Genomic DNA, 71,439 nt, shown 5'->3' with positions numbered 1-71,439 from the left:
ACACACACACACACAACATAGTAGCGTTTGGATATAGCTGGATCATGGCCAAGGTTTATAAAGGTTTTGAAAGATTTAATGAGGTCTACTGAGAAACTTTTAGTGGCTACCAATATTGCATTTGCAAAACACTGGAAGCTGCCAACATTCATATCAATTTCAGAGTGGTTGGCTAAGGAAACACTATTAGTGGCACAGCAACAAAGAAGGTGGATATATTAACTGCTATGTGGTGTGATCCTATGCATGTCTATGCAAAAAGCAAATCACAACTGAACTCAGTGGGAGTAAGACTACTAACTCCCAGGTAAATATGCGTAGAATGCTTAAATATGTCTATTTGAATGAGTTGATAATAGCCATAATTCCATGAAACTATTGGTTTCATTGTAAATGACTGGTATAGATATATTTATTTAAAAAGGTTTATGAAGGAACAAGTCTCTCTCTCCCCCCCCCCCCAGTTCTACAACGATATTGGTTATTGATCAAGGATTGTGTGTTAAATAATGATCACATTTCTTCCTGCAATTCGGTTGGTAAAAGTTACTAAATTTTTTTGTTGTTTTAGAAAGTCTGCTAAGCAAACCAGATGAACTGTACACTAACCAATCATTTAACCAATCTCGTTAATAGTTGGAAAATCTAAAAGGTGCTTTCTGTCTATCTGTTCCTTATGCAAATAAAAGGAGTTGAAATAATGTAAAACATGTCAAGCTACGTTATCAGTTGCACCAACTTACATAGCTAGAAAAGTATTCCAAGCATTCCAAGTCTTTAATTGGAATGTTTTTATAACTGGGCTTTTTAAAATCTCCTTGCACTCTCAAGCAGATGTTTGTGACTTCAGATCATTCCCTTTCAAAAGAAATCACTGGTCTTATTATAATATTTGTAATATGTTCCTTTTGATCCCAGTATTGTGACATAACTCAGACGTCTTCCATTGTCCGCATGCTGTTTCTCCAACACCGATGACAGATGATGTCATTCTGACCTTGATCCACAAGGCTGTATTGGGGGCACTGGTCTATGTTATGTGGTGCTTGAAACCAGCATGGCTGTTTAGGAGTGGCAGGATTTGAGTACCAAATTAGTCTAGAAAGCAAATCAGGTTTTTTGGGGGGAGGGGATAATTAGAGGGAAGCTTCAGCAGTAGTCATTGAAGTAGCAAGAGAGATGAGAGGCTTGTAAAGAAGGAGTTGGAGCTGGAGGGAAGGCAAAAGAGGAGCTGAAAGTGAGGACAGAACAGAAGGAGGTGAATAACCAAAGACTCCAAGATCAGACGACCATCTTGGATAAGAAGAACTGACATTTGTTTGAAGCCCTGCATGGGGCATGAGTTTTATGGGTTGAATCGGAAATGTGTTAGCTGCACGTAGGCCCCACTGAAATCAGTATGATGCTGATGATGATTTTATTATTTATACCCTACCCATCTGGCTGGGTTTCCCCAGCCACTCTGGGTGGCTTACAGCATATAGTAAAGGTAAAGGTAAAGGTAAGGTAAAGGGACCCCTGACCATTAGGTCCAGTCGTGGCCAACTCTGGGGTTGCGGCGCTCATCTCGCTTTATTGGCCGAGGGAGCCAGGGTACAGCTTCTGGGTCATGTGGCCAGCATGACTAAGCCACTTCTGGCGAACCAGAGCAGCGCACGGAAACACCGTTTACCTTCCCGCCGGAGCGGTACCTATTTATCTACTTGCACTTTGACATGCTTTCGAGCTGCTAGGTTGGCAGGAGCAGGGACCGAGCAACAGGAGCTCACCCCGTTGCGAGGATTCAAACTGCCAACCTTCTGATCAGCAAGTCCTAGGCTCTGTGGTTTAACCCACAGCGCCACCTGCATTCCACAGCATATATAAAAGCATAATAAAACAACAAATACAAAAAACCTCCTGATACAGATGTTGCTTTCAGATGTCTTCTAAAAGTTTTTTTTATCTCCTTGACAGCTGAAGGGAGAGAGTTCCACAAGGAGGGTGCCGCTACCAAGAACGCTACCTCTACCTGATTCCCCATAACTTCGCTTCTTGCAGTGAGGGAACCAGCAGAAGACCCTCAGCGGATGGGCACGATGGGAGTGGAGATGCTTCTTCAGGTCTACCCAGGACACATCCCATTGATTTCAACAGGAATTAACTACAGTAGTACCTGAGTTTTCAAACATCTCTATTGATGAACATTTTGGTTTTTGAACGCCATAAACCCGGAAGTAAATGCTTCAGTTTTCGAAGAAGCCTCGGAAGTCGAACATGCAATGTGGCTTCCGCTGAGTGTAAGATCCTGAGGCCTAGCTGTCGGTTACTGAGTTTTTGGTTTTCAGATGTTTCAGAACTCGAACAGTCTTCCAGAACAGATTACATTCGAAAACCGAGGTACCACTGTATATCTAACTTAGTCTGAATCCAACCCTGTATGTCGAAATTTTTATTGATTTTATTTTGTTTTTTTTCAAAGTGGAATGCCACAACAAGTCAACACATTTCCAGTTTTCCAAAATCCATCAATACATTCCTGGATGATACTGAAGCAGTATAGCTGCCTGTGTCCGCTATACTTTAATGCATGAGGTTTGGTTTTCTATGTCAGCATGTTCGTTGTTAAGATGACCAGTGTAGAATCTACATAGCAGTCAAGTTCTGTCACATCAGTGTCACCAAGAAGCAGAAGCCAAGATGTGGCTTTGTGAAGAGAACTGCTAGCTTTATTCTCAATGGCTGGAGTCGGCAGACTTGGAGAATAGATTCGGGACTCAGCTATACAGCTTTAAATATAAAAGTGTGTTTTAAGTGCATTATATAAATGTGACACTAAATGGCAATGGGAAGCTTGTGGCAAATTCGATATATTTTTTCAAAACGCTAAAAACACACACATTTTCACAAGGTTTTTTGTATGTGTCTAGATTCCACCATTGCAGTTGTGACTGAGGGTGTAATTCTCTACTCTCTCAATTCCATCAGGCTTCATTAGAGAGAGGGAGAGAAGGAAGGAGAGAATCACTCCAATGGGTTCTTCCAAGAGACCCGATTCATCAGGCCCATCCTTTCTTCACAGTCACCTGGCAACAGCCATTCCATCAGGCTGCAGTTGAGGGAGAGATGGAAAGCGAGGAGCTGGACCTCAGTGTCTGGGCTGAATGATGGGGGTGGAGACGCTCTTTCGGGTATACTGAAGTACATTAAGCAATCTTAAAACACAGAACATTTTGGCTACACAGTGCTCCCAATTCACCGTATGTATTATTTGTCCATGTGACGATGAGGTCGCATCGTATCTCGGTGGTAGAATGGGTGGATTAAAGCACAAACTGGGCAGGCAGGAGAAGGGAGCAGAATCCTCCCTTCCAGGGCCGGCCCAACCATGAGGCAAAGTGAGGAAACTGCCTCAGTCGGCAGGATCCACAGGGCCACAGATCCTGATGTAGATCTTCATTCCCCCCCTTGTTCCTGATGTACAGTGGTGCGGGGGCAAGACGAATGCCTTGCAAGACGAAAAACTCGCTAGACGAAAGGGTTTTTCGGTTTTGTGTTGCTTCGCTAGATGAATTTCCCTATGGGCTTGCTTTGCAAGACGAAAACGTCTTGCGCTTTTTTCTTAAAGCCGCTTGAAGAGGCGCAGTTGCGACGGACCGTGCTTCGCAAGAAGAAAAACATCGCAAGACGAAAAGACCCGCGGAACGAATTATTTTCGTCTTGCGAGGCACCACTGTAGATCTTCACTCACAAGAGAAAGGGGAGCCATTTTGTGCTTTGCCTCAGGCGCCAAAATGTCTTGGACCAGCCCTGCTCCCTCCTACATTCATCCCTCTGTTGTTGTTTTTTAAAAAAGCTATTTGACTGCCAATGGGGTTGCTCCTCCTTTCTCACTGGGTCAAACAATATGAGCAAGAGCACCAAGCGCCCCACTTACTTATGTTGGCATTTTAAATCAGTCTTCTCCCACCCCAGACATTTTATAGAGAATTGGCAACCGCTGGGTGCTGCCCACATTCCATATACTTTGCCACATACGCCAGCATGCATTCCAAAGTTGTAGCTTTGATTATTACTGATAGGGTTTCTATTTCTATTTTATTGGTTTATGTGCCAACAGATTCTGCCAGTACTTCCAAAATAGTGCGCTGTATCTGAATACTTGGAACAGCCTGGCTTCCTACGCCGTGAGCCTAGCCAGATGGTCGATTGCACTAATGGGGCACATTTGTAATACTTCAGGCACTGAATTAATAATAGTTAGTTTAGCCCAATGGGAATACAACCTAATAGAGTGTCTCCTTAACGTATCTGGTCCCCATCACTTTGATTGCTCTGAGCCGATGAGGTTTTTTCCACAAAGCTTAAAGGTGATCTCCAAGGATTTTTATTCTTTTTCTGGTTAACTTTGTGTTACATGAGAAGTGCTGGAAAAATAGGATTTCTGGAAATAAATATATAAAAGAGTGTGTTTTATGCTCCTTAAAATGAAATGAAATAAATTAAAGGCCAAAGGGATCAAAAGTGTGAAGCCTGATTTTCATTGAATTTATTGGAGAACAGTGTGTGGCTTATTACAGGAACGCTGAAGCAGAAGGCTGAAAAGCAGAACAACCCGTCTCCCTGCCATTGCCAGTCATAAGAACATAAAAAGAGCTCTGCTGGATAAACCAAAGAAAGCCTACCTGGTCCAGAATCCTGCACTCACAGTGGGGACACAGGTGGTGCTGTGTCTAAACCACTGAGCCCCTTGGGCTTGCCGATCAGAAGGTTGGCAGTTCGAATCCCCGCGATGGGGTGAGCTCCTGTTGCTCTGTCCCAGCTCCTGCCAACTTGCAGTTCGAAAGCACACCAGTGCAAGTAGATAAATAGGTACCGCTGTGGTGGGAAAGTTAACTGCGTTTTCGTGCACTCTGGTTTCCGTCACAGTGTTCTGTTGCACCAGAAGCTGTTTAGTCACGCTGTCCACATGACCCGGAAGGCTGTCTGTGGACAAACGCCGGCTCCCTCGTCCAGAGGTCCTTTACCTTTTACCGTACTCATAGTGGCAAGCCAGATGCCTGAGAGAAACCCACGAGCAGGATCTGACCACAGAAGCATGCTCCCCTCTTGTGCTTCCTGGCAACTGGCATTCAGTGGTGTACTGTACAGGGTCATAGCATGGGGGAATCACAGCATGGGGGCCCCAGAGCTGGTTGCCCTGGGTGCAAAATTGTTAGGGGATGCAAAATTTCAACACCTGGTGCTGAAATGCAGAATTAAGAAGAAGAGTTTGGATTTGATATCCGGCTTTATCACTACCTGAAGGAGTCTCAAAGCGGCTAACATTCTCCTTTCCCTTCCTCCCCCACAACAAACACTCTGTGAGGTGAGTGGGGCTGAGAGACTTCAGAGAAGTGTGACTGGTCCAAGGTCACCCAGCAGCTGAATGTAGAGGAGCAGAGATGTGAACCCGGTTCACCAGATTACGAGTCTACCGCTCTTAACCACTAGACCACACTGACTCTCTTGCATTTATGGGTAAAATACAATTATGGGTAAAAACACGCAAAAGTAACACAGAAAAAAGCCTCCAACATTACTGGGCGTGTTCAAAATGAGCTCTTCCCTCCCAAAAAAAAGGGGGGAAGTTGGAGAGATGTGACACCTTCGAACTTGAAAAACAGATGTATTGAATGTACAGGCCAGGTTTCATTCCAATAGCTAAATGTTCTAGAAGCAACCCATTCCTTTTTCTTTTATGTGTCTCTCCTCAAATCTAGAACCATGCAATTCCTCTCCTTTAAATCTAGAACCTTACCGTTCCTCTTCAGCTGGATCTTTACAAAAAACATTAGGCTATTGGACCAGATCAAAGCTGACTCTGACACCATGTACAACCTTGAGCCTATAGCCAGCAGAACAAGCGAAGTCAGAAAAATATACAGAAGAACACAGAGCACAAACCCAATTTTCTTCTTACAAAACAGCCTTTTAAAATGTGTGTGTGTGTGGGGACACTAATTGTCATTGTCCATGTGTTAAGCGGACACAAGCAAAAGCCTGAGAGAGCAAACTATTACGATCCTTCCTCAGAAATCAAATGACTGTGGCACAAATGAAAAACCAGGAGATCAGTAAATTGGAAGTTAACGAGAAACAATGCTGTAATTCATGGATATAAAGCAGAGCTCTTTGTTAAGCCTGTGCACAAACACACAGCCATGCCCCACTGCAGTTTTAAAACAAACAACATGCTTTGCAGTCAGTTTGCTCACTGGTCCCAGGGAACTGGCAAGCTGTTTTAATGTGACGAAAGGTCCAAACGCACAATGGAAGTGTTGCCTTTCAAGTTAATCGGTTCAATAAAAGCCGGGGGCCCTGCTCTTGTGGATTCAGAATGAACCTGTGATGAAAACTGACATGAAAGGTCGGTGGAAGAAGATTGGAAGAAATTTAAAGACTATCTACAGAAATATTGTAAAATTAATGAATGTTAGAATGATGTTGGATAGAAATTAAGTGGTTTTCAGCTGTAATACTATAAGGGAATATGAAAAATGGATTATTAATAGGTAAAAATTTAATGTTACAATAGCTTAAGATTAAAGACTAGGATAAACAAAGAGGGTAAGGATTTGCTGAACCAACAAACTGAACTGGAATACAAAAAAGGGAGGCGTGAGGAGGTCCGGGAAATAAGCTAATGAAAAATAAGTAATGGAAAGATTGAGTTGTTTTTAACCATTTTTATTTTGTATTTTCTTACTTTGTTATTTTTATTTTGTAATACTTTGAAAATCTTAATAAATATCTTATTAAAAAAAAGAAGAAAACTGACATGAAAGCACAGTAAAGTTTCTCAGATGCAACAAATCTCATTGGCAGAAAGTGGCTGGACGATTGAGTTCTCCCTCACCAGCGACTCACTGACACAATCTGCTCCGAAGCACATTCACTTGGAAGGACGACCCAATGATGTCAGTGTGAGAGACAAGTGTCACTTTCTCCCACTTTCCCAACTGGTAGGAAGTTCCAGAGAATGTCAGGGTCCGTTCTCTTTGGAAGGAGAAAGCAGGATGTGATGTACCTGAGCTTGGCATGTTGCCATTTGAAAAGGACAGCACCGAAAAGGAGACAGGGTGGTTTGCCAACCCTCCAACCGTTAATTGATGCTTAATCATTGATTTTCCATCTCTTAGGCCATGGGCAGGCAAACTAAGGCCCGGAGGCCAGATGCGGCCCAATCACCTTCTAAATCCGGCCCGCGGACGGTCCAGGAATCAGCATGTTTTTACATGAGTAGAATGTGTCCTTTTGTTTAAAATGCATTTCTGGGTTATTTGTGGGGCCTGCCTGGTGTTTTGACATGAGTAGAATGTGTCCTTTTATTTAAAATGCACCTCTGGGTTATTTGTGGGGCATAGGAATTTGTTCATTTCCCTCCCCCCAAAAAATATAGTCCGGCTCCCCACAAGGTTTGAGGGACAGTGGACCGGCCCCCTGCTGGAAAAGCTTGCTGACTCGTCTTAGACCTTGCTCAGGTTCCAGGAAATACGAGCCGCCAAAACCTTTGCCAATCTTCCAGTGAGTAACCATTGTTAACTGGAAGAAAACGTGTTGCTACCTCGGGTCACTATAAGGCAGAGGTCACCGACCCTTTTGGGCCAATGGGCACATAATGGCTGCCATCAGTTGTGTGGCATAACCTCCAATGGCTGCCACATCCAAGAGAAGAAAAAGAATTGGGAACCAAAAATGGCGTGAGCATCCCCACCCCCCCACTGAACATTGTGCATTTTTGAGACAATATTTACTGGAACCTATCGCAGGCATCACAGGAAGTAGCGGTGAATGTGCTAGCATGAAGAACACATAGGGTTCTTTTTGGCCTGTTGCATTGTAGAAGTGGATGTTTGATCAGTTTTCCATGTGTTAAGAATGCTTCTTCTTTAAGATTATGGACTGGGTGTGACCCGATGCCTGCACAGAAATGCCATACAAGCTGACAAGAGAGACTGCATAGTTTGCTTTCAGGATATGTTGAAAATGGACACTTGCCCAGATAAACCACAGGTGTTTGGGGCCTTAATAAAGATCTTAAAAGCTTGCACTCATTTCAGGTGTTACAGTTAGCCTGGAGTATCTACGTCAGGAATACGGAACCTGTGGCCTTCCAGATATGCCTCAGCTCCCATCTGCCCCAGGGATGATGGGAGTTGCAATCCAACAACTGGAGAACCAAAGGTTCTCCATCACTGATCTGTGCAACAGTATTAAAAGGTAAAGGTACCCCTGCCCGAACGGGCCAGTCTTGACAGACTCTGGGGTTTGTGCGCCCATCTCACATCTATTGGCCGGGGGCCAGCGCTGTCCGAAGACACTTCCGGGTCACGTGATATCAAGGTTTTCTTAAGCTGTCCTGGCTCTTTTATTAAGACTCCAAACAAGCTGGAAAGTTAGTAGAACCCGCATGCTTCAAACTTATGGTATTTTATAGTATCTTATTTGTTCGTAGATGTACAGCTGAGTAAAGGGGCGCAGAAGCAAACACAGCAGATAGTATCACCCCCAAACCTGCTTGTGCAAATTAGAAACCCCTTGGTAATCTTTCAGCAAACTGCAAAATTGAAATAGGGCAACCTGTAGTACCACTTACGGTAGTACTGGGGGAGCTACCTAAGTGCAGCATGAGACTCAGTTAATTAGACTCCTGCTTTTTCTCCCTGCCTCCCTGCACAGGTTTCAAGACTATTTCCAGCATAGCACCCAGTACTTAAAGGTAAAGGGACCCTGACCATTAGGTCCAGTCGTGGCCGACTCTGGGGTTGCGGCGCGCATCTCGCTTTATTGGCTAAGGGAGCTGGCATAAAGCTTCCGGGTCATGTGGCCAGCATGACTAAGCCGCTTCTGGCGAACCAGAGCAGCGCACGGAAACGCCATTTACCTTCCCGCTGGAGCAGTACCTATTTATCTACTTGCACTTTGACGTGCTTTCGAACTGCTAGGTTGGCAGGAGCAGGGACCGAGCAACGGGAGCTCACCCCGTCACGGGGATTCGAACTGCCGACCTTCTGATCAGCAAGTCCTAGGCTCTGTGGTTTAACCCACAGCGCCACCTGCATCCCTAATACTTACACACACACAAACATTTATTAATTACTTGCAATTATTTTAAAAGGCGATAATTCCAAAATGGAGCAAGACATTTGCTAAATTTAGAAAAAACACACACCTACCATGCTTACCTTTTGAAGAATGATCAGTAACAGGGTTTTTTTTTCTTTTCCTTTCCTAGATGGTGTTTAGGATACTTGGAATCCAGTCAATATTCATTTAAGTTCTTAGATCTTAGGCCAGTCACAGCAGAAACGAAGGTGCTGGTGGTTGCTGGGAGAGGAGATGGAATGGGGCCATTTTCTGCTACAGAAAACAACAGCTCCATTCTCAAAAATAATATTCTGTCTAGGTCTCCTGGACTGTTTTGCCAGGTGAAGAATGCCTGGAAGATTAGGCCGGGGAAGGAGGCCTTATGTGAAAAGCAAAGAACAAGGTCTTTTTAAAAATACATTTGGAATTTAAACCGCCTCCCTTTCCAATCACCTTAAATGGAAAAAGTATCAAGGTTGTTCAGCTGGGAAATCAACTCATTTCCCGACACCCTAGTTCTAAGCCTATTATACTTAGAAGCAAATCCCATTATTTCAACACCTATTCCCATATACATCATTACGAATGGAAAACGCACATATAAAAGAACCAAGTCTATCTGCCCCTAGAACTAAAACTTCTCCAAATTAGTTATTCAGAAGTCAATGGCATCTTAAATGACTAAAAAAAAGGTATATTGTAGGGGTTGGTAATCTTCCTTCCTAAAATGCAGACATAATCTCAGAGGGTATGGTTGGAGACTGCATGCCAGCAGCAATGCCCCAAATATGTCATACCCTCCCATCTGAGACATGCAAGTTTCTGGTACCAATGGGAGACCAATTTTTTGGAGCAGGCCATTGCATGGTATTAATGCCCTGGTCAGGTTTTCCTATTATCGCTGGTGCTTTTTTCTGACTTTTTTACAATACTGTATTGTGGTTTTGATTAATGGTACTGCAACAAACCCTACCCCAGAATCGGTTGCAATAAAAAGTAGGCTAAAAATACCTTCCGGGTGGCACTGTGGTCTAAACCACTGAGCCTTGGGCTTGCCGATCAAAGGTTGGCAGTTCAAATCCCCGCGACGGGGTGAGCTCCCATTGCTCGGTCCCAGCTCCTGCCAAACTAGCAGTTTGAAAGCACGCCAAAAAGTGCAAGTAGATAAATAGGTACCGCTCCGGCGGGAAGGTAAACTGTGTTTCTGTGCGCTGCTCTGTTGTTGGTGTTCTGTTGCGCCAGAAGCGGCTTACTCATGCTGGCCATATTACCCGGAAAAACTGTCTGTGGAGCAGACAAATGCCGGCTCCCTCCGCCTGTAAAGTGAGATGAGCACCGCAACCCGAGTTGTTCGCGACTGGACTTAACCGTGTATCATATGCACTCATATGAGCCCACTATAAGCCTCATGTAATACACCATTTCAACGGCAAGTTTTCAAATTGTTCTTAGCTCTCCATTGCAAATTTCTGAATTGTCTAGGCCCCACCACACAATCACAGCCCTCCTTCTGTCATGGTACTAGGGCCAGCCTCAATGTTTGAAGATAGTGGCATCTTGTCACGCCACCCTCCAGCCACGCTGCAGCAGTAACTGCCCAAACTGGGGACTTACGTTGCAGAAGCAACTGTACAGTCTATTGGTAACTGCTTCTTCAAATGACTTGTAGAGTTCCCTGAAAAAAAGCTTTGGAGCGTGATTCTTTTTCCTTTTTTTTTACATTTGTGCATAACCAGTGACCTCTTACAACTGTCACTCAAAGGAGTAGAGATACTCCTTCAAGAAGCATAACACTGGATTTAATGTGTACAGTGGTACCTTGGGTTACATGCGCTTCAGGTTACAGACTCCGCTAACCCAGAAATAGTGCTTCAGGTTAAGAACTTTGCTTCAGGATGAGAACATAAATCGTGCACTGGCGGCACGGTGGCAGCAGGAGGTCCCATTAGCTAAAGTGGTGCTTCAGGTTTCAGGTTAAGAACAGACCTCTGGAACGAATTAAGTACTTAACCTGAGGTACCACTGTATACCGAAGCACAAGACATTCCCTTCAAACATCTTTGTGCAATCCTAGGATGCAAGTAGCAGGTATAATTCTATTTAGAATCCAGCATATATGGATACTTGCTGCACAATACTAAACATCCTTCTTCAAAAACAAATCCCATCGAGTTCAGTGGCCTTTGTAGCAGAATCCTCTGCATACTCCTGAGTAGATGTGCCATAGGATTGCATAGCAAAGGTCCCTGAACTGTGGGATTTATTTTTGAAAGCTATTGTGCTGTTAGTAATACCAATATTGTGCTTAGCAGTAAACCCCATTGTGTTACATGGGACTTACTCCAAGAAAGCGTGCCTAGGATTGCAGCCACCTCCCTTGTTAAGTGTGCTAAAGACAATACAATCCTGTACACACCTCTTCAAACAGAAGTCCCACCTAAGCTCTTTGAGGCTGGTCTAGGGCTCTCATAGAAGGTGGTCTAGGGTTTCAGACAGGGCAAATGTCGTCTTTCCAATTTAGCCTTTATGGGCATTACAAACATGCTCAGAAGTAGCATCCCAAGCATTCCTTCGTTGGAAAGAGGCTTGCAGGCTCTTGTAAGTTTTCTAACCTTTGGTTTGTTTCTTAAATACAGTGGTACCTCGGGTTACATACGCTTCAGGTTACATACGCTTCAGGTTACAGACTCTGCTAACCCAGAAATAGTGCTTCAGGTTAAGAACTTTGCTTCAGGTTAAGAACAGAAATCGTGCTCCGGTGGTGCGGCGGCAGCAGGAGGCCCCATTAGCTAAAGTGGTGCTTCAGGTTAAGAACAGTTTCAGGTTAAGAACGGACCTCCGGAACGAATTAAGTACTTAACCCGAGGTACCACTGTACTGCTCCTCTTTTATTCTGGCACTTTGTGCTCTCTCCCTCTTACCTGCTATCCTCACAAACGTAGATTAAGCATTTCAAAGCTTTCAATTTAAATAAGGAAAGACAACAATGATGCACACAGATAACTTTGCTATGTGTTTGTTTAAGATATACCTTTATTTATGTACAACAAAAGGAGGCACATTTAGGTAACTAAACTCAATCCTAAATACTGTGAAAAATGACTCTGCATGGCAGAGAATCTATATGAAAATTTATAGTGGGTGTTAATTCAAGACAAGTTTAAACTGATGGTGAGGGTGGGTGTTCTGTATCTGTGCATATGTATACAAAATTTGGGTCAGTGTTCTTGTATAGTAGTGCAAACTTAGGTGGCAGCTTATTAGTCCAATGACTCAGAACCCACTGCAGCCAATTGACACGTCAATCTGAGATATGTTTACTTCTACGGGACAAGCTCAGAATCACTGTGTTTGGCCTGTAGTTTGTAAAACCATTGAATTGCCAAGTGGGCTACAGCAGCTTGGGTCACAATTCGCCATTAATGCGAGTACACTAGCATTCATCAATTACAGGTGGGAATCTGGTTGTTTATGAATTGTACTTTTTGAATAATGATTTGTGTGTCACTGCCAACTCTTGTGATTTGCTCTGAGATTCTTGTTTGTGATTCTATGCAATGCCCCAATCATATTTTGTTAGTATAAATCACTCAAAATAACTCCAAGGACATAAAATTGATGTACGTGAATCCATGCAAAACACTGTATTATATTATAATGTTCCATGGATATAAGTGAAACTTTCTTAACACATACCTGCACTAAAGGAGAACAGTCTCAGCTAAGAAGTATAGGAATGCTATGTCATGGCTTACTGATTCTGGAAGAACCACGTACTCACTTCAGGTGTGCAAAGGTAACAAACAGAAAGTCAGTTGTGTATCGGGACTTGGTAAGCATGTGCAAAGCAGTAACTTTCACCTGTGCCATACACTAAACCTAAAAGGTTTGACTAAATGTGATCTGTGAGGTGCTGCTAGCCAAAGAAGAATACCTGAAGTAAGAGGTTTTAGTTGAGGTGATGGTGGAGGGCAATAATGCAGTAACTGCTTTGCAAAGTCAGAAAACATCAAAGATGCAATCCATTGTTAGGCATACATCAATTTTGACTGAAATATGCTATCAGCTGCATCCGGAATACTGTTCCTAGAGCTGTCTAGAGAACCAGTCAGTGTACAATGGTGCTATTACATCATGCCAAGCTGTTTTCAGCTGAGTTTCCTTACCAGAGCAGAAAAATACTCATTGACTCGAGCGATTCACAGGTGATTTCTCTGTCTTATATTCTTGGAATTCCTTTTTGGAGCACAAAAACGAAGCTGCCACATATTTCAAATACAGTACCATGCACAGCTAATTCGGATATGAAGCACTGAACTATCAGAAAACACCTACGAAAGCAGACATCTTTCCGTTTTGTTTGCAGAACAGCAAAAATCTCCCTTCAGCCCAAAATATACAAAAACCTCCACCTCTAATTATTTTCTTTAAATATTAATTTATTCTGATATTTTCTCTTAAAAAAACAAACACAGTCTGCATTGATTGTGATAAATCCCAGCCAGAGATGCAAAATAACTTGGGCTCCATCTGTTGCAATGAGGCAAGATAACAGAAGCAAGAAACTGTAAATTCTGAAAGACTATCTATTGACACTATTTTGATACAGTGCTTCTCCTTGACTTTTATTTTAATAGCCCCACCATCACTTCGCTGATATCCCACAGTTTCCTTGCAACCAAATCATCCATGGCATTGGGCAACAGTTGTTCCTCCTTGCAGTTTCCAAAATATTTCCCAGATACACCCTCTACTTCGGGGGAGGAGGCCAGATAAATTGAAGTCTGGGCTCCTTCCAGAGGGGTTTTGAAGAAAGCCCAAGATACCAAATTGAAGAGAGGCTTAGCTAGCAAAGGGATATGTATATGTCTGCCTAGATTTGTTCTGACTATACCAGGATGTAGCACATTGACCGTGACCCCTGTGTTCTCTAAGCGACGGGCTAATTCCCTAGTGAACAGTATGTTGGCCAGTTTACTCCGACTATAAGCAAAGCTTTTATTGTAATTTAGCTCACTGTTCAAGTCATCAAAGTTGATCTCGCCGTATTTGTAAAGCTTGGAGGAAACCACCACAATCCTGCTGGGCGCAGAGCTTTTCAGAAGTCCAAGGAGGAGGTTTGTGAGCAAGAAGTGCCCCAAGTGGTTGACGCCAAACTGCATCTCAAAGCCGTCCTCGGTCTTCATATAGGGACACTGGAATATCCCTGCGTTGTTGATCAGGACATCCAGCCTAGACTCTTCCTTTACACAACAGAGGGGGAAAGTAGTCAGACATACTAATGTAATAATATTAAAATTATTCATTTTTTAAAAAATAAAGATTAAAAAGTCTGATCCCTTAAAAGTGACAGCGAGCCTGAAACCCTTTACAGTTGACCACTTCCAATGCTAGCAATACCTTTATTGATTTGGCCACACACCATTTTGATTTTCCGCTCACTTCAACCTGAACCTATTGACCTTTCTTTTCCTGTCAATGTTTTTCCTCTTAGGGTTTTGTTGGGATGGGACATATTAGTGGTGGGTAGGCCCATGCTCTTTTCTCCCACTTTCTGCCACTCCTTTCTCTCTTCCCCCTCTCTCTGCCACCTCCTTTTTCTCTTCTTTTTGCCACATGAAAAGTAGACTGCTTGAAATTAGGCTGAGGGCAGCATGTGAGCCTAAGGCTACTAGTTGCCCACCCCAATGTAGAGTTGGACCAGTACTGGGTTCAAATCTCCTCTGTCATTAAACTCTCCCTAGGTGGCTTTCTATGTGTCAATCAATCTCTCAGCTTAGCCGATGTCACAGGTTTGTGATACAAAAGAAGGGCATTTTGCCCCTCTCTGATATCTTTGGGGAAAGTGAGGGGGAAGAAAAAATGCAATTAAAAACGCTTTTCACAAGCAGCATGGCCTAACACATACAAGTTCCGGAACTCATCTCACTTTTAATAGCAATTAAATGTTATTGGAGAACACTCCAGCTGCTGAAACACAAGCCATTTACAGTGCAACGCTATTCATGTCTCCACAGAACTAAGTCCTAATGAATTCAGTGGGGATTACTCCCAGGTAAGCAGGGACAGGACTGCAGTCTTGTTCACTAATAATATTTAGCTATACAGAAGCACTGTGCCAGGATTGTCAGGTCAATTATCTCAAAATATCATATCTCCAAAAACGTGTAAGAGTGCAAGCTCTTAAACTGGCTCATTTGGTGTGACCAGACACTCTTCTCATATTTAATCTCATATTTAATTGATCACTTGTTGATTACTGGGTGAAAGGAGACTTCCAGTGACATTCCAAGGAATGCAAAACAAATACAGCTTATGACTTTGTTGTTTCTGCTAAATTGTCACTGTTTTACTCTCTATTGATGCTATTAATAGTTGCATGGCAAGATTTGACATTGGAAGGTCAAATGCTCTTTTATGAATGATATTGCTGTATCTGTCCCCTTCAGATGTACTGGATTCTATTTCCCTATATATGTAACATACCCTTCTCTCACTTTTGTGATAATAATTCTAAGATTTATTACTGACATGTCATTCTTCTTGGGAAAAGGATACTGTGTGTACTTCACAAAACAAGTTTGCATCTGATACAAGCAAGGCCAAAACCAGATCAACCGGCTCCTCTTCTCTATCCACCCTGTGGTTGTCTGTCTTTAAATCAATAAGATCAGGCTGTAACCGCCCTCATACTGGCTAGTCTGCATTTCAGATTCAGCAAAGATATGTTCTCACTGCTAATGCTTATGGCATTAAAGAGAAAACCATTTTGTGCTGTGCCATTTGGGTAGACTGCTACAGATGAAGGGAGCTACCAATAAATTCTTAGGCATACATTGGGCGGCTCAATTGGTAGAGCATGAGGCTCTTAATCTCAGGGTTGTGGGTTCGAGCCCCAAGTTAGGCAAAAGATCCCTGCATTGCAGGGGGTTGGGCTAGATGACCCTTGCGGTCCCTTCCGACTCGACAATTGTTTTGACTCTGTGGTCCCTTGAACTCTGGACCCCAAGACATGCATACTTAGATGAAAGCCCCACTTATTTATTCTGAAATGCTATACCTCAGTCAGTCAGTGGGGATCAAAGATGAAGGGTCTTTAGCAGCAGCCCAGCCAGATGGGTGGGAAATAATAATAATAATAATAATAATAATGGCAGCTCTTTAGCTGCAGCCCATAATAATAATGGCGGCTCTTTAGCTGCAGCCCAGACAGATGGACAGGGTATAAATCATAATCATAGCTCTTTACCTGGAACCCAGCCAGATGGGCAGGGTATTATTATTAATAATAATAGTGGTAGCTCTTTAAGTGTATCCCAGTCAGGTGGGCAGAGTATATAATAATAGTAATAATAATAATAATAATAATAATAATAATAATGGCAGCTCTTTAGCTACAGCCCAGCCAGATGATCCGGGTATGTATGTATAAATAAATGATATTATTATTATTATTATTATTATTATTATTATTATTATTATTAATAGCAGCTCTTTAGCTGCAGCCCAGGCAGATGGGCCGGGTATTCTTAATAATAATATTAATAATGATGATGAGATGATTGCTCTTTAGCTGCAGCCCAGGCAGATGGGCTGGGTGTGTATATATGTATAAATGATAATAATAATAATAATAATAATAATAATAATAACAACAACAGCTCTTTAGCTGCAGCCCACCCAGATGGGCCGGGTATGTATAAATGATAATAATAATAATAATAATAATAATAATAACAACAGCTCTTTAGCTGCAGCCCAGGCAGACGGGCTTGCCTCTTTACCTGCAGCACCTGCTGGCAGAAGCGGCGCACGGAGCCCAGCGAGGCCAAGTCCAGCTGGCGCACCACCAGCTCCCCTCGGCCTCCGCCTCTTTCCCGCGAGCTCAGGCCCATCTCGGCGCGCAGCTCCCGGGCCGCCTCCTCGGCGCGCGCCGGGTCCCGGCAGGCCATGATGACCCTCGCGCGGCGCCTCAGCAGCTCGGCCGCCGCCGCCCGGCCCAGGCCGCTGTTGGCGCCCGTGATGATCACCGTCTTGCCCTCCATCCGGCACAAGGCAGCGGCGGCGGCGGCGGCCGTAGCGCTGCCCTTCCCCGCGGCCGCCGCCGGCCAGAGGCGCCGGACGAGGAGCAGCAGCCCTCCGCCCAGAGCAGCGGCCACAACCACCGCGGCGGCAGCGGCGGCCATCGCCCTCGGAGCCCCGCCCCGGAGCGTGAGGGCGGAAGGGCCGAGCGACGCGCAACCCCCGGAGCGACGCGGCGCCCAATGCGCGCCGCTCGCGGAGGCTCCTCAGCGCCGCGTTGCGGTTGGCCCTTCGCGAGGCATCCTGGGAGGTGTAGTTCTCGAGCGCTCTGGAACTTGCAGCCTTTCTCAACCTTGGAGTCCCCAGGTGTTTTTGGCCTACAACTCCCATCATCCCTGACCGCTGGTCCTGTGAGCTAGGGATCATGGGAGTTGTAGGCCAAAAACATCTGGTGAGAACCACTGTAAGGAACAGCCATAGCAACGACGCGTTTCTCTTTTTTTTGGTAAAAGTTATTTATTTGGTTATTCAGATTAAAGTTTTACAATCTCATATCCAACACGCAACATAAAAACAAGGTTAGTCATTTCCTTCTGCATCTTTTATAACAATCCAAATCTTTTACATCTCCATTATGTCCAAAATTCACCATCAACAGCACAAGTGTTATTCCAATCCTACTAACGATTTTAGCTGTTTACAATGGTTTTTAAGATAAATTATAAATTTCCCCCATTCCTTATTAAAAATTAGGTCATTTTGGCCATTTCAGCATAATCCATCAACTTGATTTGCCATTCTTCTCTGGTAGGGACTTTATCTTATTTACCACAGCTAAGCAGATGTTATTAGCCCAGAGATGGAAAGAAGTCCGCCATGCATTTCTGCACCATGTGGGGAAGTCACAGCTTAGATTTCCATAAGCCAACAAACAACTAAAAAAAAGGTGCAGCTCCTTACAGATGGCTACAGCTGTCCTGTGAGGTAAATAACCGAATCTAGTTATTGCCATCCCTACCAAAAAGTGAGAAATTCCTTTCTTTAAAAAAAACCAAGTGTAAACCTCAATACTGATCTGTAAGATGGTGGGAGAAATGAGCATTTTAGCAAAGCTTTACATTACTGTTCACCAGCTGCTTTCTTTCTTTTAAACTGTAAAAAATAGGCAGACTTAAGTGTTTCAAAAATACCCATTTATTGCCGTAGGAGAAAATTTAAGTGCATGGTAAAATAAATGGCAGCACTCCACTTACGGAAATCTCTTCCAGGGGATCAAAAGTCTTGAAGAGCAAATTAAGGATTTTCCTGTTTGTTTGGGCAATTTTGGTTTTGAAAGACATATTTTTAGAACTGTGCTGCTGATGGACACTTCGCTTATGTATAATATACAATAATTGTGTAGTTGTAACAATTTGGTTTTGCTTTGTGTTTTACACAGCTTTATGTTGTACAGCACAACTGGATGCCTTCAGCTCTCCCAGTTGCAACAAAACATGTCTCTCCTGTATTGGTCTCTATAGCCACAGCAGGTGTTATGACCTTCCAAAAGTTTTACTTCACCTGAAAAAGCACACTCTTCCATTGTTTCCAGAGACAGATGGACGCCAACAAAATTGTTAGCTGCCCTGGGCTCCTTGTGGAAGAAGGGTGTGGTTACAAACCTAATGAATCCATTTTAAACCAAGAGTGATATGAAAATAGGAATCTGTGTTGTTGAGGGTCACAAGTCACATTCATCCCTGCTCTGTCTTTCAATATCTACCTACTTTTATGCAATAGAATAGGGTTTTCCAGATATTTATTTCCCTCTTACAGCACTGCACTAAAAAGTAGCATTAGCAACACTGTATTTTATATTTGTTATGCGAGCTGCTTAGGTTTGTCTTAAGCAGAGAATAAATATTTTACATTAGAAACAAATATATACAAAGCAGCAGTGCCAGCAAGAATGTTGACTGCCCTCCAAAGGCGAAAATATTTTCAACTTGCAAATGAAACCAACATTGAACAAGGCGGGACAACTGATTGCTATTGGACTTTGACCCAGGCAGCATGTCCAATGATATTATTAGTGATGGGAGTTGCAGACCAACTCTTGCGAGAGCCACAGGTTCTCCACCTGCTGCAATAAGACTTTAAAAGGGTTAGATTTACAAGGCCTTTCTCTAGATGCAAGATAGGAATGTCTGCTCCCACAGGAAATAATGAGAAAAGATGAGAGCTTCGTGCTCTTTCTAAGGGCATTTTGTGTGCGTCTATTTTGCAAATGAAAATGCAGTTCAGTGTTATTATCCCTATATTGCATGTGGTGTCGTGGCTGAGAGAGTGGACCAGGAGAGGCCTGCACTGTAGCTTCCTGTTATGCCCACACTGCAAGGTAGAGAAGGATCCATTCATTGGTCATGTTGCAGCTTCTGGTTAGAGGCTGATAAAAGCCAACCATAATGTAAAGGTAAAGGGACCCCTGACCATTAGGTCCAGTTGTGACCCACTCTGGGGTTGCGGCACTCATCTCGCTTTATTGGCCGAGGGAGCTGGCGTACAGCTTCTGGGTCACGTGGTCAGCATGACTAAGCCACTTCTGGCGAACCAGAGCAGCGCACGGAAACGCTGTTTGCCTTCCCACCGGAGCGGTACCTATTTATCTACTTGCACTTTGAGGTGCTTTCTAACTGCTAGGTTGGCAGGAGCAGGGGCCGAGCAACGGGAGCTCACCCCTTTGCGGGGGTTTGAACTGCCGACCTTCTGATCGGCAAGCCCTAGGCTCTGTGGTTTAACCAACCATAAAGTAGTATGGAGTTATTATGGCATGTCCCAGAGCCGTATCTAGGTGAACTTGCGCCCCTGGCAGAACCGTCCAGATTGCGCCCCCTAGCCATGGGCAAATTAGCTCTTCTTTCCACCTCTCCTCAACCCCAACCCCCTCCACCCATTCAATTCCTCACGCACTTTACCTTGTAATGAATACTTTCACAGAAAATCCACTATTTAATTTATTTATATATATATTATAGCCAGTTTTGCGCCCCACCCCTCGCCTGCACCCCTGGTGGGGGCCTTCCTCACCACCCCCTAGCTATGGCCCTGGCATGTCCAATCCAAGATTTGGTTTCTTTTTTTATGAGAAAGATGTCATCTGGGCGCTCCGTTTATCATAATTGCCAACCTGGGTGGTACTCCCCAAATATTATCTCTTGGTACGCTCATAATTTGCCCTTGAGGAATTCTGTTCTCAACAAGGCATATAGTAAATAGCATGCCAGTCAAACAGGTCTAACTCCACTAGTGTTAAATAATGATTCAGTACATCCATGGGTAGACGCATAATGGGAAAATAGGTACATAATGTTGAAAGGTGCACTCCTCTTCCTTGTGTATCAGTATCATGTTTCATAGGCTTCTATCACTGTCATACTCTGTACTTGGAATTGAGTCCCATAGAACTTTGTTTCTGACCAAGCTGGATGATATCAGAGAATAAAATTGTAGTGCTTTCTGTTTTGGGAGCTGGAAGGTGCACTGGGCCCTTAATACAAATGCCTGAATACACTTTGAGCACAGACGTCTGCCTTATGTCCTTAAAAGAGGGCACAGATAGGGAAATGATTAAACCAAGGGCAAAAGTAATGGTTATTCTCATTCCATGGAGCAATCTGAAGAATTATTTTGCCATACAGTCCCAGTTGAATGAAATGAAACATGGCAATCTAATTGCAGTGGTTATGCAAGATACATTTAAAAGTGGTTAGAAATATTAGCCTATTAATACCGTATCTATGCAGGGATGGAATGATTGCTGCATTCATTTCAATAGTGCAACTTAAAGCAAGAATATATAGTTTACTTCTGTGGGACAACTGTTCATGAATATGCCTTTAAAAGACTCTTGAATAAATAGAAAAATGCTGATTAAGTCTCTAAAAGCCGCTTTTATTAAACCAGACAAGTAGCTTTAAAAAAAGAAGAGGGTACATGTGTATCCCTATAAATCACAAGACATTTACTAATTGGTTTATACCACTTTCACACAGCATAAACCATGGGGCGCACTAGATAGACGGCAGGGTCCAGTCTACTGACTGCCATTAACAGTTACATATACTGCCACTTTGGTGTTTGTGGTAGCAGGTGTCTGTGTGCATAATAATGCAGCACAGCTCAAGTTCTAGATAATGCACTGGGCCTGTATTCAGAATCACTAAATGAAAGGAGTGCTATTTGCATCACATTCCAATCAATGGAAACTATTGATTGCATTTTGATTGCATTCCACTGACTTGGATCCTGCAGTCTAGCTGGTGTGCACACAGGGCAACAGACTGTCTAATAAAGCAGTAACACATACAAAATCCCGTATTTCCATAGCTTGTGTGCAAAGTGTGCACTAGGCACTGGTTATTCGTCAAGACACAGCAACGAACGCATGGTCTTCTGCTACATTCATGGTTCTGTACAGCAGAGGGAACGATTTAAGTATTACAGTGCTAATATTTCCCAATAGCCAAAGAGCCCAAATTAGAAAGGTCGACTAAAACCCAATCTGTTTAGGAGTGTATATGCAAGTATTTCAACTTCTCCCAAAATATATATTTATAGTAAAAATATATATCTCCTCTAAAAATAGATCAGGAAACTGGAGGTCACACTTAAATATAAACCTTGATAAAAGTCCAAGAATGGAAATTTCAGACTCAACAGCACATTCAAGGCTAGGCTGAAAAAGCAACTTAATTTTTGGCAGGGCTGTCTTTCAGCTTGGACTTGTGGTACTTCTGCCCAATGCCATATGGCACGTGCGCAGCAATCGTACCCAGCTGCCGTGCTCCCTCTATGTGAAACATCTGATCATCAAAGAAAATATGAGGTCTGATTTTTGCCAGGACTGGTCCCTTAGGTGCCCCTGCGAGGAAGAGGGCTTCATCAATCTGCACTCCCCAGCTGCGGAGAGTCTTCAGCACTCGGGCCCCAGAACTGGCGGCGCTTCTGGCAGTCACCAGATACGTTCTGATTGGCGAATCTAGTCGTTCGTTCTTCGCGTAGAACTTCTTCTGGAGTCGTCCAAGGTCTTCCAGGAAACCTTTCAAAGGACCCTAAAGGCACAAAATATCAGAAACACATTTACCATATGGAGGCCGGTGATTCAGAAGAGAACTATGAGGGTTGTAAAAAGTGTAAAGGACAAATAAAAGTTTTAGCTAGAGAAAAGGTGCGCAGGACATTGCTTTAGGCTAAGTTTGATCACTGTACCATATATTATTATTATTATTATTATTATTAGTAGTAGTAGTATTTGTATACCGCCCTATACCCGCAGGTCTCCAGGCGTACAACATAAAATCGCAATATAAAACACAAAATACATAATCAAAATGAAAACAAAAACAAACCAATACCCCCCTGCAACTTTTTAAAAGGGCACTCAATGTCAGCATTGACTAAACCAAGATTTCCCAAACTTGGGTCTCCTGCTGTTTGTGGACTAAAACTCGCACCATCCCTAGCTAGCAGGACCACTGGTGAGGGATGATGGAAACTGTAGTCCAAAAACAGCTGGAGACTGAAGTTTGGGAAACCCTGGACCTGGGGGCAAGAAACAGTAGGTTTAAACTACCAGCTGCAGTTTCCATTAAACATAAGAGAATGTTGGCTTCCATCCTTGTCTTTCTTTTGGAGACTAAACATTTGGATGGTTCTACCAGGGTACCCGGGATGCAGATGGCGCTGTGGGTTAAACCACAGAGCCTAGGACTTGCCGATCAGAAGGTCGGCGGTTCGAATCCCCGCGACGGGGTGAGCTCCCGTTGCTCGGTCCCTGCTCCTGCCAACCTAGCAGTCTGAAAGCATGTCAAAGTGCAGGTAGATAAATAGGTACCGCTCCGGCGGGAAGGTAAACAGTGTTTCTGTGCGCTGCTCTGGTTTGCCAGAAGTGGCTTAGTCGTGCTGGCCACATGACCCGGAAGCTGAATGCCGGCTCCCTCAGCCAATAAAGTGAGATGAGCGCTGCAACCCCAGAGTCCGCCACAACTGGACCTAATAGTCAGGGGTCCCTTTACCTTTACCTTACCAGGGTAACCAAACTTATCAGGACAGGGCTTTAAAGATTTATTGTTATTCTTTTAAAACAGAATCTGTTTCTGATCTAAGATTCTTCCACAGATCTTTCCAACACTTGTTAAGGCTTCCAATAACTTAAGGGGTAAAATTACAGCAAACGTTGACCACCATACCTGTGCCAGAGGCTTGTTCTCATTTAGTTGCTCATGCTCAAAAAACCTATCCAGGCCATGTTCTTTCACAATTATTTCAGACTCGTCAGAAAACAGAACGGCGTCTCCATCAAAGGCTACTCGGAGTTGCTTGTCATCGTAAGGGACGTTTTTATTCCCAGTGAACAATGTGGCTGCAGCAATTCCTGCGGAAATATTTCAGAAGTCGTTAGGTCTGTATCTGTATCTCGTGTAAGTTAAAGGCCATTGTTATAAGAGCATAATAAAGGATCACACCTTGGTGGTAAGCATAGGGGTTTGTGTGCTTGATGCAGTAAACATTTTCTGGCTAAACCGCTGACTTTCTAGAGTAACTAAGGCTGCAGTCCTAAACACACCAGGAAATCACCCCCACTGAATGCAAAAATGCATCCAATTGTGCTGCAAGGCTGCAATCACCGTTTGCACAATTGCTTAGGAGCAAGTCCCAGGCTGGACACAAATTCAGACTGCATTCATTTTTATGTCAACTGAGTTTGCTCACTAGGAGGCCATACTTTCATCATTTATAATTACGACTCATATGTAACTGAAAAACCTCCATTTTCTTAAACCCAATGGCATTGGCTCAATAAAAGGACCATCTTACTATTATATTTCTTCATTTCTACAGACGTCTGTAGAATACTTTGGATGACAGCCCAGAAGCACATTCTTGTACTGATATACTTGAAATCTGTACTAAGTGTAAGGCAACTGGGTTCTACCACGCTGCATGTCCTGGGGCTCAAAATTCAGGATGTTCCCGCTGGTCCAAAAAGGCTGGTGACCCTTGGGCTAGTGTATGATTGAAGCAAGCAAAGAACTTGTCCACACCTTCTTCTATGGCTTCTTGAACTTTTTCAGAGTCAGCAGAAAGGTACAGATTTGTAAGGTACGCTTTTAGGTACCCGATGGGAGACTTCCCTCCAGTCATGCAGAACCTTTCAATTAGCAGGCCTGGAATGGATAAGAATTTTATTTTATTTTTAAGAATCATTTGATGCACAAGACACACAGGTTTTCTTGCAATGCGATCACGTGGGCAGCTGTGTTCTCCTTTGGGAGGCATGTAGGGAGCTGGTTTAAATGGGAGAGGTGAGAGATGCTTCCAATCCGATGTTAATTTCTCATGGTCTCTAGATGAGAATCTGAAAGAGATCTGTCACATCATCATACAGGAGAGCAGCATCACAGTTATGGACTTGGCCTCCTGGAATTTGGTTGCAACCTGCTACATACAGTTATTTACAATTTAATAATTACACGGGACAAGTATTTGATTTGGTCTCGGCCACGGAGGACATTTGAATACATTTAGCTTCTACCCCAAACAATAAATTTGGGAACAGACGGCTACATCGTTATGGTGGTCAGGCAGGGATTGTGGTACCCTACCATGTTCCTTAGCCTGATCTATTCCACCATCCCCTAAACTTTGGATTAGTGAATGTCACATGTAAGTGAAAATCAGATGTTGCACACAAAACCCTCAGAAAGGCCAGTCAAAATCCAATTACCCAGTCACCCCAGTGCAGGGACTGGCCCCAGCAATCATAGCCAGGATTGGTGGGACTTGTATTCCACCAACATCTGGAAGGGCCACAGGTCCCCCAACCCAGCCCTAGCTAGTTCGTCCCAACTCTGCAGCCCCACCATTGTGATTTTTATGTCGCTCAATTCCTCCTTGCCATTTTCAATTCCATCCATGGCCTCTGTGCTCCTCCCCTAGCTCCACAGTCCTTCCTTTGCAGCTTTCAGTTGCATCGCTCCCCAAATCCAGCCCATTTTTCAAGGCCAGGGGTAGGGACACAGCAGATGCGACAAGATGGGAAAGGACCAAATCATCTTGGAGAGGAGGGAGAAGATGTGGAAACCATGTTGCTTTTCAGCCAGGTTGCCAGATGTCCAACAACATTAATCTGTGGGACATTTGGAGCCACTTATGACAGCTTCTTATATCTGGCAAGTAAATCTTGCCAGGCATAACTCAAGTAATTCTTTCAAATATATCTTGAATCTAGGGCTACCCTAGCCTCTGTTGGGTTCCAGAAATCCCACAGGATTCTGCACAGAGGTGCAGGAGGAAACCCAGCCTTCTCTTGAGTTGTGCTGAGGAGCCACAACAGTGAGACACATGACAAGAGTAGCAGCACAGCCAGATGGGCAGGAACTCAGACCTCCAGACTCACCGTAATGGTTAATGCTGTTGATAAGTCTCACCCCAACTTGAGCATGGTTATTAGTCATAAGCACAATATCAAACAGCTCTTCATCGTCTGGATACAGCTCACGGAGTCGGGCGTTCACCAGCTCAACTGCCTGTGAATGGGCAAACATAGAGGAGTTCATGCGTTAGCTCAATTTTAGCTGTTTTCATCAGATCTTCTGACCAGGACATGTGGAAAGCCATCTAGAAAACGAATGCACTTGCCAGCTGAACTTCCATAATGTGCTCTATTAATAAGCAGGCCTGCTGAATTTTGGTGCAAAAGGAACAAACCCAAACCCCACCTTCTAACAGTTATGGAGAAAGTGCGTTTTACAGTTTTCAATTTGGGCACCTACAATTATCGATTGATTGTAAGGTTAGCTGTATTGTAAGGTTACCCAAGGCTGTTCAGCTTGGCACCCATTTTTTCAGGGGTGGGTGGGGGGAAGAGAAAGGAAATCCTTTCCAATTACTGAGCAGAATGTAGTAGACACCACTGCATATGAAAATGAAAGCAAAGAAAATGGAAGTGTTTACACACTGCAGAAAATGCTGCCAGTCTTGCTTTCAAAAGAGTTAGGAATGATAATGATGATGATGATAATTTATTACTTATACCCCCAGGCATCTGGCTGGGTTTTTCCAGCCATTCTGGGTGGCTTCCAATAGAATAATAACAATAAAGCGATAAAACATTAAATCTTAAAAAGCTTCCCTATACAGGGCTGCCTTCAGATGTCTTCTAAAGGTTACATAGTTACCCATCTCCTTGACATCTGCTGGGAGGGCATTCCACAGGGTGGGCGCCACTACCAAGAAGGTTCCCTGTAACCTCACTCCTTTCAGTGAGGGAACCACCAGAAGGCCCTTGGAGTTGGACCTCAGTGTCCGGACTGAACAATGGGGGTGGAGATGCTCCTTCAGGTATACTGGGCCAAGGTCGTTTAGGGCTTTCAAGGTCAGCACCAACACTTTGAATGGTGCTTGGAAACGTACTGGGAGTCAATGTAGGTCTTTCAGGACCGGTGTTATATGGTCTTAACGGCCGCTCCCAGTCACCAGTCTATCTGCCGCATTCTGGATTAGTTGTAGTTTCCGGGTCACCTTCAAAGGTAGCCCCACATAGAGCGCATTGCAGTAGACCAAGTGGAAGATAACCAGAGCATGCACCACTCTGGCAGGACAGTCTGTGAGCAGGTAGGGTCTCAGAATATAGGAAGTTGCCTGATAATGGTGTGATACCATCTATCCCTCTAGCTGCATAGTGTCTACACGGGCCATGCAGCAGCTCTTAGGTGTTTCAGATGGGAGACATTTCCAGCTCTGCTGAGAGGCTGGAGACAGACGTTGGATACATGCAGAGCCGATGCTCTAGCAGAGCTCAAAATCTTCCATGTTGCTTTTGCCCATTGTGCGCTAAGCTACTTCTAAATCACAGATCTTTATTCCAGTCTCAACAGAATGAACTAATGTAAACTGGATTGTCTCTACTTTTCACTTGGTCTCTCTTAGGATTACGAGGCACAATGGGAATCAATTGTCTCCCTCAAGTTTCACTCTTGGTTTTTGGTGCGCTCATTTAGCACTCCCAGCCCCTCAGTAAAAAGTGGCCTGGAACCCCCAAGCATCATTTTTGTGTGTGTGCTTTCAAGGAACCACCACCAGAGAAAGCAGGAGGCCATCTTTAATATTTCCTCTAACTCTGAAAGTCTGTGTGTTTATCTGGCAGCAGGATTATGTAACATGCAGCCAGATTATTGCTTTTGGGCAGAGGCAGGGAAAGGAGAGGAAAACCAGGTGGCGGGGAGGGAGAATTGCAGCTCTGGGATGCAGAGAATGATAATGTGTGTATATATATATAGCTCCTACGGAACTGGACTGCTTGGGAGGAATCTGGTTTACCTTCACCAAGGCAAAAGCTGGGCCGGGCTTCAGGGTGACGTTCTCGTTCGCCTGCTGGTACTCCACATATTTTTCCACGCCTTGCTCTTCGTAGATTTTCCTCTCTTCCACCATATCAAAGAGAGCCCTTGAGGAAACAGCGATGGTGATGGCGTTTTGGGGTTTGGGCTGCAGGGGTGCGGGAGGGGAAAGAATTATGATAACATTATTGAGGAGACAGCCTTATGGGGGAAGACAGTGTGTGTGCCATGGATGCAGCTAGGATTTATGTTAGGAGGGGGGCAGGCTTTAAGTGGGGAGGCAGAACCTCCGTTAGTTATTTTTATATATTTACTTGATTTAGGGGGGCAGCTGTTCCCTGCCCGCCCCCGGCTACGCCCATGGTGAGTGTGTGTATGAAAGAGATGGGGAGATCAGGAAGGGTACGAGTGCGCAGGGAGGGGGGGGCGCATGAGAAAGAGAGATGGAGGCCAGTCTGAAAACCAGCAAGGGGCGTGTAACCACTTGGGGCGAGGAGCCGCGGTACAATGAAGAAAGGGACAGGAATTCAGGGCTTAAGGGAAGGAAGGACTCGCTTGCGCCATTGCGCAGCCTCTCCTAGGAAGCAAATTGCAGCTGCTGTTGCCCTTTGCGCGCTTCCTTGGACCCCAGAGGGCGGGATCTCTTACTCCCGAGTAAAAAAACCAACAGCAAACCCCGTGGCCTTGCACTGCACTTTTTTTTTTCAACTCACGGGCCGGGGTCTTTTAGTGGAGGCGAGGCTTTCGTAGGCAGCCTTGGCCGCTTCCCAGTCTTGCTCGGCGACGGCCACTTCCTCCTCGGAGAGCAGCTCCATTTTGCAGCCGCGCTGCTCTTCCTCTTTGTCCGGGTTGCAGCCGCTCATCCTCCGGCCTGGAGTCGCCGGCTGGGGCTCGACGGCGCGCAGCCGGCCGAAAGGGCACCCGCAAGGGGAGGGAAGCTTCGCAGAGCGCCAGGCACCCCTCGGACGCGCCGGCAACTGCTCCGGCTCGAGGGGGGAAGAAAGGGCATGCCCAGCCCTGCCTCGGGCCCCGTCGTTTCCCGTCTTCTCGGCACGCCCGTCCGCGCCTCTCTCCGCCACACCCTTTGCCCCCAGGCACAGGGCGGGGAAGACGGGAGGAGGAAGCCCGGCTGCGCCTCGGAGCGCCGGTGCCTTTTCGCTCAGGCGAGAGGAGGAAGCGCCGTCGAACCGGTCGGGCGGCGATCGTGCGCGCAAACACGCGCGCCTTTCCTGGGTTGCAGTGGACGTTTAGGCGCGCTTAACTCCGCAGGGTTGTGTTAAGGGGGACTCGCATCCCACGAATAGGATCCGGCTGGAGATCACGCACAGTAACAATAATGATATAATAATAATTTATTGCTTATATGCCACCCATCTGACCGGCTTGCCCCAGCCACTCTGGGCTTCTCCCAACAAAAATAAATAAATAAATAAATAAATAGTAAAAACACAATGCAACATCACACTACTAAAAACTTCCCTGTACACAGGGCTGCCTTTGGGTGTCTTTTAAAAATGACAAAGTGACATCTGCTGGAAGGGAGGGACAATATTAGAATTGTAGAATTGTTGGGTTGGAAGGGGTTCCCCAAGGGCCATCTAGTCCAACCCCATGAAGTGCAAAAAAACGCATCCAAAGCATCCATGACAGATGGTCATCCAACCTCTGCTTAAAAACCTCCAAGGAAGGAGACCCCACCACTTTCCGAGGGAGACCGTTCCACTGCCGAACAGCTCTTACTGTCAGAAAGTTCTTCCTGACTTTTCATTGGAATCTCTTGTCACTCATATTCATTCTTTTTTAATATATTTTTATTAGTTTTTTAAAAACATATAATTTTCAGCAGTAATTAAACATACTTTTACATCTTATTCAAATTTTTGACTTCCATCAATCCTGTCTGAAAATTTTCCAGTCTAATCTCTCAGTATGCATTTCTTATCTTCCCTATTACATTTCAAACTCATAACCAATATCTCTATCTTTTTCTACTTTGTAACACTTCATATATTTCTCCTTACAAAACTTCTTGTAGTCCGTAATTTGTTGATTACAGTTGCTCTTCAAATAATTCATATACTTCTTCCAAACTTCCGTAAATCTCTGGTCCCGCAGGTTTCGAATCCTTCCTGTCATTTTGTCCAATTCTGCATAGTCCATTAATACTCATATTCATCCTTTCATTCATTCATCACCTGCCTACACCCATCCACATTCCATACTAACCATCCCCACAGCAAAACCTTGCAGAATGCAAGTCCTCCTGCCATGCATAATTATGGGATTTTTGCTAATGATCAATAAAGCGTTTGGCTTTGAGTCGTGAATTTGACTGTTAGTACTCAAAGAAGAAGAGGGACACGGTGTTTCCATGCGCTGCTCTGGTTCTCCAGAAGCGGCTAAGTCATGCTGGCCACATGACCTGGCAGGCTCCCTCGGCCAGTAAAGTGAGATGAGTGTCGCATCCCCAGAGTCGTCCGTGACTGGACCTAATGGTCAGGGGTCCCTTTACCTTTACTCAAAGAAGAAACCTTTGACTGGACCTAAGAATTGATCCATACTTTTACATGTATGCTGTGCACACGTCATGAAATGTGAAGTCGTGACAAATCTTTGTAGAAACTGCATTTGTCAGTAAGCCCCGAATGGCTGCAGCTCCTTTGCACAAGCCTACAGTATGTTTACAACGGTATGTCACCATCGTTTTGTTATTTATATGCTGCCATTAAAAACTTTCCTGAACAGGGCTGCCTCCAGAGGTCTTCTAAAAGTCAAATAGTTGTTTATCTGTTTGACATCTGATGAGAGGGCGTTCCACGCGGATGGCGCCACTACCAAGAAGGCCCTCTGCCTGGTTCCCTGTAACTTGGCTTCTCACAGCGAGAGAACCGCCAGAAGGCCCTCGGAGCTGGACCTCAGTGTCCAAGCTGGACGATGGAAGTGGAGACTCCCTACACTTCTAAGAAATTAACTCTGGTGCGCACCAGTGTGTAAGTGGCAAAATCTCTTCCCTCGTAAATTATGAATTTGCATTTTGAGCTTCCAAAAAATCATACCCATGTTTTAGTTTCAATGCTGACACATCCATTCTGAGCATAGCCAGAGAAATGTCATGATATATGCTGTAATCGTGTGCAGACTTACTATATGGTAGGTCCCATTGAATTCAGTGGGACTTACTTCCAAGCAAATGTGCTTAGGGATTGTGCTGTAGGTTTTTGAAAAGTGTGCTGCACTCACTTTAATGCTTTTATACTTTCTATTCATTTTATTCTCTGTTGATAGTCTTAGCACACAGTCATTTTCAAACTGGGGCAGGATTTCTGCAAGATTAGTACCACCATCTGTGGTGGAAAATTAAGATTTATTTTTTATGTTGGCCTTTCAAACCTTTTCAGACTAATTCATGAGCAGGAGATGGGCATTTCCTGAGTGTTTTTAACGTGATGTATTCTCTCCAATCCAGCTACCTTCTCTGATTACAAGAGTGGTTCATTTCCCCTCATTATTCTCAGTCTTAATGCAGTTAGTGATTTCAGGCTGGCCACAATAACTGATTTGATAAATCAACCCACTGTTTTAGTTGTATGCAACCTTTTATTCACTGCACAGGCCTTTCCAGATAATTAGTGCAATGAGGCCACAGTTGCTGTTGATTTATTGCAGTCTACACGTCCTCCCTACATATTTGTTGCAGGGATATAATGTTCCTGAACATTTAAACCACGGTGTTTTGTCACTTGCAAACTTTAGTATCCATGTAGGTGTGACGTGGCACCCCCATGGCTGTGGTGGGCCTCATCGGGCGTCTCTGTGGCTGTAATGGGCCTCACGGCCTCCTCCCAGCTTGTGATGTCACACATGTGTGCCGTGTGCATGTTGTCACATGTGCAATGGGTCCCCCCAAAGTTGGGCGGAAGCCGGATGTGGGATGTGAAACACAAGAACAGTCAAGTACAACATCCCTAGAGTGGATATAAGGGGGGATGTCTGGACCAGCCAGTTGGAACTTCCTGTTTCTCATAGGCTGGGACAGACTTCCTCTGCATGTGACTAGAGGTGGGTGTGACCTCACCTGCCCAGGTAACAATAGAGCAGGACTGGTCAGCCGTCTCTCTCTGACCACATTTGTTGAAGAAGCAACATCTGCTTAGCCTAAGATGCTTCCAGCCAAGAGAGGACAAAGGGACTATCTCCTTATGGGATAGTTTTCAGGTATATTACTTTTCTAACTTAAGTCTGCCTTCTGGGATCCATTTGTGAACAGAATGTGAGTGAGTAAACTCTTTTGATACTTTTATAGAAGACTGTGTCATGTCTATCTTTTTATGAGGGACTAAAGGGGAAATTATCAATGAAACTTATTATAGAGGCTTTAGCAAGCCTGAGCAAACACATTCGCTGTGCAAGTTTAAAAAGGGGAATGTTACTCTGCTAAATTGTAGAACACGTTAACACAAGTTGGAAAGGATATAATCAAACAATATACAGTGGTACCTTGGGTTAAGAACTTAATTCGTTCTGGAGGTCTGTTCTTAACCTGAAACTGTTCTTAACCTGAAGCACCACTTTAGCTAATGGGGTCTCCTGCTCCTGCTGTGCTGCCGCTGCATGATTTCTGTTCTCATCACGAAGCAAAGATCTTAGGTACTATTTCTGGGTTAGCGGAGTCTGTAACCTGAAGCGTATGTAACCTGAAGCGTATGTAACCCGAGGTACCACTGTATCCTCTCCTGCATCCCTGAACATTCCCACACTGGAGCCTACAATTCAAAGAAACAAAACAGCTGAGGACTAGTGAGCACAACAACTCATCCTGGTAGATCTTGCCCCAATGAGGCATCTGCGAGAACTGAAGGTCCCTGCCTTCTTGCAGTTCCCTCAGCTGCCTCTTACCCTGGGTCCATCCCAAGCAATCTGAGACTTCAGCAGAGCGTCTGTTTGGTTCCACCCTCTTCATACCTCTTCTGGTTCTGGGAGACCAGTGGGGAGCGGAGCTGGATGCCAACATTATCCTATTGGAAGGAAGGAGGGAAAGATGGAATTTGACTATCCCTTTTGCCCTGTAAAGACCCCTGGATGGTTAAGTCCAGTCAAAGCTGACTATGGGGTTGTGGCGCTCATCTCGCTTCAGGCTGAGGGAGCTGGCGTTTGCCAACAGACAGCTTTCCGGGTCCTGTGGCCAGCATGAGTAAACCGCTTCTGGTGCAACGGAACACTGATGGAAATGAGAGCACACGGAAACGCTGTTTACCTTCCTGCCACAGCGATACCTATTTATCTACTTGCACTGGCGTGCTTTCAAACTGCTAGATTGGCAGAAGCTGGGACAGAGCAATGGAAGCTGACTCCGTCATGGGGATTCAAACCATTGACCTTCTGATCGGCAAGCCCAAGAGGCTCAGTAGTTTAGACCACAATGCCTCCCATGTCCTGTAACAACCCTACTTACAGTAGCATCTGATCAGGGAAGGAGTGCTTGCAAATTATCTTTGCCCAGTGGTTTGAAACTTGAACTTCACTACTGCTATGTCACCCTTTCTCCAATTTGAGCAATACGGCTGAGTCTGAGGTGTGGCCAGGTAGCTCAATTCCTCTGTTATCACATTTGCCTGTAGCTGCCATGATGACTCCATGGTAGATTCTGTAGGTTGTGGTGGCATTTGAGTTCTTCCTCTCTTTCAAATATATATATATATAGGCTTCCAGTTTTGTTCCTGCCAGATGAGACGAGGAAGAGAGAAATAGATAGTTGTCACTTTTAGTTTAACCATTACTGTTTTTATTCCTAGTATATCCTCTCAACATTTAATAACTCTCACTTCAGTGGTTTCAAGCACTTACAGTGTGAACTGCATGGTCCAACTTTTCATTGACGCTGAATTATCCACATACCTAAACATCCTTTAAGAAATTAGCACACACAGATGTGACATTCACTATCCAACATAAACATATATAATTTTAAGTAAGTGACATCAGCCAAATAAAATGGCTATGATTGAGTGCGGGTGATTATTTGTTTTGAAGAGTAAATAGATGACAGAATAAAACCATTACTGGAGGAGGCCAGGATTATATCTGCACTTTATAAAATAGAGGGGGAGGAAGTTATGTTAATAAATATAAAAACATGTGTGCATATTTCAGTGCTTTACACAGTGTATAAAACCAGGGGACACTTTTTGCTCTGTACAAAAAATGTGAATTTATTACAGTTCTAAATGCATTTAATCCATGCTGAAATTCTTTCCTAATGTGTGGGACATTAATATTCTGAAGGTCAGTTACTACTCACAGACCACTTAATATAGATTAGTTTCCTCATGTCGCACTTTGAACAAGTCTTTTAGATAACCATTTGCCGACTCTCTTTGGGAATACACAATTCCTTCCAAGTGTGGAGTTTGGCAGCGCTGTCTCTCTCTCCAACTTAAATTTCTTAGGTCTATGCAGGTGTGTAGCCTAGCACTCTGGTAAATGTTGAGTCCTAATTTGCAAAAGGCTGCTGTGCAAGTACAACCCTAGGCATAGTGACTTGGAAGCAAGCCTTGTTGCGTTCCCTGGGATTTACTCCTGCATAATTACAAGAGTAGAAGCTGGGTCCTACTGGACGGAACCATCAATCAATCCATCTAGATCAGGGATGAGGGATCTGCGGTCCTCCAGATAGTATTGGACTACAACTCCCATCATCGTTGACCACTGGCCATTCTGCCAGGGGGCTGATCAGAGCTGGAGCTCAACAACATCTGAAGGGTCCATTCCTCATCTAGGTACCATCCTGTTTTTTTTTTACAATTGCCAAGAAGATGCCTGTGGAAAGATCACAAGCAAGTCTTGAAGGCAACAGCCCTCTCTCACTATTCCTGGCAGCAAAGAGAGTCTAGCAACTGGTGTTAGCCATGACAATAACCATCTTCCTCCATTCATTTGTCTAATCAGCCTTTAAAACACCACCATCTGGGGGGATGCACGACTGTGGTACTTATTGAAACCCTGTTAGACTGCAATCTTGAACTCACTAGAGAGAAAACCCTATTGTACTGTGGAAACTGCATCTTACATCACATTTTAATCTGGTAGTATGTGTGTTCCAACAGGATAATGATGTCTCTGTAAAGATGTTCAAGAACTGCCAAACTGCCAGTGTTTGGCCTGATACTGATGGTGTGTGCCAACAAATATCCAGTCTCTGGTCCCACTTAGTTGGCCAATGTGTATATCTTCCTTTCTTTTCTAACTGCTCCAAGGCGGCTGAAGTGGGAGGCAGCAGCTGCATGGATTCTAACAGCTGAGTTCAGTTGACCTTCGAAACTGATAAGCATGGGAAATGTAAGGAGGTATTAAAGAGAAGATAGTACTTATATTTTCAGGAAACTCTCTCCAGCCTTGAGCCAAGAGGAAAACTCTTTATCAGAAAGGGGAACCTTCTCGTGAACAATTTGCCAAAGCAAATCTCCTTTGATGAAAACGAATTGCAAAATGCATTCCTTTCCATTTAATTCCTCGACAACCTGGTACTTCAAATATGTCAAAGCCCACAGTTCAGCTCATGTAGTATTCCAGGCATCTATATTCGATTCCATGGGTTTCATATGGTCCATGTCAAACATGAGTCTATACAGTATTCCCAGTCTGCAGATGCTGTCACACTCACGTTTTAAGTCATGTAAATAGTTCTGATTTTTAACCTTTTAACACCCTTTGCTTTCGTTTTGAAGCTTTCAGAAGGATGGTTTGCCTCAGACGGGACACATGGAATCTACCAGCAAATCCCTTGTCTTCTAAGAAAGGAATTCTAGTCCCAGTTGCTCTGCCATTAATAACATCCTATCCTGATCTCTCCTTTTATTATTTTTATAGTATGTATGGCAACTAGGAAGGGACCCGGGTGGCGCTGTGGGTTAAACCACAGAGCCTAGGACTTGCCGATCAGAAGGTCGGTGGTTTGAATCCCCATGACGGGGTGAGCTCCTGTTGCTCGGTCCCTGCTCCTGCCAACCTGGCAGTTTGAAAGCACGTCAAAGTGCAAGTACAGTGGTGCCCCGCAAGACGAATGCCTCGCAAGACGGAAAACTCGCTAGACGAAAGAGTTTTCCGTTTTGGAGGTGCTTCGCAAAACTAATTTCCTATGGGCTTGCTTCGCAAGACGACAATGTCTTGCGAGTTCCTGCTGGTTTTTTCCCCTTCCCCCCCTTTTTATAAGCCGCTAAGCTGCTTATCAGCTGATCCGAACAGCAGATAAGCTGCTAAAAGCCGCTAAAAGCCGCTAAAAGCCGCTAATAGCGCTAATCCGCTAATCCGTCAATGGGCTTGCTTCGCAAGACAAAAAAAACGCTAGACGAAGAGAATCACAGAACGGATTCTTTTCGTCTTGCGAGGCACCACTGTAGATAAACAGGTACCGCTCCGGCGGGAAGGTAAATGGCATTTCCGTGCGCTGCTCTGGTTTGCCAGAAGCGGCATAGTCATGCTGGCCACATGACCCGGAAGCTGTACGCTGGCTCCCTTGGCCAATAAAGCGAGATGAGCGCCGCAACTCCAGAGTCGGTCACGACTGGACCTAATGGTCAGGGGTCCTTTTACCTAGGACTGTAAGAGTTACAGTCCAATGGTATGCATTTTTACTTAGGAAAATTCTCACTGAGTTTGATGGGGCTAAGGTTGCAATCCTAAACTTATTGATCGGAAAATAAGCATCACCTCAACCAATAGGACCTTCCTCTGAGTAGACCAGTCTAGAATGGGCAGGAGCTTCTCTAGAGGGAAGGGGGTCCCGATTTGACTGTAAACGCCACCCTTAAATCTAAAGAATTAATTTCCTTCCTTTTCACAGCACCTAGACTAGTTATTGCCCAGCGATAGAACCAAACCTCTAATATATGAATAGAGACTTGGGGTAATAACATCTGGAGTATTGCTCGGTCGGAACGCCTCACATACCATCACCAACTTATCAAGGGCATCTTGATACAATCTGGCCTCCCTTTTTCTCTTTTATTAAAGAAGTACAGGATATTTTAATGCCATCATCATCATCATCATCACAGAGGTGTCTGTGGAGGGGGTCTATTAATTGAAAATGCTGTACTGTAACTTTTGAATAACCGTTTTATTTTGTTTTTTTAAACCACTGGCTTTTGTGCGACTGGAATGTATCCTACTTTAGAAAGGTGAGAGACACATCCATTGGCTTTGGCCACACCCACTTTTGGCTATGGTCCATGAAGAAATTCAACCTTTGGGCTGAAGCAGTTTCCCACCAACCCTCGCTACCAGAAAGTAAGTCCCACACAACACAATGGGACTTATTTCTGAGTGGCACAGTTACTGACAAGAAAGCCCTAATGGGTTTAACAAATTAATTCATTGTTTAATGGGAGGAAGGCCATTTTAATTTGTGAATGCAAGTTTTTAATTGCTGGGGCTGCAATTTATAGTTGCACGTTTATTTCTTTAAGCATGCTTTGCTTCTGGTGTGTTACTGTAGCAGGGGATGAAAAAGAAAATATTAAAAACAACTTTCCTTTCCAATAATGGCTGCTAGTATTTGTTTAGAAAAGCATAAATCACCCAACTCCATTTCAATATGTCAAAAAGGCATCCATGTTGAGGTTTTGGCAATTTATAAATTCATTTTAGTATGCAATGTTAAAAGGAAGAGGTTTAATCCGTTTTAAATGTCAGGAAACGGAATTTAATGTGCCAAACTAGTACACAACATACTTTAGTAAATATCCCCTGGCCAGATTCTCCAATGATCAAAAAGTGATTAGTGCTAGGACAGTGGTTGATGTCACTATTTTCCTTTGGAAGCGAGCCCTGCATACTTTGCCATCTTGAACAACTTCATGTTAGTTTATTTGCATTATCAGGATAGTGACAGTGTCCTGGAAGAGCACCTTTGAAAGCCGGACTCTCTGCTTCTATCATGTGCATTCTACTGTTCTTTCATTAAACATGTCTTCATCTCCGGAAAGCCAAATTCTTACAATAATAAATCAGAGACACCTAGAGGCTTTGCCAAGTAAAATATCTACAGTTTCTGGCAATTATGTAATTTCCAGATTTGCTACAATGGCTATTGCTGATAAGTCAATCGTCATAAAAAGAAATGTTCCAGACCAATCTTTATTAGTACGTCCTTCACTGATGTATGTAAAACAATCTCTCTGTTCTCCCTTCTTCTGGGGTGGGGGAAAAGGGCATAATTGCAGCTTTCTCCCTCTTTTGAGTGACTCTTCATCATAACAGTTTATATCTGGAAAATATCACAGAAAATGTGAAAAGGGGGTAAGTTTAAACCAAGAAATCAGGGCCCACTGTTATTAATAGAATGGCTCAAAAATATTTCCCATGATGTGTTTGTAATAGTTCTGCCTTGTAATAAAACTCAGCAGTGATATATTTCTCCCATTCGCGAGTTGATTTTGCATTATGAGGCCAGACAAAAGCAATTTGTAATAAGGTCCCTGATCCAATGCCTGTACATGCAAAAGGGCTCAAAGGACTCCCTGCTCATTTAAAAGCTCTTTAAAATGATTAATGGCTAAATGCATTGCAAATTATCAAGTGCTTTACACAGACAAAATGGGGAGCTTTTTTGGAACTTTACAAGAAAATTTCCTCTCTCGGTAACTGAGTGTAAAGCACTCAGAGGAAGCAATTGCAGAAGGAGTGGAGCAAAAGAGAGAATTTGTTTTAAAACGAATTCTAACTTTGTTCTATTCATCTTGCTACTGCTTACTTTGGTGATAGCTTAAACTTGGCCACTCAGAGAAGAAAGATACCGAAATGCTTTTCTTGTTTGTTTGTTTGTTGAATTTATTAGCCTGGCACAGGTCAGACTCTAGGCAACTTGCAGCCTAGTCTGAAAAACACGCATAATTGTTCAAAACAACTGTCCTAACTTATATATATACTTATATATACAGTGGTACCTCGGGTTACAAACGCTTCGGGTTACAAATACTTTGGGTTACAAACACTTCGGGTTACAAACTCCGCTAACCCGGAAGTAGTACCTCGGGTTGAGAACTGATTTTGCCACTTCCCCATGATCATGTGAAGGATTTGAAATGGAACATCTATGCAAGGAAACCTTCCTTGCTCCCACCGACTTATGCATGCCAAAGGCTTGAAACAAATGTGAAGAGAAATCCACAATGTGTGTGTGTGTGTGTGTGTGGCAACTTTTCAATAGAAGTTCAGCCTGGAGGTGAGACCAGCAAAAGCTCAGTCAACCGCCTGCCTGATTTCTTCCCAGAGATCTGGCCCCAGATATGTTAATAGCCAACTAAAATATACATTTATAATTTGACACCAGCAATTTGATTTTTTTTGTGTGTGTGTGTGCATGCACGCACAAAGTTGTTAACACCCCTCAAAAAAAGAAAATAGGATTTAATCATCTCACTTGTCAGAAACATAATGAGGGTCATCATGTGTAGCCAGCTAATTAATCACGCAGAAGACATGGTCAGCCTGTTAAATATCACTGGACAAAAAAAGGCCTCAGAATGCCTGCTTATTCATTAATGTTATTTTTCTTTTTCCTGTAAAATGCCACTTTTCCCCGCATGCTTATTGTTCTTTGATACTGGACATGACCTATGTGCCTTCTTTCAACCTTGACAAGTCACCAATAGTCCTCAGGTCACTTTAAAGAAAGCCACAGTGAGATTTATTATCCTGCAGTCCTTATTTGCCTCAGGGGTGTTAGAAACCTGTATGTCATAGAAATGGAGCAATGGAGCCCTTTGCTCATGTTGAATACTAGTTTGGAACTCAGTGTAGAAGGCTGCCATCTTTTTTCATCCTTTGCATTGTGAAATACAACTATTATAGTCAGTGCTTTTTTCTGGGGGTACGCATGCCCCTAAACATTTTGTGAATCTAACGGGAGAAGAAAAAAGAAATTAAGTTTCTTTTCTAGCACAGTGAATCGTTAGTTCCGTTGCTACCCCTATGGCGGCCTTTTGTCCATTTACAGTGGTACCTCGGGTTACATATGTTTCAGGTTACATATGCTTCAGGTTACAGACTCATCCGCGGGGCATACCAGGAGAGGAGGTCCCGTAGGTACGTGGTTTACAATCATTAATAATATAATATCTTCTTGTTCATTTGTTTCTACAAGTTGTACAGTAGTACCTCAGATTACATATGCTTCAGGTTACATATGCTTCAGGTTACAGACTCCGCTAACCCAGAAATAGTACCTCGGGTTAAGAACTTTGCATCAGGATGAGAACAGAAATCGTGCTCCAGCGACGCAGCGGCAGCAGGAAGTCCCATTAGCTAAAGTGGTGCTTCAGGTTAAGAACAGTTTCATGTTAAGAACGGACCTCTGGAACAAATTAAGTACTTAACCCGTGGTACCACTGTAGTTCTTTTAGTCATGTACCAGGCACAGCTAACAAAGAGTTGACGCTAACTTTGAACACTGTGATTTACTGCTGGCTTACTCTTTGACAGTCAGGTTCAAGAATCTGGCGAAACCAGTGCAGCGCATGGAAATGCCATTTACCTTCCTGCCAGAGCGGTACCTATTTATCTACTTGCACTTTGACCTGCTTTTGAACTGCTAGGTTGGCAGGAGCAGGGACCGAGCAACGGGAGCTCACCCCGTCGTGAGGATTCGAACCGCCGACCTTCCAATCGGCAAGCCCAAGGGGCTCAGTGTTTTAGACCGACTAGCCTGTCTTAAAAAGAGGGGAACACAAGCCTTGCACTGAGTTCCACTGTGCCACAGGTGTGCAACATCTGTCTTGAAGGAGGAGGAGTGAGAGAGAAGGCAGAAAGAATGCTGCAGTATCTGAGAATACAGAAGCGGTAAATATCCCGAGGTACATTTTTGTGCCTGTTGTGTGTCTAGGCCTTTCATAGCAGAGCAGCTTCAAGTAAGCAAAGATCATATGAGCCGAAAAAAACATATGTATGGTTTTGTGAGAAGAGAATGCTGAAGAGGAGGGAAAGACCCCGCTCACAATTAGGGCCATAAGGCAAGAACTGCATGGATGGGCTGCGAGCCTCCCAAATCTCTCATTTGTATGTGTAAGGCATTAAAATTCATATATGGCAGCGTGCCTCAACCGTGGGTCTCTAGCTGTTGTTGGACCACAATTCCCATCATCCCTAACTAGCAGGACCAGCAGTCAGGGATGAAGGGAATTGTAGTACCACAACAGCTGGAGACATAAGGTTGAGAAACACTGACATATGGAATCAAGGTTGTCCAGCTGAGTTCAAGGAGTAAAGGTAAAGGGACCCCTGACCATTAGGTCCAGTCGTGGCCGACTCTGGGGTTGCGGCGCTCATCTCGCTTTATCGGCTGAGGGAGCCGGCGTACAGCTTCCAGGTCGTGTGGCCAGCATGACTGAGCTGCTTCTGGTGAACCAGAGCAGCACACGGAAATGCCGTTTACCTTCCCGCCAGAGCAGTACCTATTTATCTACTTGCACTTTGACGTGCTTTCGAACTGCTAGGTTGGCAGGAGCAGGGACCGAGCAACGGGAGCTCACCCTGTTGCGGGGATTTGAACCGCCGACCTTCTGATCGGCAAGTCCTAGGCTCTGTGGTTTAACCCACAGCGCCACCCGTGTCCCTAAGTTCAAGGAGAATCACTCTCAAATAAGTGTGCAATAGGATTACAGCTTAAGAATCATACATCAGTGAAGAGCATTCCTTTTTTATTTGGCCCCCTACTCTCTAAACATTATGAGGATTTACTTTGTTGCCTATTACTCCTCGGCCTGGGGAAAATGTATTTTTGAAGCTAAAAGGGCAGTACTTTAATTTGATATTTTTAAATTCAACACTGTATGTTGTTCTGGGGGGTATTTTGTCCCTATGGTCTCTGCTGCTCTATTGGTTTTTACTCCTGCTTTGTTTTTTAACCGCTTGTTAGAGGTTTTTAAAGGCTTTTTAAATGCTAGCAAAAGCTGCCTGGAACACTAGATAATCAATATATAATTAGGGTTGCCGTATTTCAAAAAGTGAAAATCTAGACACAAAAGTTGTTGAACAGTTTTAAAGGAATTTCAGCAAAATCTACACTTCCGACAGGAGTTGCCATACCTCCAAATTTTCCCGGACATTTCAGCGATTTTTGCATGGACACTGTTTCTGACAGCTGAATACTGGCTATGTCCAGGAAATTCCTGACATATGGCAATCCCATACATGCTTGCATTGGAGGGGAAACGATGGATGGTACTTATATTATATCAATATACAGCACACTTCTTATGATTTCACATTGTTTCATTAAACCATTAAACATCAGTTTGGGGGGATGTGTCAGTAAACCATTAGAATGTGGCCGCCGAGACCATATAACACGGTCCTGAAAGACCTACATTGGCTCCCAGTATGTTTCCAAGCACAATTCAAAGTGTTGGTGCTGATCTTAAAGCCCTAAACGGCCTTGGCCCAGTATACCCGAAGGAACGTCTCCACTCCCATCGTTCAGCCCGGACACTGAGGTCCAGCACCGAGGGCCTTCTGGCAGTTCCCTCCCTGCAAGAAGTGAGGTTACAGGGAACTAGGCAGAGGGCCTTCTCAGTAGTGGCACCCTCCCTGTGGAACACCCTCCCATCAGATGTTAAGGAAATAAACAACTATCTGACTTTTAGAAGACATCTGAAGGCAACCCTGTTTAGGGAAGTTTTTAATGCCTGATGTTGTATCGTGTTTTTAATATAACCACTGAGCCTAGGGCTTGCTGATCAGAAGGTCGGCAGTTCGAATCCCCGCGACAGGGTGAGCTCCCGTTGCTCGGTCCCTGCTCCTGCCAACCTAGCAGTTCGAAAGCACGCCAGTGCAAGTAGATAAATAGGTACCGCTCCGGCGGGAAGGTAAATGGCGTTTCTGTATGATGCTCTGGTTTCGTCAGAAGCGGCTTAGTCATGCTGGCCACATGACCCAGAAAAACTGTCTGTGGACAAACGCCGGCTCCCTCCGCCAGTAAAGCAAGATGAGCGCTGGAACCCCAGAGTCGTTTGTGACTGGACTTAACTGTCAGGGGTCCTTTACCTTTTAATATTCTGCTGGAAGCCGCCCAGAGTGGGTATAAATAATAAATTATTATTATTATTATTATTATTATTATTATTATTATTATTGATACAAACTACAGTGGTACCTCTGATTACGTACCTATTTCATTCTGGAAGTCCGTTCTTAACCTGAAACTGTTCTTAACCTGAGGCACCACTTTAGCTAATGGGGCCTCCTGCTGCCACCGCGCCGCTGCTGCGTGATTTCTGTTCTCATCCTGAAGCAAAGTTATTAACCCAAGGAACTATTTCTGGGTTAGCGGAGTCTGTAACCTGAAGTGTATGTAACCTGAAGCGTATGTAACCCAAGGTACCACTGTAATCAGTTCTGGATTTGAAGAAATTTCAGTACTGGCTGGACCTAAGTCCTAAGTGCTATGTGCTCTGCCAATGGCTGCACGTCCCCCAAGGTCTGTTTGAGATTATGCATATATTCCCCCCCCCAAAAAAAAACATAAAAATCCCCATAGAGAGATGCTCTTTCCCTAAGACCTCTTGCATATTCCACATATTGGGTGGAATTTAGTGTTGAGCTAAGGAGATCAAGGATTTCTGCTTGCCCGATTGAATGATGTCCCTTTTCCTCTCTCTACACACACTTCTGATGTTTCCCTAACCAACTAGAGCAGATTTGGGAGGGGGAATGTATTAAAAAAACAACAACCCATTGCACTAACAGGAGTCCTTGTGTTGCCTTCTGCTAACAGCTCTCCATAGCCAAATTGCCTGGAGAATTTACAGAATGCTGCCAAGACGTGCACATTCCCAAACACATCTCGGTTATTGACTGGGAAATGTACACACCTTGTGTTGTAGTCACTGTAGCACTAAAACAAATGTTCTGTCAGCACAAGGATTTCTCCTTGGGCAACAGGATGTTCTGCCCCACTCCTTCCCCTGCGTCTGTCCCCCCCCACCCAAATCTGCTCTGGGTTTTGCCCAACCCTCCAGAACAGATCTGTGGGTGGTGCTGGGTGCACACAGTGGAAGGGGGAAATCCAATTGTGGTGGTCCTAATCCTTGAACCAGTGCCATGATTTATTTGAATACCACCCAGTATATCTTTATGGGCTAGATCTACACAGTTTAAAAAAACACACTCTGAAAACACTCTGCAAAAAAATGTTGCAACGCTCACAATTGAAAATATCACTGAGTTGCTATTTCAGCTCTGCAGCGTCATCTGGTGTTAGAGCGCATTTATAACACTATATTTTGAATCTTGTAGCTGTCAGGCTTCAGGAAATCTGATCTGTCTCACAGTGGCAGCCAGGGAGCAGATAAACAAGAAGAGTTTTTACCAAGTCATTTATTCAATATTCACACAGAGAGACGAAGGTTTGCAGCCTTCTCTAAATAATGGCATTGCTCCAAGTAAAGTCCCACCCCCTCCGTCTCCCCTGTTCTACTTCATCCTTGTGTTGGCTGATCTGAGCCTTCTGCCTCTGAGCTTTCTGTTCTACTACTCTCAAAGCGTGCCAGATCCTGGGAGAGAGGGGTGGGTCAGGAATGCCTTTGAAGGACATTGAGTCTGTTAGCTGTTTCTCCCCTGGTGCTTCTTCCTGCTGCTCTCCCAATGTTTCCCAACTTCTCCCCTCTGCAGCCTCTGAACTATGTCCTTCTGCAAACCACTCTTCTAAATCTATACTGTCCTCCTGTTCTCAGGAAGGTTCAGGAGAAGGGAGGCAGGGTGGTCCCCACCATTCCTCCCCAGTCCAGACCCTGACAGTAGCTGAGTCCATGGACAGACTGTGTGATATGAGACAGGACTGGGAGATATGGTGAATATCCACAAAAACCAGGTGTTGTGCATTCAACTTGTATCCTAACATATAAACAAAATAGAAATAATCACCACCAGTAGCATAACCGTCTTAAATATTTGGTGTTTTGTTGATGTCCAGTTTCTGAAAAATACTTGTTAAACAACATAAGATACAGAAATACATGTGCCAAAAATGTTCTGGATGAATTCCAGTTCAACGAAAAGTATTGTTCCAGGCAATGTTCATTTTGGGAACTCTTAAAGACCATAATTAGGATATCCCAGGAGGGACTTAACAGTTCCAGAGGATGTGCTATGTGAGATTCAGTCTGAAAATATTTTCTCAGGAGTTCAATATATTTGGGGCATCGCTTATGGTAGATAAGACCTAAACCGCAATTCTACAGATGGATTTATTAATGTTTAAAATACCCTGAAAGAGACTAGTGCACAAAGAATTCATTATTGGCACTCTGATCTGAATGCATTCGTTTCTGTGCGCTGCTTTTGTACTGAACAGCAGAAGAGAGAGGAATAACATGGGCTGAAGCTTCTCCATATTGTATGAGAATAAAGACTCTCTGCAAAAAACTGAAATCTTACTCGCCTTTTCAACCCAACCTATTTCAACATATGTGTGCCCTTTCTCTTCAGAATTGTAGTACATTTAGGGTACAATCTATACCCACTTACCTGGGAGTAAACTCTACTGAATGGTATTTCTTCTCCGTCTCCTCCCAGAAAAATCTACTCCAATGGTGTGCAGAGGGGTCTGAAGAGGAGAAAAGAGATGGAGGAACTTTCATTATGCAAGCAGAATTGACAGGGTTGAATACAAACCAATGGGACTTCCTTCTCAGTTCACATGGCCTCCCCACACACTATGCTTTTAAAAAGTACCGTATTTTTCGCTCTATAAGACGCACCAGATCACAAGACGCACCTAGTTTTTGGAGGAGGAAAACAAGAAAAAAAAATTCTGAATCCCAGAAGCCAGAACAGCAAGAGGGATCGCTACGCAGTGAAAGCAATCCCTCTTGCTGTTCTGGCTTCTGGGATAGCTGTGTAGCCTGCATTCACTCCATAAGACGCACACACATTTTCCGTTACCTTTTAGGAGGGAAAAAGTGAGTCTTATAGAGCAAAACATACGGTATATGTTACTGATGGACTGTAGCTTGACCAAAAATGTGCTGTGGCAACAGTAGTGTCACTGTGCAAATATATAGTTAAAAACAGTAAGTGCTGAATCCACAAATGGAGCAACAGCAGAGCCCGGGTCTGAATAGGTTGAAGATTACTGCTCTAAGGGATCTGAATCTCACTCCCTAATTTGTATATGCTTAGTGTAACTCCTTTAGTTTTCTTGGGTGGCATAATCCCATGGGACGGCCCTTCTGTTGCCAGACAAGTAAGGATAAGTTTCTGACTTCTGAGACCTCACCAGGAGCCACTGACCTTGTGTGACCCCCAGAGAGTGAGGCTTCGACGGTAGTGGGGGCACTGGGGCCGGCAGCTTCCGCTTTCGCCTTAGGCAGTGAAATGGGACAGGCTGCCCCTGGTTACAACTCAAATACCAGGCTGACCCACGCCCAAATCTTGGATGTGATGCTTCCGTTAATACAGTTTAGGATAACTCAGGGCAGCCCTCCAACATAGCTGGATGTTAGAAGATTCAGGACCAAAAAATAAAAATAAAATAAAAAGTAGCATTTTGTCACACAGCACATAAGCTATGGAACTGACAGACACCATCTTGGATGGCTTTAAAAGAGGATTAGACAAATTCCTGGAGGAGAAGACAGAAGACAGGGGCTACATGTTCTGTATCGCCACTGTCAGAGGCAGTATAGTGTGAAACACAAGGCTGAATACACACACAATTGAAGCACAGAAAAAGCATGTTTTCCCTGCCCTCAAGAATCTTGGGAGCTGTAGTTTGTTAAGGAAAACTACATTTCCCAGGATTCTTTGTGTGGGGTGTGTGCTTTAAACATATTGTGTGTACACTGTTTGCAGAGCCTCCAAATGTTCCTATTTTCCAGGGACAGTCCCAGATTTACAGAAGCCGTCCCGATTTTTGTTTTGATCCCTGAATGCACCGCTTTTCTTTAGGACGTCCCTATTTTCCTCAGAGAAATGTTGGAGGGTATGGTAGGACGTCACTATTTTCTTCAGAGAAATGTTGGAGAGTATGGTAGGACGTCACTATTTTCTTCAGAGAAATGTTGGAGGGTATGGAGTTATGCGAACCCCCCCAAGCCATCTGAAGGCAGTTTTTTTTTTTTAATGTTCAATGTTTTGTTCTGTTTTCATATATGTTGGAAGTGGCTGGGCAACCCAGTTAGGGGTATAAATAGTAAAACTATCATTACTGTTATTATAGAATAGGATGGGCCTATTTTCACCAGAGAAATGTTGGAGGGTATGCAGTTGTTGAGAATCAGAAAATGGGAGATTGCTGTTGCCTTCTGGTCCCAACTTCCCATAGGCAACTGGTTGGCCACTGAGAAAACAAAATACTAGACTAGATGGACCTTTGGCCTGATCCAGAAGAACTCTCCTTATGTTCTTACATGTTGGGCTTCTTCGCCACAGCAACCTGATACTTTATCCCATTTGCTTCATCCCATGTTGCCTTCTGAGGAGGAATTAAAGAACCTTTTAATGAGGGTGAAAGAGGAGAGTGCAAAATATGGTCTGAAGCTCAACATAAAAAAACCCAAGATCATGGCCACTGGGCCCATCACCTCCTGGTAAATAGAAGGGGAAGAAATGGAGGCAGTGAGAGATTTTACTTTCTTGGGCTCCATGATCGCTGCAGATGGTGACAGCAGTCATGAAATTAAAAGACGCCTGCTTTTTGGGTGAAAAGCAATGACAAACCTAGACAGCATCTTAAAAAGCAGAGACATCACCTTGCCAACAAAGGTCCGTATAGTTAAAGCTATGGTTTTCCCAGTAGTGATGTATGGAAGTGAGAGCTGGACCATAAAGAAGGCTGATCACCAAAGAATTGATGCTTTTGAATTATGGTGCTGGAGGAGACTCTTGAACATTTGCAAGAACATCAAACCTCTCCATTCTGAAGGAAGTCAGCCCTGAGAGCTCACTGGAAGGACAGATCCTGAAGCTGAGGCTCCAATACTTTGGCCACCTCATGAGAAGAGAAGACTCCCTGGAAAAGACCCTGATGTTGGGAAAGATGGAGGGCACAAGGAGAGGGGGACGACAGAGGACGAGATGGTTGGACAGTGTTCTCGAAGCTACCAGCATGAGTTTGACCAAACTGCGGGAGGCAGTGGAAGACAGGAGTGCCTGGTGTGCTCTGGTCCATGGGGTCACGATGAGTCGGATACGACTAAATGACTAAACAACAACAACATGTTGCCTTCTATCATGTCCAACTATTTCTCTAGTGCCTCAGCATAGCCTGCCTTTTCTTGGAAGATTAGGGAAGGGTGGGAAAATACTGCCGCTGTTGTGTCTGGGAAAGGTTTTATTTTGTTTGGGGTCAGTGGGCAGGTGGGGTTCTCAGTTGTGATCCCAGTACTTCTCCCTACAGAAATGGCTATCTAGAGTCCTCCGTTGTGTGGTCTTGGGCCGATGGGCCTCCTTCTCATCTGCCTAGCGCTGCTCTGACACGGAGCGTTATCTATGTGCTTTAGTTAAACACTGAAGCAATGCAATCCAAGTACACCTCAGCCCAGCAATTTTTAATATGTCTCGAAAATGAGGAGCGCAAGGGAACCCAGTGGTCCTCTCCATTGCCAACGCTGTGTGAAAATAATAAATATGCCTTTCCTAAAACTTGGAAGAAGACAGAGTTTCTTGTTTTTGTTTTGTGCCAGATCTTAGCATTATCTCGGGCCAAGGAAGAGGGTGATAAATGTGTAAGGATCCTCAGGAGGGAACCCGCTTGATTGCAATCTGGCCTTGCTCTTAAAGAAAACACAGCCCTGTTCTCATCAGGCAACAGGCCTGTGGAAGTCAATGGAGTTTAAATAACAGCACTTCATTACGCTCGAAAAAGGTTTGCAGGGATAGGGCCTTAAGCCTGAGAAATGACTGCTGGAAATGCAACCGAGACAGAACTCAATGGGGTCAAAAGTTGTAATGCAAAAATACGGCAGTGTTTCGAAACCATCGGCACAGTGGTACTCGATGCCTGCTGCGTGCAGTACAGTGGTACCTCGGGTTAAGTACTTAATTCGTTCCTGAGGCCCGTTCTTAACCTGAAACTGTTCTTAACCTGAAGCACCACTTTAGCTAATGAGGCCTCCTGCTGCTGCCGCGCCGCTGGAGCACAATTTCTGTTCTCATCCTGAAGCAAAGTTCTTAACTTGAGGTAATATTTCTGGGTTAGCGGAGTCTGTAACCTGAAGCGTATGTAACCCGAGGTACCACTGTATTGCAGACTTTTCCCAAGCATCAGGGAAACGGGTGGTTAATGTCGCTAGGATAGCCCAGGTCATGCTGGAAGGTGAAAACAGAGTATCTGGGTCAGATGGAGATCGACGGCCCAGTTAAAGTGTTTATGAAACACCCACCCAGACATGTGCATCTCATAAAAATACTGTGGTCACCCTTAAAAAGCAAACTCTGGCCAACCATTACGGTTTCAAAGATAACCGCAGTTAATTCCTTTACACGGGCCACACCATAGTGTGGGAACTGCTGACAAGCGCTGACTTTGTTGTAAATAATGGTTATAGCTCTTGGCTATAGTTCAAGTGAGAGAAAAAACAAAACAAAATTGCAGAACATTATCGTTGCTATTCAGTGTTCGCAAAACAAATGATGTGACAGTAAAAGGATAACATTGTATCATCACTACATTATATATATATATATATATATATATATATATATATATATATATATATATATATGAATGAGACAATGTTTACCCCTTATTGTTCACTACGATTCAAAGGCAAAGCCTATTATCACACGGATTTCAGCAGCCTTAAAAATATTGCTTTCTGCTATCGTTATGTCAATAGGCAGATGTCGCTGATGTCTAAGGGGCAGGATTAAAATGTAATAAATAAATATATCTATTTGCAGAGTCAAAGTTGGCCTTGAAAAGCATCTTAGAATCCTTGCTAGCATTGCAGAGTGATAAATGAGGCATCGAATTATAAAACAATGAATGAACACAGACGCTAGCAGAAAAGCAGTGAATTTGCCAACTCTCTCTCTCTCTTTCTCCCCCCTCCCACCGGATAAAGCCAACCAAAAAGGGTGGGGAGAAACTGATCTAAAGGCAAGCTTTGATACCTCTTCTGTAGCAAATGGCTGTGAGAGATCAGTTGATTAAAATGCCCATTGGCTCAGCTGTGGTGACGTTGTGGAATGCTCACAAATATTCCAATTTCTCACGTATTTTAAAAAGTGTCAGCACCTAAGGAAAGGACAGGACTCTATGCTGTTGGGTTGAGATGATTCTGAAGAGAAGGGAGTAGCAGCAGAACTGAACTTAGATTGCATGTGAATATTCGTGTTGTAAGAGCGGAATGCAAATTGCACATGTGATTAGTATGAATGTGGGTTTCCAGTGCTGTTTTTCTAGAAAAAGAGGTGCTGGAACTCGCTATGAACTTGTTCTCTTATCATGGCGCCCATCTGAGAGGTGCTGGAACTGAGTTCCAGTGAGCTCCGGCTTAAATGAGCGCTGAGCCTATTCATCCAGCCTATATAAAGGATGTTAAAGTCCACTGAGCTCAGTGGGGTTTATTGCCAGGTAAATGGGCATAGGATTGTAGCATAGATTCGTTATAAGCAAACATCACCCTTGAGTTCCTCATGTGCGTCAGTAAGGGCACGACAAATGGAGGAAGAGAACTAGGGACTCAGCTAGATGCGTAAAGATATAACACTGTGACACCAGGCGGCGCTGTGGAGTCCCACCTTTCCCTACCGGATTTCCCTGTATGAGTTTGCAACGCCTTTAACCAAATCGCTTCTTTGACGTGTCTGGATCCAGCCCAAATCTCAGAATCAGGACCTCTGCTAATTTGCTGAATTTGCAGTACGCTGCCCACCCCTTTTTAAAAAAATTCTTGCGTAATGTTGGAAAGTACCTTGCACTTACTTTTGTTTTGTGCTTAAAAAAAAAAAATTGGCTCGGGGTTTGTAACTCATACTCTGAGATTTGCCACATTGTTTGACATAAGGGGACGTTTCCAGATAGTGAAATTTCAGTTGCCAGGTGCCAGAGGCAATTCATCAGACGCTCATAAAAAGAAAGATCAAAAAGCCTATCAGTCTCCCCCTTGCATCTGGGATCCAGGAAGGAACACTTAGGGACTCCTATCCTTTAAACAGCTCTCACTTAAAGGGCTGGCTGTTTATAATAACAAGAGAAGCAGAAAGGGGTCAGGTCAAAGCCAGCAGAGCAGCAGGTGGTGTTGTAAAGTTGTTGCTTTTTCTGACTGCAGTTAAAAGCGAGGTGAAACATTAGATGAAATTGCTTCGTACAAGACCGCTCTGTTTCTTCCCTTTTGATTCGAAGGACTTTGGGTCCCTGCCCCCCATATATATAGCGGGTGGTGAATATATTTGCTGAGGATGCCAAGTTCCACCACTTTCAACCCCCCCCACCCCCAAATCAACACAAAACATCTCACCATGCTATGAAGGGTTTCCTTTCCAAGAACTCCCTATGATCTTATTTCTTCATTTTGCATTTCAGAGGGCAGGCTTGGAGGACACGCTTGGAATGCTTAGCAATGGCGCAAGCGGAAAATGCAACGTCCACGTCAGCGCGAGGATTTGCATTCAAATCTGCATGTTTTCGTGGAAGCGTGAGGAGGAAAGGTTGGCTGGTGTGAATGCTGTCAAATTACACGGGGCTAGCAATTAAAAGACGCCTGCTTTTTGGGAGAAAAGCAATGACAAACCTAGACAGCATCTTAAAAAGCAGAGACATCACCTTGCCAACAAAGGTCCGTATAGTTAAAGCTATGGTTTTCCCAGTAGTGATGTATGGAAGTGAAAGCTGGACCATAAAGAAGGCTGATCGCCGAAGAATTGATGCTTTTGAATGATGGTGCTGGAGGAGACTCTTGAGAGTCCTGTGGACTGTGAGAAGATCAAACCTATCCATTCTGAAGGAAATCAGCCCTGAGTGCTCACTGGAAGGACAGATCCTAAAGCTGAGACTCCAATACTTTGGCCACCTCATGAGAAGAGAAGACTCCCTGGAAAAGACCCTGATGTTGGGAAAGATGGAGGGCACAAGGAGAAGGGGACGACAGAGGATGAGATGGTTGGACAGTGTTCTCGAAGCTATCAGCATGAGTTTGACTAAACTGCGGGAGGCGGTGGAAGACAGGAATGCCTGGTGTGCTCTGGTTCAAGGGATCACGAAGAGTCGGACATGACTAAACGACTAAACAACAACAAGCAATTTGCTCATCATCAGAAATGGAAACATTCACTATTGTCTTAGCATTGACAGCCTACTTGACATCATAAAGTAGCTCCGTACAATTGCTTCGCATCCACAAGTGGAGGGTTGCCATATGAACCTCAAAATTCCAGTAATGCCCAGAGGGTGGGGGCTAAATTGGTGCCTGGGGAGAATTATTAAAAGTATTTTTAAAATAATAATCATAATAATTTATTATTTATACCCCACCCATCTGGCTCCCAACAGAATATTAAAAACGCTACAAAACATCAAACTTTAAAAACTTCCCTAAACAGGGCTGCCTTCAGATGGCTTCTAAAAGTCAGATAGTTGTTTATCTCCTTGACATCTGATGGGAGGGTGTTCCACAGGGCGGGGGCCACTACCAAGAAGGCCTTCTGCTTGGTTCCCTGTAACCTCACTTCTTGCAGGGAGGGAACCAGCAGAAGGCCCTTGAAGCTGGACCTTAGTGTCTGGGCTGAACGATGGGGGTAATTTTGAAAGTAAATGTCTGGGATTTTGTCTTTTCCCTAGGGAAGCACTGTTCTTTGTTGCCTCCTCCTTGTTGCTCGCCATCCCACATCCACCGCTGCCGTTTGCCCCCCCAAAAAACCCTCAACAACTTTTGACGATTCCTTAAACCAGTCTTGTTGGCTGGGGGAAGAGCAGACCTTTTAGCAATACAATGAGCTGTTGATGGGCCATAGAAGGCTCCTTTGGCCTGGGGAGCCAGATGTCACAAAGGTTGCTGGGGTAACTGTGTGTTTGATGGGATGGGGAAAGGGAGTTTTGAAGCAGGGGCTTCTGGGCAGGAGGAGGAGGAATTAAGGCTGAGATGCATCTTGGTGGAGGAGAAGGAAAGGTTGGGCCATGCTGTAAGATCTGCACTCCCTCCATGCAGACTGAAGGTGTAAACAGATGAATAAACCATGGTGGAATCTACACACATTTTAAAAACGTTCTGAAAATGCTTTAAAAAAATACATTGAATTTCAGCATCTCCATCTAGCGTCACATTGTATATTGCACTTAAAGCACACTTAAAACATTTTATTTGCAGCTGTAGAGCTGAGTCCCATATTTCTTAAAGCATGACAGTCTCCACTGTGTCTTCTGTTCTCCAAAGGGACACAGACACTGTATGTGTGCCTGTGACCCCATGTGCTCTTGCCACTGCTTGGCAGAGAGAGGGGCAGGCACTCGGCTTTTGTAAAAATATTTAAATGTCTCCTCTTTGATCAGTGTAACTCTCCCATTCCTATATAGATATCCCTGGGGCTCTTATTTTAGTCCTTTTTGTTCTGCGTTTCTCTTTTCCAAGTTCGTGCTCAAACATACCATTGATTAGGGGTGTTTTGATTCAGTGAGAGAATTTCTGGATCTTGTCATCTACCTTCACTTACATTTTGGATGTGAGAATGTGCATTCTTTAAATCCCTGCCTGCCCTGGAAAAAGAAAGTTTTCCCATTAATTGCATTGTCTTTCATATCTGAAGTAGATTTATTTTATTTTTTTATAAAAAAATTGATTGTGAATTCCATTTATCAATGCACACTTCATAACTTTGCACAGATGTCTTTTACTCAAGAAAATGAAAGAAATATGCAGATGTGTCATTAAATATAAACATTGATAAGCCTACTGCAAAATTAGGGCTTCAAAAGGAGAGTGTTGATTTACTTAAAATAGATGCATGTATGATCTATCTTGTTCAGATAAAAAAGTCCACGTAAATCAGATGAATGGAATTACTTGTATAACAAAATAGAATTAGTATTTTTTAAGCCGAACTTTTAATCCCTGTTGAACAAAGACGGCACTGTACCATTTTCAACAACTTATTTGGTGGTAATTGGGTTTAAATTACTTTATTTTTTAACATCCAAAGGCGAAATTTTCCTTTTGGGTTGAGTGACAAATCTATCATCTTGCATATGGCTCAAATATGATGTGCTTTTGTCAGTCACAAGTAAAGTTTATTTTGATGCCGAAAGTGAAAATACACATGAGAGATCAGTCTAAGTTGAGAACATGATGAGTAAAAGATGAGTTGGTTTAGGAAATCTGGATAAACTTCAAACTTGTCAACCAATTGTCGTGAAACTTGAGTGGAAAATCATGAAGAAAAAATAGTAGATGGATAATATTGTAGAAAACTGGGGACAAAGGAAAATCTAAGAACCTTAGATCTAGAAGCTGCCCATATCAAACATAGCTAACTGCCTTTTACCAAGTCAGACCATGGCCTTTCTATGAGAGTACAGTGGTACCTCGGGTTAAGTACTTAATTCATTCCGGAGGTCCGTTCTTAACCTGAAACTGTTCTTAACCTGAAGCACCATTTTAGCTAATGGGGCCTCCCACTGCTGCCGCACCACTGGAGCACGATTTCTGTTCTCATCCTGAAGCAAAGTTCTTAACCCGAGGTACTATTTCTGGGTTAGCAGAGTCTGTAAGCTGAAGCGTATGTAACCTGAAGTGTATGTAACCTGAGGTACCACTGTTTGTCTACACTGACTGACAGAGGATTGCCAGGGTTTTAACTCTGCCTTGAGTTGCCTAGAGACTACCTTGTATAAGGTGACTAACAAACTGAACAAATGAATGATTGCACAATGTTCTCTTCAGGTAGAATAGGCAAACTTTGTAATTTTCAAAATACTTCATACCACGCACAGTTCTTCTTACATTAATGGTCCACATGTCTCAGCAAAAAAAGGCTTTCTGTGTGTGTCAGACTTACTGTTTGTGATTATGGAAGGACCAAAGAGCCTTCTGTCAGTGGAAGGGCATCCCTAAAATTTTGCTGCCCCTTGACTCACCTTTATACAGCTGGTATGTCAGGCTTCAGGGACTTGCCCCCCCCCCTTTGGCAGTAGATAATCAGAACAAAGCAAAAGGAGTCTCTTACCAGTCAGAAATTTTAATGATCATAGCGAGAGAACAAAGAATCCATTCCTAGGAATGACGGTGCTCCCAATTAAGGATTCCACTTCCCCCCTCGTCATCCACATTACTTCTGCGTCTTGCAACCTGATCTCGCAACCACTTTGCTTTCTGTGCCCCCACCTTATCTGCTCTCCTTGACCTTGGGCAGAGTGGATGGACACTTCCCAGTGAAAGAGAGTCTGTTAACTCTCTCCCAGTTCTTCTTCTCCTAGCTGTTCACCATTCAGTATTTCCCAGCTTCTGCCTTCTGAACTATGCCCCTCTGCAAACCACTTTTCCAAATCTATACTGTCCTCCTGCTCCTGGGAAGATTCAGGATCAGTGCAGCCCTCCTCAGCAAGGTCCCTGACATGGTGGGAAACCGCTGAAAACAAGAGAAAAGAAGCAAATGGTGAGGGGAGCTTTGGATTTCTGAACCTCACACCGAGTGAGGATTGCAGCATAACTCTTAGTCAGTGGCACATTTTGAATCTGCAGCTTGGCAAAACACAAGCAAACCTCCCTTCCTTTCCTCTCTTATGTTCTTTATTGTGCTCTGATTGCCAAGAAAGGCTCACCACTGGCAGCTGGGTGATGCGCTACGTGAATTAAAAATAGAGCTGGCCGTTTTGATGTGCTACACATATTAAGCTCCCAGGAAGAGGGAACTTTAACACAAGAGGGTTTTTCCACCCATTCTCCAACCCCTTCCCTTTTCACGGATAATTATTTTGAGCTGTTTCCACATGCTGCTCTGTGACCACCAGGTTAATGGTGAAATACAAATTTCAGAACTCGCACCCTTTTCAGAACTAATTTCAGAACTCACCCCCTTTATTTTTTTTGCTAACAGTGGCAGCACAAGCGATATATCTGGGTGCCAAGTTCAAGCAAAGTGCAGCGCTATTGTTATTGTTATTATTATTATTTCCCCCCTTTTGGATTCAATGCCGGTGTGACCTATCATGTAGCTACGACACATGATAAAAAGGGAGAAATTGCAGCCAAGTTCAACTGTGTTCAAAGCAAGGTGCTAGTGAAAGGAAGGGATGGAAAATAAGCACTAATGGATTAATGGCCCATGATAAATGCTTTATTATAAAAGCTAGTGAGTGATTAGATAATTCTTGCTTCCAAAAGTAGGATTTAAATATTTCTGTCTGGCACACAACCAGAATAAATAAATCACTCAACTATCTAGTTTATAGGAACACATGTATGCATATGTATATGAACAGGGTAGAAAGGCCCTCTTCTTCTTTTATACAGTAGGTGTTAGAAAAGCTGACAGCCACTGCACTACAACAGCTTGCTGCTGGGAGCTGCTCTGGTGTGCAGAAAAAGGAGAGAAATGATTATACAACTTCTGCTCATCCAGACTGTCATTTGGCCTGACTGATCCTGCCTGCTTTCTCTGCTAAACTGAAACAGGCAGCAACTTCAGAGTACTTAATATAGGGTTACCAGACATCCCTGGTGCACCTTTATACAATATGCATGTGTGCTTGGGCTCAGGGTCTTTTGCCTCACCATCTCCACTACTGACTCCCTGTTGCTACTCAGCTTCAAAAAAGAAAAAGAAAAAAAGTGTCCCCTGATTCACTGAAAAAAAAATCTGGTAACCATAACTTAATAATCTTTCCCCCCACCATTGCATATTAGAATTACAAAACTGTTACTTCCATCAAAAGCAGACAGATGACTGTACCCATTGCTATACCACCCTAGGCAGATTCCACGATAGCATACCCCGCAGGTGTCACAGAAGAAACCAGGACATCTCATTTTCCCCTGAGCATGGCAGGCATTTTGGGTGCCATGATATCACATGAAAGTACGCCAGGATTTTATCCTGAAAAAGCGTGTTTGTTTTTTTTGGGGGGGAGGACCACAATCTTAAGCCTTGTCTCAAAACATGTGTTTTCTGGTGCCCCTGAAAAAAGCGTGTCTTTGGGGCTCTGTGATCTTATGAGGGTCATGTGACTCGTGTGGGTGTACGAATGAAGGCACTCATCCCGGTTTTGAGACTCAACATGTTGGAGGGTGTGTGGACAGAAATGACTGGTGCATAAGCCTTTGAAGTAGGGATGGGGGAAATCAGCCTATTTCAGTTTCCCAGCCTTCAGTTCACTTTTCCACATTTCTGCATTGATTGCCAATTATTATTATTTTTAAAAAGAAAAAAAGAAGAATGCAAATTTGTCTGTATTTCAGCACAGATTTCTCCTATTGCATGCATTTCGGCAAGCAGTTTTTCCATAATATCCTGCATTTTTACATGTCATTTTCACTAATGCACACATTATTTAAAACTATTTTAATGCATGCTTTCTACTAATATAGTTTTCTTTTTTTAATAAAAGATATTTATTGAAAGTTTTTAAGATATAACAAAAAAAAATAAAAATAAACATACAAAATAAAAAACAGTTAAAAACACACATTAATTTTCAATAACATAACTTCCATACACTTATTTCCTCGGACCTCCTCATACCTCCCTTCTTTGTATTCCAGTTTGATTTGTTAGTTCAGCAAATCCTTACCATTAAACTTTTACCCATTTGTGAAACCTTTTTTTTTCATATCTCTTAAAGCATTACAGCTGAAAACTGCTTAGTTTCTATCCAACATCCTTCTAACATTCATTAATTTTACAATGTTTCTGTAAATAGTCTTTGAATTTCTTCCAGTCTTCTTTCACCGACTCTTCTCCCTGGTCTCGGATTCTGCCAGTCATTTCTGCCAATTCCATGTAGTCAATCACCTTCATCTGCCATTCTTCCAGGGTGGGTAGATCTTGTGTCTTCCAATACTTTGCAATAAGTATTCTTGCTGCTGTTGTTGCATACCCTACTAATATAGTTTTCATGTGCCTCTTCTGTGAGAGGACCAGAGGGTGGAAACATGAAGACTGTGGTGGCTTCCCGCTTATATGATGCTGTCCCGGGGAGGCTTGCCTGGTAACCTTCATGACATACCTTTCAGCACCAGGTGAAAACATTCCTCTTCTCCCAGGCTTTTGACTAATTAGACTGTATGAGGGGGCTTGTTTTACTGTTTTGTTTGTTATTATGTTAGGCATTTTTTTTTTTGTATTTTTACACTGTAACTGCCCTCTGATCCTTGGATGAAAGGTGGTATATAAATTAAATAAATACTAATATGCATATTATTTGGTTAGAGAACAGCATCACAGAATTTGGAGAAATGTCCATATGAGAGATTGAAGAAGCTCCATTGGCACCAGAAGCCATGATGTGGGGTTTATATAAAATTCAAGTGGGTGCAAAGAGACAACTGCTGAGCCCACATTGAGCAGTGGGACAATGTTTTACTGTTCAAGGACAACCAAAATAACCAAGAATCGGATGCTCTCATTGTCTGAAAAATAAGTATGTGAAAGGAGAATGCTACAGGTCAGGCATATTGTATGCTGATTTTTAATTTCATTATTATTCTTTTATTTTATTTTTAAAAAATGGTTAGAAGAGATCCTGCAAAACACAATGCTATCAAACAGGATCTGATGACAATATTCAGAGTCCACACACAACCATAGATCCCTATTGAACAAATACAGACAGAAAATAAAACCAAAATAAATAAACCACAGGTATGTGAATGAATTCCAGAATCATGGAACCATAGAATTGTAGAGTTGGATTGAAATGTAGAGCATCCATGATAGATGGACGTCCAATCTCCAAGGAAGTAGAGTCCACAAATTCCCGAGGGAGACCGTGTAGAAGATAGCAACTAGAACTATTTCTAATATAGACAAAATGGTTAAACAAGGCAAGGTTACAAAACTTGAAACCAAGGAAAAGTAAATAAAGTATTCAAATGCCCTGAGTCACGATATCTGCCATATCCATTAATGGGCCAAGGGTTGTTGTTGTTTTTTGCCATGTTCTTCCTTGCTATTGTGGGGGAAAAATCAGTGGCCTACAACCACAACCGCAACAATAATAATAATTTATTACTTATACCCGCCCATCTGGCCAGGCCTCCCTAGCTACTCTGGGCGGCTTCCAACAGGATATTAATAACACAATAAAACACCAAACATTAAAAACTTCCCTAAACAGGGGTGCCTTCAGATGTCTTCTCAAAGTCAGATAGTTTTTTATTTCCTTGACATCTGATGGGAGGGTGTTCCATAGCGTGGGGGCGCCACTACCGAGAAGGCCCTCTGCCTGGTTCCCTGTAACCTCACTTTCCATAGTGAGGGAACTGCCAGAAGGCCCTCAGTGCTGGACCTCAGTGAACTATGGGGGTGGAGATGCTCCTTCAGGTATACTGGGTCGACACCATTTAAGGCTTTAAAGGTCAGCACCAACACTTTGAATTCTGCTTGGAAACATACTGGGAGTCAATACAGGTCTTTCAGGATCGGTGTTATATGAGTCAGACCAAACAGGGATGAAATCTTTTTTCTTTGACCCCGATTTTGTTTGTTTGTTCTGGAGGCGATGCTGGCTTACTATGAATCTAGTGGCAAAAGGGGAGGCAAATTCTCACGCCTCCCTTAAGAATGTGCCAATGGCAGTATTAGTGAAATCTGCAGTTTTGATTTTTGTCTTTCTTTTCTTTCGGCTAAACAGAGCGCTGCACCTCTACCCAACCTTGGTACCAAATAAGCTGCTTAGCCAATGCAGGGATGTAAATTACCTTTGCACTTTGTAATAGAGTCAGCACCATGACAGGAAGTCACATATCACTCAGTTGGCGAAGGGTAATAAGAAAGAGGGAAATCAGAAAGGGCATGAGCTCATGCCGGAGCTATGCGCAATCCAGACGCAAGATTTACGGCAAAGGCTGACTTATAATATTAAAGGGTATAAACAGCTTTGTACTGTTGTACTTTCATATAGGTTTGCACTGATCCTGCAGTAAGTGTAGTGTGAAGTTTGGGAAAGGTTGATTGAATGTGAAAAACTCTTTGCTTTCTTAGCAAGTGCCATAAAACCAAACTCATATTTATGTGGCAGAGGAACGGCTTTAGAGGTTAGGTTTAATATTGATGTGGGCGCATGAATAGAAGCTTGTCTCATATAGAAGCTGCTTAAAGGATTTATATCTAAGCAGAGTACTGCAAAAATTACTCAGTACTGCATATAAAGATTTTTATTTTTTAAAAAAAGCTTAGCCAGCCATCAAGTGATGTATCTCATTCCCTAGCCACAGCAAATTAGGTTTTTCCACTTTTTCAGTGGTGGCAAAGGAGACCAACGCCATCCCATCCTCTTGCTAGAGTTCTGTCTGCCATAGTTAACAGAAGCTATAACTGCACCCAACAAGAAGGGCAATCCGACAGTTGATCTCGTGATGAGTCGATTTCATGATGAAACTCTTCACATATTTTTGGGCTGAATATTTCTAGCAATTCCAGTATAAATAGCTGATGTTCAGACATTTCTCAAGAAGAGTCACACACCACAGCATGGCTGGCGTGTTGCTCTTGACAATTTTCTCTCTTTGTGGACATTGTGGACTTCCCCAGGTTGGGGTCCTGCTGCTGTTCCTGCATTCATATCCCAACTTCCCTCCTATGAGCTCCTCCCACCCTAAGTTATCCTCTCAACAACTAATACATGGGTAGGCAATCCAAGGCCCGGGAGCCGGATCCAGCACAATCGCCTTCTAAATCCGGCCCGCGCACAGTCCAGGAACCAGCGTGTTTTGACATGAGTAGAATGTGTCCTTTTATTTAAAATGCATCTCTGGGTTATTTGTGGGGCATAGGAATTCGTTCATCCCCCTCCCAAATATAGTCTGGTCCCCCACAAGGTCTGAGGGACAGTGGACCGGCACCCTGCTAAAAAAATTTGCTGACCCCTGAACTAATAGGAAGGCTAGGCTGAGAGACAATGAGTGGCCCATTATCACTCAGGGAGCTTTCAAATCTTGTTCCCTCATAATTTCACTTCATATGGCAGAAGTTCCCAGAGAATTATTTAAGTGAGGCAGAGTAAAAGGTAAAGGTAAAAGACCCCTGACAGTTAAGTCCAGTCGCAAATGACTGGGGTTGCGGAGCTCATCTCGCTTTACTGGCTGAGGGTGCCGACGTTTGTCCACAGACAGTTTTTCCGGGTCATGCAGCCAGCATGACTAAGCCGCTTCTGGCGAAACCAGAGCAGCTCACAGAAACACCGTTTACCTTCCCGCCGGAGCGGTACCTATTTATCTACTTGCACTTTGACATGCTTTCAAACTGCTAGGTTGGCAGAAGCAAGGACTGAGCAACGGGAGCTCACCCTGTCACGGGGATTTGAACCACCGACCTTCTGATCAGCAAGCCCAAGAGGCTCAGTGGTTTAGACCACAGTGTCACCTGCGTCCCAGAGAATTATTGAAGTGAGGCAGAGTAGGAAACGGCAACCCCATCCTCCCATGTCAAAGTACAGTGGTAGCTCCGGTTGTGGACGGGATCCTTTCTGGAGGTCCAGTCGAATCCCAAGGTTTCCGCAACCTGAGGACCGCTTCTGTGCATGTGTGCATGGCAAAACCTAGTAAAAAAAGGCGAGTTCCTTTGGCTCCTGAGAAAGAAAACCCCCAAAGTGCTTCTTCCCCTCCCTGACAATAAAAATACAGCCATAATCCATTAAATAGCAATTTGCTGCCCTTTCACGACATCCGAAACTAGCCGCCTGAGGTGGCCACTCACACACTATCACTATTTTGTGAGCATGATTCAGCTGCCAGCATATTTAAGTCACACCATTAAAGTGGGTTTGGTGCTGTTGTTCCAAAAACTGGCTCCCCCTCAGAAGTGGAATTTTTGTGCTAAGGAAAGTGTTGGGAAAATTCAGTTGAAAGTGTGAGAAAACGACGGTGTTGGGCGGCACCATGTAACCTTTGTGCAAGCAAATCAGGATGAATGCTCAGTAAACAGGGTGTCTGGACGATTCTGCTCTCTGTCTCACGGTAGGGCCGGCCCCGCCGGATGTACATACTCATGATGGATTAAGCCAAAGGGTGTGCATATACTGTAATTATAGATATGGATAGTAATATGCTAGGGTTGAGCTCGGGTGTTTGAATAAGTACTTTTCCAAGTGATCCCTGACATTTTCTTCCACCGCAAACCGCTAAGATAATTTCCATACTCCCTTTCCCGCTTCGCTAATAAGTATGCAAAAGAGCACAACAAGAGGCCTTGCAAATGTGCTCCTTTTCTTCCTACAGACAGTTTGTTGCTGGAAGCTTTAGAAAGAATTTGACATGTCGGCCCAGGTCCTTGCAGACTGGGCCCTCTCCAGACCTCACCCCCCCCAGCTGTGGGGACTGCACTGGTGGTTCTTGGATGAGTGCCAGAGTTTCGCCCAAAGTAATTATACTCTCTTATTGTTTGACACAAGAGCAGAGGGAGAGTATGGAAAACATCAGTCCTCTTTTTTATGTCAGACCAAAAAGGTTGGAGCAGATGTTTTTAAGTAAACATGGGCTCTTGTTATGCATTTTTGAGAAGTCAAGAGAAACTCTTTTTTTTCTTAATTCAGAAGCCAGAGTAGCCTGTAGATTTAAAGGCGTTTTAAACACTGTACTTTCCCATAAAGCCATAAAGCTCTGGCAAGAAGGCTCAGCAGCCAATCACTGAGGAATGAACCTGAACATGTTATAACTCAGGTTCCCAATAAAAACGTCAGGCCAAAATCAGAAGTGGATAGTTTTACAATCTTGAACGGAGTGTTGTTTTTTAATTGCTTTCCAAAGGAGAATTTAACAATATTAAATATATAATTTTTTTTAAAAAAAACCAAGCGATGCAAATCTACTCGGCTATCTTACGTGTGTCAAGCTGACTGTTATTATGATTGGGGAAATGGTGGATTTTGAATGTCTTTTCTTCTGGCTTTGCAATTTCCCAGTTGTTTTATTGGTATGATATTAAAAGTGGACAAAATGGACTATGTTCCTTCCTTTAAAAAAGTAAGCACTAAAAACTAGTATGGGATTTTTATTATTATTTTAAAAAATCACCTCCTGTATTTAGATTAATATACGTGAGAGTCTGTGTTTGTGACTGTGTGTGATGTGCAGGTGTGATATGTAAGGAACATTGTTTTGGCATTGTTCAACCAGTGGGGTAGTACATGCAGCTGATCTCCAGAGTTTTTTAACAAATGGAACAAAAGGCAGAATCGATTGCTTTGTTATAAGCTTCCATTTTGCTAACTTTCATGTTTTTGCATTAGATGCATTTTCTGCTATGGAACATTTTTCTCTCATTTCTCTAGTTTGGTCTGTGGTAATATCTGCATTTTTTTAGTCTCTCTTTAGCCCAAATAGCCTTTGTTAGTGTCCTAGCTGTTGGTATTTTAAATGGATTTCATTTAGCCTAGATAAATGTCATTAATTTATTTCACTTGCATCTTTCTTTGTATTTCAACATATCTCAACATAATTTGATACGAATAAATTCACCTTACCAACCCCACATTCAAAACTAAACAATACTATTGCTAATGATGATGATGATGATGATAAACTCCACAGTTCAAGTGACATGATTAAGCAGTAATAATGAACTATGATGGATTAGTTATGTAGGACATTTATTTATTTTATCTCAAATGAGTTTATATGTAAAGTCTATAGGGGGAGTAGCCTCCTGTTAGTTCTATTAAAACATCTTTTAGTTTTTCAGACAAAGCTGTTGAGATTAGCAAAAGCCAACATGAATTGGTTTTCCAGTAGGGTTGCCACCAAAATCTCCAGAAAAGCTGAAGTGAATATGAGGATTCTTTCTTGGGAAAACATTCAAGGGATTTTGAAGGAATGGGGGGGGGGACGACTAGTAAAGCATGCATGCTTCTGGTTAATTGCAGCAACCAGGAGGGAGAGCACATATCTGGTTGTTAGTTTGCCAGAAACCTGGATTGAATTTCGTTCTCTACCACCAATTCCCCACACGGCTTCTGAGCCAAGTTACTGACTCTTTCTGTGACTCACATTCAAAGCCAGTAAAAGATAAGAAGAGAAAAGTTGAGTTTGGAAGAGCCCTTGGATTGACACATTGTGTGTGTGTGTGTGTGTGTGTGTGTGTGTGTGTGTTGGTCTCCGTTTATTTTCTTTGGTTCCATAAATGTTGTAAGCCATTCCAAGAAGTTAGCTAAGATAGGTGATGAGCTTAAATGTTTAAGATAAACAGCTTTACGTCCCAAGGTATCCAAATATTTAGAGCAGTGGTTCCCAGCCTTTTTTTTTTTGGCCGTGCCCCACCTAAGCATTTCTAAAATCCTGATGCCCCACCCCACCCCATGTGACATATAATTCTTATTATTCAAAAAGTAAACTCCTATTCATGTGGAGGAAGCCTAAAAGGCCATTCATTGTTAATAACAGTGAATTGCCCCCCCTCATGAAAATCAATTTCCCCCCATGTGGGGCATGTGCCCACGTTGGGAACCACGGCCTTAGACTATGCGTCTCTGCTAAAGTAAGGAAAATGACAGCTGGACATGGTAGCATTGGACATTCGGGGCACTATCATGTCCGCGGGATTGTGGATACCCGTCACTGCAACGCAGACATGTGACATCACACACACACACACAGGCAGCTCCTTTCCCCCCTCATATCTGTAGCCAGCAAGGCACCTCAGAATAGAGCAGTTGCACACACATGTGTGATGTCACACCCCTCAGGTGGAGGCCTGCTGCCTCTGTGGGGAGCCCCACTTAGGCCGGTCTGCCCTACAGCAGGTAGGTTTGGTGGGCTCCCTCAAGATTGGAGGGGCTCGGCCCTGTCCCCACATGCCTATAAAGTACATCAATCTATCTCAAAGACCTGCTTCTCTTTGTACAGGTAGCCAAAGAAAGATACTTTTCTCTCAACTGAAAGAACACGGCCAATGCACCACTTCTGTGCTGAACAGCTGAACAGACCAACAGGGAAGTATTGACCACCTTGGCATGTGATGGAACTGCCAACTAAGTGCAGAGAGTGGAAAATCCCTCCTTGTTTTGGCCACATCAAGGACTTTTGAGGTAAATGTGTGCTTAGGACACAGATTGCTAAAGATTCTACACTTCACTTGGGGTTTTGTTTGTAGGGGGAGCATCCATAGTTTTAACAGTTTATTTGGCACGGCAGCAAGACCCGTCACTTCTGTCTAACTGCAGCAAATCAGGAAAGGAGGGAAACCACAAGTTTGCCGGCGAGTTTGCCAGAAACCTGGGTTCAATTTCATTCTCTACCACAGACTTCCCACATGGCTTTGGCCAAGTTGCTTGTCCGTTCTCTGGCTCGCTTCCAATAGTCTGCAAAAGATAAGAGGGGAAGTGTTGGGGTGGGAAGAGCCCTGGGACACCCGCCCCCTCCCCCAAACCCTGTGAAGCCTAATTTAGTCAAAATGGTTGGGAGGGATCCCAAATGTGGTCGAGGTAAACCATCTGGAACGCTTCTGATGCAACTGAGCGGAAAACAAACAAACAACGAAGCCATAGGCAAATTCCAGAAAAGAAAGGATTGGGAAGAAAATCGAAATAGGCTCAGCAGGTCTGCTCTCTTCATTGATACATCATGCTCCATTCTGGAAAGGATTGCTATAGGGTAGCTGGTTGTTCCAAGTTTGACTCTTGTTTAATATATTTACCTCTTAACAAGGCATCACACTGAGGGGGCAACAACTTCTCGCCTACTATAGTGGCCAAAGCATTATCCTTGACCTAGTTTCCTTGTTACTTCTTGCAAGAGAACAGTGGGCACAATATTGCACTGAAGGTGGGTCAGTGGTTGCTCTTTCTTTGTTGGAAGCATGAGAGTAAGAGCGGAGTGGAAAAGGTCTTGAAACACAGCTTGTTTGTACCTGCTTGGGGGCCCAGTGACCATGGCTGAATTTACACTGACCAGTTTAACATTATTTCCCCCTATTAGAAGATCAAACCTCTCCATTCTTAAGGAAATCAGCCCTGAGTGCTCACTGGAAGGATAGATCCTGAAGCTGAGGTTTCAATACTTTGGCCACCACATGAGAAGAGAAGACTCCCTGGAAAAGACCCTGATGTTGGGAAAGATGGAGGGCACAAGAAGAAGGGGACGACAGAGGATGAGATGGTTGGACAGTGTTCTCGAAGCTACGAACATGAGTTTGACCAAACTGGGAGGCAGTGGAAGACAGGAGTGCCTGGCGTGCTCTGGTCCATGGGGTCATGAAGAGTCGGACACGACTAAACGACTAAACGACTAAACACAGATATGCTGGTCTAAAATAGCACCGGGCATATTTGTTAATTAAAAAGCTTTTTACTCCGTCAAATGTAAGTAATACCCGGCCACCCCATTTTCCAAAATGCTGTTTCTTTCCCTGCTTTACGTTCTTGGTTGCCTTCTGGTGCCACGTTTTAATTCTTCCTTCCTCCCAAACTTCTAGGACGGAATAAGCAAAAGGCGGGGTACCATTGGAGGGGTGTGTGTCAGAATTTAAATGCAGTAAAAAAAGTAAAATGCTACACAGGGATATATGAGCAGTGTTTCACCAATATAGCTGCATAAAATGATTAGAAATTAAGCGTTAAAAAAGACAAGGTAATAACACATTATGAACGTAAAAAGTAGAACATCTTGTGTCCATCTATGTTATCAAAAGCATTCTTTAACCCCTCCTTCATGAGTGCAGATCCGCCTCATTTTTCTTATTTCATGTTATGGGCCTAATAATTCTATGTAAGGGTGTTGCGACAATCTGTGAGATTTTGACAGGGTATGGAAAGGCTTTGGATGGTAAATACGTTGAAATGTCTGATGCTAAATGCTCTGTGCTCTCATGCACATTCTATATTATGTACACACTTAACAACTACTTCATAGGACAGCATATTTTATGATAGATTCACACACACAAAATTCTTACACCTACAGAGTAAAAGAAAATGGGGGAGGGGAGTGCACATTCACAAAACATCAAATTGCTACATGACGCTTCCAGATACAGAGTTCAAATAAAAGATTGATGTCTGCAGGATGTATAAGCAAAATTGAAGCTGGATATATTGCTCTCTGAGAGCCTTTATATCTAAGCCAAAAATGCCTATGTGAAGTAGAGTTAGAAATATTTATTCTAGGCATAACTCCAAGAATCAAGAGTACCCTGTTGCCAGAGTCATTCTGTGGACAATATTACATGTTTGCAGGTTTTGGTGTCTTCGGGTGTCTTCCCGTGTAAGAGTCGGGGTGTCTGTGCGACGTTTCGACGAGGTCTCACTCGTCATCTTCAGGCTGGTGCTTTCGGCTTCTTGTTACTGGAACAGAGCAGAGTCTGGTGTTTGAGTTCCTATAAATACTGTTGAGGGGTGTGGTGTATAGCCTCCAACGTTCTGGGCAAAGAGGAAGTTCCTAGATTAGTGTGCCTTTTCTTCTTTTGTTCCTTAATTACTTGAGGGATATCTTGGGTGATTTCATGAGTGATATTCAGAATATCACTGGGTGGGTCATTAAGTGTAGATTAGTTGCTAAAGCTTTCGTGTCTTGACCTCTTGAGCTTGTGAAGAGTTTTTCTGAGAAGATGGCTGTGCTGCATTTAGTTGTGCTCTGGCTTGGCTTCGTGTATAGGGGCGAGCTATGGTTTTGTGCCTTGTGCCAGCCAGATCTGTGTAGGGATTGCAGGGGGGTGCAGCATCCGGAGGTGCCACTATAGTTTGGCTACTGGATGGAGTCTGTAATATGTCTGTGGAGAGGGTCTGGGTTTGGGTCTGGTGTGGTTGATTGGTGACGGCGTTCTGTGTGCCTCTGGTTCTGGTGTCGGTTTTTGTGGGGAGGGCTAATTTCCAGATGTCTGGCAGGCGGGACGTGTCGTCACGCTTGTTCATGTTGTGAGGGTGTTTCTCTATCTCGATGGCTTCCATGATTATTCTCTTACATGTTTCCATGATTATTCTCTTACATTACATGTTTCCATGTATAATAGATAGTGCTTTTAGAGTGGGGTGGAGAAATACCTTTTGTGATGTTTACTCACAATTTTGAAACTTCATGTTGTCTGCAGAGTGATCAAGTGTCTTATTTTTCTGTTTAGCCCAAACGATAGACATGCAGGAAATGTAAAATAAAATGAACTCTAGCCCTGTGATGTTACATGGGTTGTTCCAGTCGGGAAAGCAGAATGTTATTATATTTTATTGCTGACGCACACTCTGGAATTGTGCGAACAAAGGAGAGTGAGTTGTAAATAATTTAAGTTAATTTAATCAACAAACATAAATGCTGGGGGAAATTAATGTTGTCAGATGATGACTTGACTTTTTTAGAGCTAGGTCTGAAACTTGCATGGATTAAATCAGGCAGCTATCTAAGATCTCTTCCAGATGACCTGCTCATTGAGTATCCATCTGATTTGTTTGCACAAAGTTTAGATGATGATGCCCAAGAACATCAAATCGACTGTTGCTGGTACAGTGGTACCTCCATTTACGAATTTAATTCGTTCTGGAAGTTCGTTCTTACACTGAAAGGGTTCTTAAACCGAAGTGCGCTTTCGCTAATGAGGCCTCCCGCTGCTGGTGCCCTTCCACTGTTCAGCTTCCGTTCATCTTCCGGGACAAAGTTCACTAGCCGGAACACCTACTTCCGGTTTTGCAGAGTGTGTTGCCCGAATCGTTCATTAACAGGACTGTTCTTAGACCGAGGTACCACTGTATATCCCTGAATTCCACCACCAGCAGCAGCAGCAGCAGCCTGGAAGCCCCATTACTTGTGTGTTGGGCTCCAGTCCTCTACCTGCTTACCTGAGAGTAAGCCCCATTAAAATCAACAGAGCCTTCTAGACACGCAAAGGTTTTTTAATGTGATTACAATGGCTGTTCCAGTCCCACTGTAATTATTCTGCCACTTTTCAAGGGTGAATGCTCTAGCCTTCACTATTTTTACATAGGAATCAGTCTGCTAGTTTCTACAGCCTGGCTTAGACTACCGAAACAGCTTTGGCCCTGTATACCTGAAGGAGCGTCTCCACCTCCATCGTTCAGCCGGGACACTGAGGTCCAGCTCCGAGGGCCTTCTGGCGGTTCCCTCACTGTGAGAAATGAGGTTACAGGGAACCAGGCAGAGGGCCGTCTCGGTAGTGGCACTCGCCCTGTGGAATGCCCTCCTATCAGATGTCAAGGAAATAAACAACTATCTGACTTTTTGAAGACATTTGAAGGCAGCCCTGTATAGGGAAGTTTTTAATGTTCAATGTTTTACAGTGGGTTTTTTTAATTTGTTGGGAGCTGCCCAGAGTGGCAACCCAATCAGATGGGTAGAATCATCATCAGATGAAGAAGCATTCAGTTGCAACCCCATATCTCTCAAATATATTTTTTTTCCCTTTTCTGTTTTGAATGGGGGAAGTTTCTGAATAATATATCATTGAGTGAGCTCACTGATCAGGAGGCATTTCAGTATATATTTATCCACCTGAAGATTTTCATTTTCATCCCTTTTTTATTTTACATTCCCAAAGAAACATCCCATCCCTGTACAAATCAACCTATCCCTCCCCCCGTCGAATCTGGCATATAAATGTTAATAATACAATAGTCTTTGATCTCTGCCTAAGAAAGCACTGTACATCATTAAATCAAGTGAAACTACAGCACTATGATTTGTTGTGGGCTCTTACTCCTGGAATCAATTATCTATATATTTTGGAGAAGCACAAAATTTACAGACTTTTCAAACAAGACTTGATGGCGAGTTGAAGGAAAACACAGATGTTTGAGAGTGATGCAGGCACAAGAAAGAGATCAATGAAACATTAAGAGAGGGAATTATTAAAGGAAATAATAATTCCAGATTGATGTGTCATATTATGCAGAACACGACACTCATGGGGGAGATAATTCAATTATTTGCAGAGAGAAATTTGTATCTTTTTCAGAGTGACTTTGGGTTGCGATACGTTTTTTTAATCAATGTACTTTTTGGGTCAAGATGCACCGGATGATAAGAGGCACACGGGAACTTGCATGACAATTAAATTCTCTGTAGTTAGAACCTGGATGTCTTGATCAAGCATTGGCTCCATTAAATTTTATTCTGGAGAATTCTAGAAAAACATAGTTTATGCAGAGAACTGGGATCCAGCCTGTTCTGAATGGGGTTATGCTCAGATAAGCTTGTTGTTTGAGATTTGCTCCTAAATCCAGTTCTCCCCTGCACCTCAGATAGCCTGTCCAGTTGTGATCCCTACTGGACCAAGATAGACTGGCCACTGCTATCCATATCCAGGGAATCTCCAGATTAGACTACAGTGGTACCTTGGGTTACAGACACTTCAGGTTACAGACACTTCAGGTTACAGACGCTCAGGTTACAGACTCCGCTAACCCAGAAATATTACCTCAAGTTAAGAACTTTGCTTCAGGATGAGAACAGAAATTGTGCGGTGGCGGCGCAGTGGCAGCGGGAGGCCCCATTAGCTAAAGTGGTGCCTCAGATTAAGAACAGTTTCAGGATAAGAACGAGCCTCCAGAACGAATTAAGTTCTTAACCTGAGGTACCACTGTACTAGCAATGCATTGTAAGTGAATCTGCCTTTGAAAACTGTTTGGAAATTGACGTTCAGAACACAGCTGCTCTGGGTCACTCTGAGATCAGGTATTCATACCCTCCAACATTTGTCTGATGAAAATAGGGATGTCCTATTCAATAATGATGATGATGATGATAATGATGATGTTATTATTTATACTCTGTCCATCTGACTGGGTTGCCCCAGCCATTCTGGGCAGCTTACAACGCGTATAAAAACATAATAAAACATTAAAGAACTTCCCTACACAGGGCTACTTTCATACGTCTTCTAAACATTGTATAGTTACCATATTTTTCGCTCTATAACACGCGCCCGACCATAACACGCACGTAGTTTTTAGAGGAGGAAAATCCGTAGGCATGCCACCTGTAGGCATTTCCTCCATAAGACGCACAGACATTTCCCCTTACTTTTTAGGAGGAAAAATGTGAGTGTTATGGTGCAAAAAATACGATACTTATCTCCTTGGCTCGGGGGGTGTCTGTCACATAACTCCATACCCTCCAACATTTATCTGATGCAAATAGGGATGTCATAAGGGAAAGCAGGATCAAATCAGAAACCAGGATGGCTTCTGTAAATCCAGGACTGTCCCTGGAAAATAGGGACACTTGGAGGCTCTGCAGCCATTGGTGGGCTTTGAGCTTCTTTGCCCTCTAGGGAGAATGGAGCCAGTCCAGTGATTCTCCTAGAATTTAAGGGGGCGCAAAAGGATGCGAGTACTGTGTTGTTGTTTTTTAATGTTGGTTGGTTTTCGCACGCCTAGGGGATTGTGCCTCCCTCTTCCCAGTCTGGGATGCATGCATTAGATACCTCTCGATGATAAATTACTGCTTCTCTTTGGGTTGCTTTTGAAGACCGTCCAATTGAGTCAAATGCTGATTGATTCAAACTGCAGCAGCTTCTGATGCCAAGCTCTCGGGAGCACGTAACACCTATGGCTCCCACTTGTTCCCAAACTGTTTCTAAGCACAATTCAATATGATGGTTCAAAATAGAAACACGCTAATGGGCTCGGACCAGATTATGAGTGCTTCCAGACTGTGTGCTTTTCATGGTTATTGTTCTTAGTCTGCAAGCTACAAGCAGAATTACAACAGATTCCACACACTTTGGTAGATTTTGTGCTTTTTGTGCATGCACATCTTTCTGTGTCCTATTGGCATTAATGAACACAACACTTCTGTCTGAGTGCAGAGGAACAGTGCACCTAATCATACAATTTTAGCAACATTTT

The 71,439-nt window shown here is 43.6% G+C and overlaps 3 protein-coding genes across 5 annotated transcripts; all 3 read right to left on the bottom strand.

Moving 5' to 3' along the window:
• Positions 1–12,123: 12,123 nt before the first annotated feature.
• On the bottom strand, positions 12,124–17,308 carry LOC309528239 (retinol dehydrogenase 14-like). Its single transcript, XM_082215634.1, has 2 exons — positions 16,893–17,308; positions 12,124–14,351 (listed from the first exon to the last, which is right to left on the bottom strand). Exons 1-2 carry the CDS (start codon positions 17,292–17,294, stop codon positions 13,734–13,736), a joined length of 1,020 nt encoding a protein of 339 aa, XP_082071760.1. The 5' UTR covers positions 17,295–17,308; the 3' UTR covers positions 12,124–13,733.
• Positions 17,309–21,039: 3,731 nt separating this feature from the next.
• LOC309528246 (cytosolic 5'-nucleotidase 1B-like) lies at positions 21,040–28,754 on the bottom strand. Its single transcript, XM_082215645.1, has 6 exons — positions 28,223–28,754; positions 27,490–27,657; positions 25,568–25,697; positions 24,213–24,335; positions 23,358–23,542; positions 21,040–22,220 (listed from the first exon to the last, which is right to left on the bottom strand). Exons 1-6 carry the CDS (start codon positions 28,370–28,372, stop codon positions 21,858–21,860), a joined length of 1,119 nt encoding a protein of 372 aa, XP_082071771.1. The 5' UTR covers positions 28,373–28,754; the 3' UTR covers positions 21,040–21,857.
• Positions 28,754–56,514, bottom strand: LOC309528283 (uncharacterized protein). Of its 3 annotated transcripts, XM_082215710.1 has the most exons (5): positions 56,432–56,514; positions 53,157–53,199; positions 45,030–45,108; positions 32,406–32,524; positions 28,754–28,820 (listed from the first exon to the last, which is right to left on the bottom strand). In XM_082215710.1, exons 1-5 carry the CDS (start codon positions 56,465–56,467, stop codon positions 28,786–28,788), a joined length of 312 nt encoding a protein of 103 aa, XP_082071836.1. In that variant the 5' UTR covers positions 56,468–56,514; the 3' UTR covers positions 28,754–28,785. The 3 variants fall into 3 exon arrangements, 1 of the variants encoding a protein (XP_082071836.1); XR_014217594.1 differs by lacking the exons at positions 28,754–28,820; positions 32,406–32,524 and adding an exon at positions 43,993–44,396; XR_014217595.1 differs by lacking the exons at positions 28,754–28,820; positions 32,406–32,524; positions 45,030–45,108 and adding an exon at positions 51,834–51,916.
• Positions 56,515–71,439: the final 14,925 nt, after the last annotated feature.

This window comes from Podarcis vaucheri (genome assembly GCF_965113315.1).
Source record: "Podarcis vaucheri genome assembly, chromosome: 3".
Lineage (NCBI taxonomy): Eukaryota > Metazoa > Chordata > Lepidosauria > Squamata > Lacertidae > Podarcis > Podarcis vaucheri.
Note: the sequence above shows the minus strand (reverse complement) of the source record. Positions and strands in the feature narration are given on the sequence as shown.

Excerpts from the sequence above, each read along its gene's own strand:
- LOC309528239 (XM_082215634.1), bottom strand. The coding sequence starts at position 17,294 with ATGGCCGCCGCTGCCGCCGCGGTGGTTGTGGCCGCTGCTCTGGGCGGA. Across the intron at positions 14,352-16,892 it reads TCTGCCAGCAGGTGCTGCAG|GAAGAGTCTAGGCTGGATGT; the intron begins GTAAAGAGGCAA and ends TGTTGTGTAAAG.
- LOC309528246 (XM_082215645.1), bottom strand. The coding sequence starts at position 28,372 with ATGAGCGGCTGCAACCCGGACAAAGAGGAAGAGCAGCGCGGCTGCAAA. Across the intron at positions 25,698-27,489 it reads CAGCTTTTGCCTTGGTGAAG|GCAGTTGAGCTGGTGAACGC; the intron begins GTAAACCAGATT and ends GCCCATTCACAG. Across the intron at positions 22,221-23,357 it reads AGAACAAGCCTCTGGCACAG|GGTCCTTTGAAAGGTTTCCT; the intron begins GTATGGTGGTCA and ends TTGTGCCTTTAG.
- LOC309528283 (XM_082215710.1), bottom strand. The coding sequence starts at position 56,467 with ATGAGATGTCCTGGTTTCTTCTGTGACACCTGCGGG. Across the intron at positions 53,200-56,431 it reads TCTTCTGTGACACCTGCGGG|GGCAGGCAGGGATTTAAAGA; the intron begins GTATGCTATCGT and ends TTCTTTTTCCAG. Across the intron at positions 45,109-53,156 it reads CACATTCTCACATCCAAAAT|ACCCCTCTGCACACCATTGG; the intron begins GTAAGTGAAGGT and ends TCTCCTCTTCAG.